At 40.1% G+C, this 72089-nt stretch overlaps 1 protein-coding gene across 2 annotated transcripts; it reads right to left on the bottom strand.

Annotated features, from left to right (window-relative positions):
- Positions 1-11765: 11765 nt before the first annotated feature.
- Positions 11766-50653, bottom strand: LOC118778860 (cyclic AMP-dependent transcription factor ATF-7-like). 2 transcript variants are annotated; one of them, XM_036530625.1, is made up of 12 exons: positions 50288-50653; positions 27843-27939; positions 25169-25265; positions 24474-24607; positions 24189-24314; positions 23757-23914; positions 23447-23543; positions 23189-23308; positions 21606-21743; positions 19739-19927; positions 15844-15946; positions 11766-15102 (listed from the first exon to the last, which is right to left on the bottom strand). In XM_036530625.1, the coding sequence occupies exons 2-12, from the start codon at positions 27888-27890 to the stop codon at positions 14876-14878; spliced, it is 1437 nt and encodes a 478-aa protein (XP_036386518.1). In that variant the 5' UTR covers positions 27891-27939; positions 50288-50653; the 3' UTR covers positions 11766-14875. The 2 variants fall into 2 exon arrangements, with proteins under 2 accessions (XP_036386518.1, XP_036386517.1); XM_036530624.1 differs by lacking the exon at positions 50288-50653 and adding an exon at positions 50030-50092.
- Positions 50654-72089: the final 21436 nt, after the last annotated feature.

Genomic DNA, 72089 nt, shown 5'->3' on the forward strand with positions numbered 1-72089 from the left:
CATGCAATTTTTCCTGGCTGCTGGCTCATTTTGGTCAGTATGTCACAGCTGGTGCAAACAGGGTAACAGGAATACAGGGGGAGGACCCAAATGCAGACATCTGAGGCAGCTTGATACAGTTAAATGATTTAATAAACAAAATGGAGGTACAAAGGCTACAGGATGGTGAGACAGACAAGAATCAAAACCAGAGAAGGCAGTCCAAACAGGCAAACAAGTCTAACAAGGAGCAGGCAAGAATCAAAAGTCCAATAAACAGCAGGTAAGGTAACAGGTCTCAGGTACAACAGATGAAACAAACACAGATACAGAGGCTAGCGAGCAAGACATGAAGCACATGGCAACTTAACAATCTGGCAAAGAACAATGGCAATTGACCTGTATAAGTAGCGAGTGTCTGATGAGGGAATGAGTTGCAGGTGAGGAGTAGGCTAGGTGACTGCAGGGCTTATGAGAAGTGAAAACAGGTGTGTAGATGGGGAAAGGAGGGAAAGTCCGAGGGCATCTGGCGAACAGCTTGAGGATGGCAGGTCTGGGAAGAGAAGTAAGCAGGGCTGGAGACAGAGAGACAGCAATGCAGAAGGCTGGAGATGAGAAAATGTGGCTGCAGAGAGGGACTGAGGAGCAGATTGTAACACAGTATGAAAATTAATATTAACTGGGACACTGTAGGCCATTCCTCCATGCATTGTCCATTATGTTGAACCAATGCTACATCTATAATAGTGCACTCATTATAGGTATTACAAAATTGCTGTCACAAAAGAGCACTCATGGAAGAAGTTGGAAGAGATATGCACTCAGCGGTGGCACATCTCACTAACTACACTGTCCTATAGGCAAAAGTCAGACTACATAGCAGAATCTCTGATACTAACAAAAGAAATCACCCGTATGCAGGCGTCAACAGCGTCGACAGTGTTTTTGTAATTACTCACAATTCCAGAAGGGGGAGAGAAAAGTCCTGCGCTCCATGTTTATTTATTTAATATCCTGAGGTTTTGTATTATTGTTCACATGAAATGGATGACTCATTCAGGCATTCTCACTTCTGTTGTCAAGTAGACATAGCATATCCATGCATGGATATAGCATGAAAATAAATAATACACAGTGTTAGACATCCAAGAAAATATGACCTCTCAGCCTGGTAGTCCAAACAGTACAAAGGTCAGTCAGGAATTCTGAAAATGGGCTACTTTAACTATTAACGAATCAGAAAACTGGATCAGAACTAGACAACCCTTTTATAATTTCAGGTATGCCAGCAGTCAAAAGTTGAACAACTTTGTGACAGCTGCTAACAAGTATGACAACACTAACTGTTGTTTGTTGAATCCTGCCAGATCAACATGGACCAGTTTCTCTTGGCCTTGAGAGAAAGGGGTGTTCCTGAGCAGAACCTAACAAAAATGGCCGAGGACAAGCTAAAATATACCTACATAATTTAAGTCAATATCCAGAGGCATAGCTTGCTAATGCCAACAAAACTGACAATTGAACAACAAGTAGCTATTTTGGTCCAATTTGGTAATTGTAAGTCTATAGAATCACAAATATGATCCATTTGTACATTGATAGTGGAATAATATTTACCTGCACAAGATGGCCAAAAAATGATTGATTGGAATTCATAACTACATTACTGTAGGTACAGTGCCGTCCACAGACAGATTCGTCCATTTTATTCGTTCAACTTTCACGGACAGTAACACATAAACTGCTTTTAATGTGAAACGCTGTGAAAAAAATGATTTGTCACACACTATTCACCGCGCAGCGTTAGTTAAAATACCACACAGAGACGTAGGGTCTTTGCATGTGTATCGTTTTACTAACCCCCCGGTACCTCCTTTTAATAAGCAAAGAATAACCCCGTGGTTATCAATCGTCCGAACATATCCTGTATCAGACAGACGTTATGTTCGTTCACACATGCACATAGGCCACTCAAACTCGCCGCCAAACGCATGTTCCTTTGTTCTCTTTGAACACGTGTGTTCAGCAAGCACGCGCAGCCAGCTCACCAACCACGTCAATCTTCTTAAACCAGCTAAGACCATCAACACTCTTAAAGGACTACGATGGCGTAATCTTGACATTTCACCATTATTTTAGAGATTTTGTTCCTATTTTTAGCAAAACATATGAGCATAATTATGCACAATTAAGGCTTCTGGAGAAAATTAGCTTACTTCCATGTCCAATTAATGCTATCGTTCGTGTTGAAAAGGTGTAGGAAAGTTAAGCATTGATATTTAACATTACCTTTGTAAAACTGTCAGATTATATTTAGGTTCTGTCACACAAGCTAACAATCACAACAAAACTGTAAGGAGATGTTAAGCACAGTAGTGTTACATCTGGAAAAATAGCTCCTTTGAATTGCTGTACTCCAAACTCGTCAGCATGAGAGCCTGTTGAATTCTGATGGTGTTTAAATTAACCTTGCCACATTTTCCCAGGTAAATTTTGTAAATTGGTACATAATATTATACTATATATGTACATTATAATAATATTATGATATATAATAATATGTTATAATAATATGGTGAAAATGTAAGCATACATGACGTTGAATAAATAAAACAATTCTGGAAAATGATCTAAACGTGGGAGATGCTGTGAATGGGTCATGACTTGTAGTTACACCAGTAAAGACTTTTAAGATGGTCTAGAGTGTTTTTTTTTATCTGAAATGTAATAGCAGGGGTGCTAAATGGACAGCGCCTCCAACTCGGGTAGCTCATTACACACTGTCTGTCCACAAGTGGGATTACAGACATACAAATACATTAGGTCGACTGGCCACACTGAGCTACCAATACATTAGTTAGTTTACATTATACATTAGTTTTGCACATAAGGCAAAATGAATGTCAAGCCCGATCACCAGAGCAAAGTGTGTAAAGCCTACTGTCATTACCTCGTCTTTGGCACAAACTACAGTATCTTCAAGAATTAGTCTCCTTTATTATTTTGAAAAAAATACCGCAAAAATATAGACAATCTCTCTGTGAAGAACCCTTTTGGAACCCTCTTTTCTGAGAGTGTAGTTACCAGTAGGTGAGTAATGACATCTGCCTTTGTGTTTTGGGTAGATCAAGACATTGTAAGGCTCCTTGGAGAAGAGGGACTCTCAATTTATATTCCTCGATATGGAGACCGTATCTTTGCCAAAAACTGGAGGGATTTATCCTCAAATGAAATGGAGGATACAGAGCAAAGAAAACTTAAGTTAATAAATCGCCTAAGACAGAAGATGAAACTTCCATCCACCGCCTCAGTCACAGCAACCAGCAACAGCCACTCTAGGACTGGACATGGAAATAAGAATGCTGAAAATCAGACAAGAAAAAAAATTAACGTGGCTGGCTGAACTACCAAGACTGTACATACAAACAAGTAAGAAGGATTACAGGAGGTAGAACAAGAGAGACAACTGTAAGGAAAAATGACATGTTATCCAGCATTCTTTAAAACAGAGGAAAAACTTCTTTTCCCTCATGGGAGATCAAAGAAAGGCAAATTAGATGACTTCATGAGTTCATACTTTGTCTCATGGGTTCTGATGTGCCCCTTGAGGCCAAAGTCACAATTGGACGTTTGTACAAGCAAACTAATCACAAGATCCTTAGAATATACCTTTGTACAAAGCCAAAAGATTTTAGTGATTCACCTGACACATTCAACACACATCAGCTACACATGCATCCTTTGTCCAGCACTAGGTCTTTCACTTGTAGCAGTCTCCCGACTACCTCAACCCTCCAAGCTACTCCTGCTTCTCAAACATCAGGCCAGCTTCAATCAATAAATCTGTCCGATGATGATGATGAAGTTTTTTTCATTGGATATGACACAAACATACCTTTTGGTGAACTCGCTGACACACTGATATACTCACCTCTACAAGTCAATGCTGATCAGCCAACAACTGTGGTGACTACAGTGAATCCAGATTCACCCCAGCCAGTGACTAGTAGCAGCCAACTATCAAGTGGGGCAAACACAGTCTATGAAAATCAAACAGAGGCAGCAGCGGTAGCTGAGATGGAAGAACATGTTATTCCCATACTGGATTCTGACCAGGCTTCCACCAGCACAACGATAAGTGATTTCTTTGGAAATCCAGAGAATATAGCTGAGAAGTAAATCATAGTGATCTGCCAAGTACACTGTGTTATGGACATGGCTTAAGCATTTACAGACAAGAACATACTGGATGCAAATATGTCATTCAGGCGTGTGCTTCAGCATGGCGAGGTTGAGGCTGGAGTTGGGAGTGGGATTATCAGAGACTGTCTCACCGATTTCTGGAATTCGTTTTATGCAACAAAGACCTGTGGAACAACCTACAAGATCCCCAGTTTGCACCACACCTTCCATGGGAGAGAGTGGGCAGCTGTTGCTCGTATCCTGGCCTTTGGATGGCAGCGATTTCAGTACTTCCCAGTCCAACTTGCCCCTCCATTCCTCACAGAGGCGCTATCACTCTGCTGATCAGACAGCAATCTAATGGAGGCTTTCTTCAACTACATCAGCCCAGCTGAGAAGGATGTGTTAACTGAGGCACTTGACAACTTCAAAGGGGCTGATATAGAAGAACTCCTCAGCATACTCAGCAGTCACAACTGCACTGTGCTCCCAACTGAAGAAAATCTGCCAAAACTGGTGTAGGAAATACCCCACAAAGAGAACATGCAAGAGCCAGCATTTATCATAAAATGTTGGCAGCCAATTCTTCGGTCTGCTGGAGAATCCATGAGTGGCAAAGGATTGACCAAGATTCTGGATGATCAAGAAACATTACCAAAAGCATTCAGTTCCCAGGATCTATGTCAGATGTCGAAACAATCACCTCCAATCAACTCTTGAGATCTGTAAGAAAAAGAGATGAGAAGGAGCTTGGCCTGTTCCTCAGGTTCTGCACAGGGTCTGACTTGTTCCTATGTAAGACCATTAAAGTCACATTCACAGACATGAGACATGAGTTCACAAGGCAACCTTTGGCTCACACCTGTACTTGTTCTTTGGAACTGGCGTGTAACTACAGCAACTATACAGAATTTAGATCAGAATTTTGCTCTGTGTTGAGGAGTGGAGTGTGGGTGATGAATATGTCCTAAACAGGATTTGTTTGTTTAAACAGCAAATGAAAAATAATCTTATTTTATTCTGTTATCCAGTTTGTGTAATCCAATGGATGATGTTTTTTTGGTCAATGTATTATCGCTTTTGGAATTCAAATTACCATATGACAACTGAAGGTACTGTGTGAAAGTCACACTTGAGTTAATATTCCAAGAAAGACACTCTGTATTCTTGGCAAAGTTGTGCGTAAAAACTGGCCAACTGTTTGTGTGTGGTTGCGCCGCTTTTCATTGTTTAGTGTTGTTAAATTTAAACATAAACAGAGTTCATGGATTTCAGTATTTGGAATACTATTCAGATCTTCAAACCTGGAAGAGTTAATATTGCCAGTAGCGACACTTTTCTATTTTGTCGGTGTTGAGTTCAAAGAGCTCTAGATTTTTTTTTAACCACACATAGGCTACTTGAAATATATGTATATATGCATTTCATTTTTTTATGTCAATTTTTAAAAATGCATATTTGTTTTGCTTAATTAGATTTAGATCACTGACATCATGTTAGTTCAATGAAACTACTGGCTTTGGAGTTTGCAATGTTTGTAACAAAACAATTGAGTTTCAACAATTAAAGGATTTAACTGTTTGTAGTTTTCACTGTCTTTTTCTTAGCTGTTTTGTGGAATTTCTCTTCAGCATATGAAAGAGAAATCATGAATTGTGATAATGTGTTAAGCAAATAAATGTCATATTACACTGAAATATATTATCTTAATAAAAATATTTTAACACAGCTTCAACTGATGCAAAGGCCTAGGATATTTGAAGAATGTAAACTTTTGAAGAGGCCTCATTGCTGTAGATGCCATCGTCATCATTATTAGAACCATGGACAGTGCCTTTAGTAACAGTTTACATGGCATTTCTGTTTATGAATTTATATGCTACAAACGACATCACTGATCAGGCACTGGCAGGAGTGGCCTTAACAAAGGTCTCAGGTCTTTGTAAAGTCTTATTGCCTCTGGAGCGTTATGACACTGTTCTATGTTCTTTTCCTCCATCACCAGCAAACAAAGCTCATACAGGTCAAGGTCGCAGGGAAGATCTGTTTTCCACAGACAGACGCCCTCTTGCAGAATGATGTCCACTCTGTCATACTCTACTGGATGCAAATAATCTTGTGCAAGTCAGAGCTCAGGTACATTGTACATCAGAAATGGTTTTCCATGATACAAATCGTGTCCGTTTCCACCTGGTCGAATGCGATGGTTGTCCCACATTCTCACAACTGTGTCCAGCTCATTCTGCAACACAAAAAACATGAGCATTTCAATGTAACATTTCAATACTTATGATGACTATTGAAAATGAGTGTTACTTTACATGGGCATTTGATCAAAGTCCTGAAAGGGTCACGGTGGGGTTTTTAATACTTTTACATTCCCGTTATTAATAACATATTTTCCTGTTAATGCAACACGTCATGCTAAATATCATTATTTCTATCATAAATTGCCAGGACTGCATGCAAAACCATTACAGAATATGTTTACAAAAATCATTACACACATATACCAAATAAGGCAAGCCCAATAATGACTGTTGCAAGCTACCATTTCAACAGCAGAATGATCATAGAGCACCAGGTGAGTTGATGTGAAGGTATAAGGCACATTGAGACCATGGATTGCAATGCGTAGGCTATTAGAAATTATGGTCATTTTGTTGTTCTGCTGTTTTCAGAAACGGAAATTAAAGGAATGAAAACAGAATTGTGGAAAATCCCCTCCTACTCCATCCTTCCCTCACCTGGCCTACTGCTTCCTGTGGCTCCACCCACAGAATCTATATAGGAATCCAGCTCACCTGGATCACTCTTAGAACAAAGGAACCTGGCTGGCCTCATGGTGGATGCATCATCCTTTAAAGTTTGGACTGTGTAAATGAAAATGTGATTTTGCTATGGTTCAACAGTGAATATCTTTGATTTTCCACATGATTGTGTTGATGTTTCAGTAGTGATTAAGTTATTTTAGTAGTATATTTGGACAATATTTGAGTTAGTATTCAGGTTATTTCTGTTGGCTAATCCATACAATGAAAGAAGAAAATATATGGATTATATATATGGATTAATATTTTATGTTTATCTTCTTTTGTCCTGTTGTTAGAAAACCAACAATGTCTTATTAAAACAATGGACTGGAAATCCTGTGGTGTTGCTCATCTGTCCTAACAGACTAATACTAACCATTGCGTTGATTGTTCCTGGAGCCATATTATTTTAGGAGAACAGCATTCAACCTAACATTCTATAAGAACAGTGAATTGAATTTCATTTCAAATCCACAACTGAAAAGGCATTTTTCGTTTTCCTGGTCAGAAACGGTAGATACAACATTTATAAAGGGGTTGATTTTCCTTCTCCCTTTGTAAAACAGAAAACGAAATAGTTAACTAATGTATGAACCGTAGCACTCGGGAATGTGAAGGTGTACTTCTTCCACATAGGATGGTGGATTAATAAACTGGTCTTTGAACATATTTTCTAACAGCAATAAAGTATACTATTATTTGCTCCTGAAATAAACAGTGCTCCCCCCCCCCCCCCCTTTGCCTCCGTGGTGCTGAAAGACACACAGCAGTGGCTACTTCCCCTCAAAAGGGCGTTTTTCATCTGTTTACTTATTCTAATTATTCATATTATTAGTGTTAGGATCTTTTGCCTGTCTCCGTGGAACTCAACGCAGGACGATGAAGAACAGAGAATTGATGTTTAATTCAATACGCAAGGGAGAGACAAACTCAGGACATTCGGGCTGTCTGTACTGAGAGAATCTCTAAAGAATCAAGTTGTGTGGTGTATAGTCATACATATCAAAGGATTGAGTTAAGTGGCGGGCCGGAGACAAATGGTCTTGTACCATGGGAACCTTGGCAGAGCCATTCAGCAAGGATTTGTGACATCCTTGCTGCAAACACTACAGAGGTGTTATACAGAGACATACAAATTACAGACATAGTAGCAGTAGAACAGGAGACACAATACACTACATGTAAAATATATATACATGGTGCTACATAAAACTGGGAACCTATCATTAGTAAGAATAATAATACATAAAAGCTAGGGCTAAATCAAGTGCTTTATAAATGTTGTATCTGCCGTTTATGATCACGAAAACGAAAAATGCCTTCTGTTTACGTTTTTCATTTTTTTCACATTGGTGCCCCCCAGCACGGCAAATTGACTGGTGTCCTGATGCCATGTATGGATAATAGGGCCCAGGACTCCAAGTAGTTGGATGTGGATGGATAGGGAAAGAAAGGAAAACAAGCTGCTATGTGTGAACATTAGTGTAATCAGCACCACAGGGGCCTGCACAGGTCCACTTCAGGCTAACCAGGGTTAAATCATTTCTGTGGATTAAATACTGTATATACAGTGTCAAACGTGTAAGGATAAGAAGCGATAAGAAAGACATGTGCATCTCAATACACAATAAGATGGGTGCTGGATCCAAAAATATTTTGCAGAGTTGAACAGAGAGATCCGGACACCAAATAGCTCCCCTTTAAAGGACTTATTTTCTGCTGTGATGTTTCGAGTACAAGGCTCTTCCTCAGACAAAGGAAGAAACATGTAAGGATAACCCATGTATGTTAACCCAGAATAAAGTTAGCTCTAGGTAAAAAAATAAATAAATAAAAAAATAATAATAATAATAAATAAAAGTAAAAATACCTGTACATTAATATTAATCACATTAAAAACATCATGTCTATGTGGTTGGATGGGTTATGCTGATCAAGAATAGCCCACAAAGATAGAATCCCTAATATTATATTGAAGTGGACGGGACCGCACAGGTGTTGGCTTTACACATCATCACGCTACTATTTGAAGAGTTTGTTTGCATCCAGATTATACTGTAAGACATGAAAACCCATCTATGTACCCGTTTACTCCAATGCCAAAAGGGGTCATCTTATCATAAGAGTCCATATGCCACATATAATTGGGCCCTGGGACACTATAAGATCTTCTCCGAAGTCTTGTGCCTCTCCGTTGCTGTATGCCCTCTGGGTCAAGATATGACTGAACCTCATAAAACAAGTCTCAAAGTCTTTCGTTCAGACAATTTTCAAGGAAGCATTGCGTGTATCCTCAGCGACCTTAAAGCACCCACAATCCTATGCGCACGTACAAGAGTCTGTGGCTGTTTCTCAAAGTCAAGGATGCTTCCTTGGTAGGATGGGTCCTTCCAAGTCAGGTCCTTCAGAGGCTAGGCAAGACTCCTTCCTAGCATTCGGAGAACAGATAATGGAACAGTCTAGCGAGTGTACAGGTGTGCGTCATTGAAAAGGTTCCGCCTTCAATTCTGCGCCACAGGGTGTTTCTCAAAGTCAAGGAAGGATCCTTAATGGCTGCATTTCAAGGATACTACGTCATCGAATCCCACTGAAGGACTGTTCCGATGTCAAGGATCCTTCGAATTCTACCAAGGACTGAATCCTTCGTTCAGACAATTTTCAAGGATGCATAGTGTGTATGCTCAGTGTCCTTAAAACACCCACAATCCTATGCGCATGCACAAGAGTCTGTGGCGCGGAATTGAAGGCGGAACCTTTTCAATGACGCACACCTGCCCACTTGCTAGACTGTCTGGCACTCTCTGGCAAATTACCTGCTCTATTCACACATGGGCTCACTCCGACATGAGACGGGCTTTGTACTAGGGAACTGGCAGAACAAAGTCCGTCACATGTCCGGTCCGACTGATTCGGACAGCTCCTCCGGGTAAGGGCCGGATACGTTCCGGCGTCCAGTGCATGTGTGAAAGGGGCTTATGACTACTTTAGTCCATATAGCCTCCTAGGCTTCTCATAGCATTTGCTACTGTAGTCTACTGCTCCAATGCTTTTGTGCGATAGTTTGGTAGCCTTGCTCTGTAAGTCGTTCTGGATAAAGACAGTATGCCAAGTGAAAAAGCTGCAAATGGTATAATATCAAAGAACTCAGGCTATTTACTCTATTTTTATTTTCATTGCGATGTTTATCGTTACTGCTGTACGTATTGAGCTCAGGTTTAATTCAGTTTAGTAAAAGTTTTCTCGGTTAAAAGTGTCACTTAATTATCCAGTTATGAGCACAGAAGGGCGGTGGTGTGAAGACATGGAATTTAGCAGTTCAGATTTCCCAACCTTCAACACTTTTATGCATTTTTTCGATTGCTTTGCATTTCATGCATCCCTGCACACAAAGCTGGATGTATTAAATTTTCTGCGCTGTGGTGTACATGAATAACGATACACTCCGTTTGAGGGAAAAGGCTCTTTCAAAGCTGCATCCGTCCTAGTAGGTCAGTGCAAAGGGACATCCTGTCACACACTCTTCTCATTAAAGAGGCCATCCTGGCCACCCCCTTTGTAGGTTTGCAGTGCTGAAAGACAAAAAAAAAAGATGCGAACCTGCATTGTGATACTAGTGCCAGGGGCTTGCGCCTCCGTTTGACAATTGTATGAAACAAAAATTTCTGTGCTGCGTTTCAAAAAGTTATTTTTATAAAACAAATACTGTATGTTTATTCTGACATTCATGACAATTGGAGGACAAAAAATGACATAAGCATAAATAACTACATAAATAAATGAAAAATAAATACATTTTGTGAATGAAAAAGGCTATTTCTGTATTTTTACATTTATTTATTTATGCATTTCTACATTTATTTATTTCTGTATTTCTACATTTATTCATTTATGCATTTCTACATTTATTTATTTCTGTATTTCTACATTTATTTATTTATGTATTTCTACATTTATTTATTTCTGTTTTTCTACTCTTCTACATTTATTTATTTCTGTACTTCTACATTTCCACATTTATTTATTAAAAGCTTAACGTGAGGTAACGACCATACTCCTAGGATTTCGGTTTTATATAATAATAATAAAAATATGTATGCATTTATTTTTCATTTATTTATGTAGTTATTTATGCTTATGTCATTTTTTGTCCTCCAATTGTCATGAATGTCAGAATAAACATACAGTATTTGTTTTATAAATTATTTATGTATTTATTTCTGCATTTATTTATTTATTTATGCTTATGTCATTTTTTGTCCTCCATAGATTTGATTTCAACTAGTTTTTCGTAAGACAAAAACATCTCCATGTATTCATAGCTCGTCTGTGGAAATAATTTTGACTAAATTCAACTTTAAAGCTGAGGTTTAAGAATTTGCAGTAATAATTAGCCCTCTCTATGATAGATATATTGGGAATTCCAACACAGATTAGGTCTTAAGGTCGGTATAGAAAATACTAATTAGGGAAAATACTGGAAGTAAGCAGGGCCATTACAAGAGTACAATATGTACTCTATGTACTGCCGAGGGGTAAATGTTTCACATTAAAGTCCTGGAATAATAATATTTCTAAGAGTCACTGGGGGATACTTAAAAGGCTATTATAGGATATTAAGTTATTAAAATCATTCTCACCAATAAAAATACATAGCCAAAACATTTATTAAAGGCAGGTATGTAGTGTGCAATTTAAAAACAAAAAGCCATGACAATTTTAAAAGTTTGTATTTAAGATTTATTTGTATTCCATTTCAAGGTTTTTCATTAGTTTATTGGCTATCATTGGGCTTAAGTGAATAGAAAATAACAGAAAATGATCACTATTCCCTGAATAAAATCAACATACAAATCTCTGTTCAAAAAGCTCATAGATATTTGTAATACCCATGTTTGGACTATTTAAGTTCCTTTCCTTTATGAAGTGGACAGTGCATGTACGTTGAAGTAATAAACGTTCCTTGTGTTGTTTTTCAACAGGAAATAATAGAGTCAGAGGGTTGGGGGTTAGTGATCTCTGGACGAATAAGGCTGAAGGATAGATGCATAACTTTCTTCTTACAGAATGTCTGATCCAGACTAGGATGGTAGTCAAGCCAAGCCAAGCTCTGATTCCCCAGCAACTCTGCCAGTCATCTCAGAGGAGCAGGAGGCACTAGTGTGAGTTTTAAGGCATTTTGACAGAGATTAAATTTCTGTGGAAAGCACTGAGAGATTTGGGAATAGTGACACCTAATCAAATTATTCATAACCAACCAAACAAAACATAAGGACTGTAATGAATTTGTTGATCTGCCTTTTTGCAGTTCAGTACTTTAGAATACCATTTGAAAGGACTGAAGGACTTTGCAATTATGTGTATCTAAATGAAAGTACTGTTCAAATCTCTACAAAAACATGGAAAATTACAACAGCTAGCCAAATTAGTTAACTTCTTTCCATTGTATCCTATCAAAGTATGGGATGTTAGCTCTTAGTTCGATTGTGACTTGGCAGAGTATGAGATGTTAGCACTCAGTTCAATTGTGATAATTATTTCTTAAGGCTATTAATTATTTGTTAAATACTGCACAGAGATGTTTTATCAGGGAGTGTGGCTTTTAGTGTGACTTGGTCAGAAAGCAGGATTCATGTGTGACCAAAATAAAAGTTGTGTGTGTCCCTGTTAGTTAAAGAGCTGTGAGGGGTTAGCTGCATTTACTAGCTAGATGTTTATTTAATTTGCTGATATACAGTTGTGCACATGATATGTACTTTTAACACTGTTATTACTGCTTATTACTGAAACTGGCACAAAATGAACACCAGGGTCTCAGCAGCTGCTTCACTGAGACTCAACAAAGTCATTCAACATGGGAATCACACTCAACTCTCCTTCTCAACTCATTGACTGAAATGCTCTGTTATCTGTGCAAGTGCAGCAGTATGATAAGCAAGTCATTTAATGTATTCAAACAAAATGGTTGCAAGACACCATACTACACAAATGAAGAAATTCAGGCAATTTTAAAACATGAGCCTTTAAATACTGGAACAGAGTAATCAATATTTTCATTTGCCGCAGCATTACCCTCTGTGTCTGTATTGTATTAGCTACAATAAAGCTGCACGCTTATAAATTCAGGGGTTAGTGCATCTGCATATAGGAGTATACTGTCAGATACTGATCAACATACAGCCATGTAGTAACATTAACTACATAGGAATCTTCATTAGAGGTTGACAAATATCTCTAAGACTGATTACACTCTGATAAAATCCTGCCTTATCTGGCTTCTGCTGGTCACATTTTGCTTTTAAGTAACCAGTCTGAAAAATATTGAAAATGCACCTGGAAGCTACAAATGTTGCATTGCAACATGAAACTTAGCAAATGCTGCTTGTTATTGGAATTGATCTTAAAAACAAAAATATCCTTGAGTACATCACAATATTCAGCACTTTGAGTCATTTTTTTTTGCATTACATGTGATTGAAGGCTTTGATTTTGCTCATTGACCAAAAAAGTTCCATTTGTGTATTAATACTTTCTAAACAGACTATTGTTGAGCTAGCTGTAATACATTTATAAACAGCAGCTTAAAGTGATGACAGATGAATGCCACTTACCACGTGAAATAAAAAAGAGCCATGAAACAGCCCTGAAGGTGAAGGGGCCATGAAGTTAAGAGGGTCACTGTAACTTTGCGATGTATAGTGATGGAATTTAAAAAAAAAATTGTTGTGATGGTTGAACTATTTTAGTTTTGTCCAAATGATAAAAGCTGCAACAAGACCCTGCTATTACACAGGTACAGTCAGCAAAAACAGTAACTCATAGTAATAACCACCTAAGCAATTAACTATCTGACACGCATTACTGGCTGGGGATTTTCATGATGGAACAGTGACTAACATCACTTTCTAGTGTTGCAAAAATGTCATGGATAGAATTCATGTATGGTACAGCCATTACATAATGTAAAAAGTGGCATAAACAGTAAAAGCTAGTTATCTACTATGTATACTATTATGCATGTACCATAATCATGCCAAAATTCATGCAGCATCCGATTACACTAAGCCTCTCCCTTTTTCTTACTTGAAATAATCAATGTAATGACTTATCCTGGTAATCGCTAACAAGCGATATTGTATTGTATTTGCACAACAAATTTAGCTTTTGAGTCTCTAATTATGAACGCCTCCTCATGGCTCAAACCCTTCCGTCGCTGAGTCAGTGAGTCTCATTAATGAGAATCAAAGGAGGACAGCTAGTGCTGAGGGGAGCACCCATTGGCATGAGGTGCCTGAGGTGAGGTGAAGTTGGGTGTCAGTGTCAGCCAAGATAAAATGGTAAATGAGGGAAAAGTATGGCCTTTACATCAACCCTTCATATTACTTACTGAAACAGAAGTCATTTTTTCCACAAAAGGGCCTGAGGTTGCTTGGTTTACTGATCAGTCAATCTCATTTTTAGGAGCTTTAAAACAAATGATACCTGGGAATTTGCCAGTAAAATATTGCCACATACTAGAGGTAATCTTCCATATCCATTTCAAAAGTGTGTATGTGTTTCAAAAGGCTGTCAGTGTGAGACATAAAAATCTGCTCAAAGTACTGTGTGTTTGTGTATGCATGTGCATGTTACAGTATGTCAGTAGGGAGGAATGTGCCCTCAGGACAGATGATGAGGTCATGCTGTCTGAGGAGATTACGTAACAGCTGGGTCAGGAGGATTATGTGGGGCAGAGCACAGTCCCTGTAGTCAGTGGAAAATGGTTCTTTTCCAGATTGTACCTGAATATCAAGAGAATGGGCATGCAGGAGGGAAAACTGTTTACATTTGTAGGGGATCTGCCTCATCTTGTTCCTCTGTCCCGCTTCTGTCTCCAATCATTTAAGAGTTCCAGGGCACACCCATCATCTGGTGGCCGTCTGTGACTGTGAGGCCATGATAACATGGGATGGTTCAATTTCTCTTTGCTGGCTACCCATGCCTGCCATTACAGACATGGCCACCACCTCTGGAGCTGCTTGCTTGCTCAGTCCATTTGGTCTTCCCAATGGGCTAGGGGCCTGGGAGCTGTGCTGGATGACAGGAGCTGGAGAGCCCTTGGGCTCAGAGATGTCTTTAGGGCTCTCCTCTCCTGCAGCATAATCAGGGAGAGAAAACGCATAGAAAACCTACTGCATTCACTATCCTTGGAATTAAAAAGTTTTCATGGGTATTACCTCTCTACAACTGACATGACTTATTACAATATAAACAGCATATCACAGTACAACATATCAATTAACTCAATCAATTAACCAACAATATGGCACAAAATACAGTGGAAATTTTGGAATCTTTGGAAACAAAAGTCAGGAATAGAAAAAGTATATCTTGAACAAGCATGTTGAAAGAGGGTCACAATACACAGGTGAAAAGGATGTCCTTGCAAAAATATAAAACAAAACCTCTCCTGAGTGAAAACCACCTCAAAAGCATTCTCAATTTAGATGAATACATCAGTAAGACAGTTTTCTAATGTTAAAAAAAGAATTCTGAACATTGAAATGCTAAGCATATTTTCCTGCATATAGGACGTGCAGCTTTATGTGTCACTAAAAACAAACTGAGTCTTCAGAAAGAAAAGCTTGTAATATCTAAGATGCGAAAAACAACTGGAGTCAGGTTAAACTCACATTACACAGCAGACAAAATATTCAGTGACATGGACGATTGTTCTTGAAACTCTAAATAACAGTATATCTTCCAGTAGCTGTTGGGCTGGTGCTTCATTTGAAACACGTACCTAAAACCTCTTGGATTTATTCTGCAAACTGTACCCTCCAAACTGGCAAAGTTGAGGGTGCCATCTGAATGTATTACGTTGACCTCTCACCTAGGCAGGCAGCCTTTTGCAGAGTGGTGACAGGGCAGTCCTTGTGGGCTAGCAGCAGCTGCTTTAGATGGGCCACCTCATTCCGCAACAGCATCACCTCACTCTGACAGAGACACAGCTGCAGTTAAACATAGCCTGCTACCCAACGTAACATAGTCAGTTAGTCAATGCTTTTTCCAGCTTCACACTTGTAAAACAGCATCTTACAGTTACACACTGAGTAGTGGACTGTTTCCTCATCTATTCTGGCATAACAGAAGTGATACAAGCACAGACTTACCCAGTGCCCTATCTACACTAGCTTTCAGGGCTCCACCTGGCTACAGGCTAACATGTTGTCCCGGTGCACACCATAAACAGATGCAAGTGTTGCTTTGAAAAGTAAAATACTAAATCACTACATTGCAAAAACTGAAAAAGAGATAATGCGTCCAAAGTTAGTTGGGTAATAATAATGGGGATATAATATATAATGGGATAATAATATTGATGTGTGTAGCAAAACTTACGCACCTGCTGTACCATTCACCGTGCAAATGAATAAAGTCTGCTCATCAACAACATGTGCATCCAAGGAATGTTTTCCAGTGTCACATTGCTGTTCACATGTAGTTCACACATACTATCTATCATACATTCATGGCTAGCTTGCAGGCTAGCCACCATTACCATCTTGCACCTCCATAACCACTACTAGTGACTTAGTGAAATGGGTTTTTGCCTTAGGTAGGTTTGTAAGTGTACTTAAACCACTAGTCTAATTACTAGTGATTAGTTTAGGCATCCCCCTCATAGTTCATAAAACCATGAACAAGGACTACTAGTTCAGGGTGCAGTTTTGGATAGTGAAAACTTTGTTCTCTCCACAGGACTACACTAAGTATCACTTTTATAATTTATTATGGTGTTAAACTGTGTTGTATTTTAACTGTGTATTCCTTAGTTCTGCAAGGATTCATTTTTTGCTTTGGTTAGTTCTGTGAGTGCATTTTAACTGACAGTCTATTTAGTCGGTAGTTTAGGCTTCCCCCTTCTCTGCTCATCCACTCATTAACCAAACAGGGCATTGATTGGGTGTGTCTGTGCTTAAGTGGCAGCGGAAGCAGCAGCCTTGCCGTACAGAGACCTGGTCGTACAAACACAGGGGAGTCTAAGGGAATCTATAAAAGCAGACCACTGAGGAAGCACTGTCAGATGCACAGTGTGCATCTACTCCCACCCATTATATGTGGGAGTTTTACTTCTGAGTGTGTGCTGGCATTGTGTTGGTATGGTACAGTCCTTATGTTGGGTATTTTGTGTTGCACCTGCACGTTGGTCTTCGATGTGCGCTAACTGTCGACAGTCCCCTTGTGCTTGGCACTGGCTCTTGTGCATGTGTAGATGGAGGTGTCCTTGGTTATGTAATGTGTCTTGTCATTTAGTGCTTCACTTTGTGCATGACCTTGGGAGTTGCTCTGGATGAGAGCATCTGCTAGATGTAAATGTAGGTAGGTAGCTTACTTATAAGCAACCTGATTGCTTATAACCTTAATGATAACCTGACCAAATACATTCAGTGTTTATTGCAGAAAGCTGTTTGTTTGAATGTTACTGTATAAGAAATATGAATAAAATAACATCCATAATATTAATATATGTGAATGGTTGGTAAGTATCGGTAATCGGTAAGTAGTATTGGTAATCAGTTAAGGTCTGTGCCCCCTCAAAAATGGATGCCTGACACCCTGGTTAGCCATGTAGCTACAAAGATACTGAATCATTAGTACCATACTTCTAATATGACACCATGGGGTGCGAATTAATGCACAGGCTGGCCTAGGCTGCAGCCTAGGGGCCCCACGTGTATGAGGGCCCCGGATTGGCCAGACTATTTTTTACCCTTTCGCAATAACTTATTTTTATGCTATGTAGCGCATGTTGTGTTACATGGTTTGTTATGTTTTCATTAGCGTTAAGCCTCTCATAGTTTTCAGTGAGCATTCGCTATATTTTTAACGATAAATCACAGTTTCCTCAAAGATAAAATTAGCTAGAATTTTTCCAAGATAGTGTTCTAATTGCACTGGTTTTAGCATAGGCGCTAAACGGCAAATCACCGGTGTGACTGTACGCGCGAAAGAGTTAATTATTTAAATTTACTTCAGAGGGAAAAAAACTTGAGCTCTATTGGCCCATAAGAAACATTTAAAAAATTAAGCAGTTGATTGGGTAGATGTGGCCAGGTTCATAAGGTCAATTTGGTTTTCAAATAATACATCGCTGCTACTGGACAGCATGGCAGCAAAATATGATGGCGGGGCACAAAAACGAAAAGCACGGCAAAGAACGGCTGAAAGAACACCGTGGCCAAGATCTACTAAAGAAAATCCCTAAATATTCTGCGCAAATTGGATGGATTTTACTAGCCTTATTAAGGACCTCTCTCTCAGAAAAACAAAGAAGAGAACTTCAATGGTAGGACTATGTATTTATGATTGTGCTGCTGTTGCATTATTGCTGTTATATGCTGCTGCTGTGTTTATTGTATTTTTATGGCCTTGTTTTATTCGAGTATTGCACAGTGGTTCGATTTGTGTCACCAAGGATGTTGTGATTTTGCCTCAGTAAAACAGGATGTTCTGTACCGCTGCAGATGTTGTACCTATAGGTTTAGAAAGCTAAAAGCTGTTACCAGCTTGCATATGCACTGTGAATGCCTTTTCTCTGTAGCATTGCTCTTTATAGTAAAGACTGTCTCAGAGTGAGTGTGTGCGTGTGAGTGTGTGTGGGCTGTGTAATATTCCAAGCACGCTTTCCGATTCACATCAGTGCACCGGCAAAAAATTTCACGATGCGATTGCCCCGATTAAAAAAGTGTGCACCGGATACAATTTGAGATGAAGTCGGGATACATTGTTTCTAACATCCTTCCATCTGTAAAATCCGATTTATGTATATATAATTATTAGTAGAGGCCCAATGTCTTTATTATTTAGTGTGACCAATAATTTTATATTTAGATTGATTCCTCCTCTCTAAACCGTTTGTCAAGCGCGCTTTCTCTCCACTGCTGTCAGTGGCCAATTCTCATCAAGTCTGTCGGTCAAGTCTCGTGCGAGTTGGAGGCGTGTCCGGGCGAGTCACAGATTATCATGGAGGAGGAAGAGCTACACGTTCCACCGAATTGCTACAAATCAAATGTTTGGCGACACTTCGGATTTTTCAAGACACACGGACAATTCGACAAGACGCATGCAATTTGCAAAATATGCCATGCCGCTATAAAGTACACAGGCAGCACAAATAACTGAAGCACTCACCTGAAGATAGAGAAACAAATATGTTAAGTAAAAATGGCACTTTAGCTAATTTTGGATTTGCTGTCTGCTTAAGAAGAACCAAAGAAATAAAATCTATATATGTACTATATGTACCGTATTGAATTGCATAGCATCACACTCTTTTGCATCACATTGTATCGTATTGAATCGCATTGTGTTGAATCAAATCGTGTGGAATTGCAGTACATTGCAATAGGGGTGAACCATATCATATCGCATTAGTAGTTGCCTCATATATATCTTTAATGTATCAGATCATTGGCAATGCATGAAGATGTGTATCGCATTGGCCTCAGAGATGCACATTCCTATTTTACGCATGGCACTAAATTACTTCTTTTCTGGTAAAGCATGATGAGTAAGGGGGGTCCCCCACACAAAGAGTAGCTTAGGGGCCCATGACCACCTTAATCCGCCACTGGACACCATTGTGAGAAACATTGCCTCAGTAGAGTGTAAAGGCATTGCACTCATTGTGTCTTTTGACACAGTCTTTTGAGTGTTTATTACAAGTAATCCAGTGACATGGCAAAAAACTCTCTGAGATGCTGCAAGACCATTTCGATACTCACTGTCAGAGAGACATTAATGGAGGCGAGCTCTTCAGCTTTCTTCTCGAGGGAATTGACCCAGATCTTGCGTTTCTGTCGACACCGGGAGGCAGCAGCCCTGTTCCTCTCCAAGAAACGCTGCCTCCGCTCGTCTGGGTCATCGTCTGCTGCCCTCCGCCGCCGACCCCCTGTGGGCTGGGCTGGGGAGACCTGGATGAGATGGTGGGGTTATCAGAGACACAGGAAGACCCAAAGCATAATGTGCAGCGAGCATTTGAAGAGTTCATTTGCAAAAGTTTGCCATTTTCATTAATTTTCAGAAATCATGGTTTTTTATTGTGCATTCCAGGTAATATCAATCAAACTGCAGTTGGGTTGTTTTGATTAAGTAAAAAATAACTCAACAAAATACAGGTAACTTACAAAATTAAACTTTATTGAAAAATTTTTTATTTAAAGTTTGTTTTTTGGTAAAAGCAGATAACTCCAACAGTCATTTTTTGGCAAAAGCAGATAACTTTGTAATGGATATGTTTCTTTTAAGTGCAATATTTAACATTCTTTAACATAAAACAAGTAGATAAAGTGCTGAAAATTGCAACAAAAACAGCAACATTAATGGGCAATATTAAACTTGTATAAGATCATACCTTGGAAAATCCCAGCCAGACTACAAAACCCTGAGCATGAACGTGCCAATGTTTTAACCTGCAGAGTGTCATTAAAGACCACAGCTGTCCTTTTTTTTAAGAGCTACTACTGTGGTGACCAGACAAGCTCATTGTAGAACTGACTCATTGAGCCTAAAGTCTGAAACAGGTTTGTTTACAAAAACATGAACTATTTTACCATATTCCAAGTTACTTATTATTACTCAGTGTTTCACAATATTCAGTGTAACTCAGTATTTCACAGTATTCGGTGTAACTGTTACTCAGTATTTCACAGTATTCCGTTTAACACAGTATTCAGTGTTTCACAGTATTCAGTTTAACTCGGTTTAACTCCTCGGTAGACAGTGCAGACGCCTGACAAAACTTTTTCTGAGTTGTGTCTACAAACAATGGAGTTAACTTTTCCCTGACTACTATAACGCGTGTTTTTCACTACGTTACGTGAATAAGTTTCAGCTTTCCTCTTCTTTTTATGCCCTGAAGGAGATAACATCATGGATTCGTCAGTTTTGTCAAAATTATCCATCTTTAACTAAAGATGACTTTGAGCAAAAGTTACGCTGAAATTCCCTTTCAGACAGCACATCTCCGGCTAAGAGTCGCGACCTGAATACTGCACACTGATTCGCTGAATGAATTTATCGGTTTTTGTTCAAAAACAGCACTGGCGTTTGACAGTTTCTGCTGTAAAATGTGAATTTGCAATGCCTTGACAATGGAAGGCATCTGGTTCAGAATGTGCAATGTGTTAAGAATAACTCACGACAGTCATCTCGTTTTTTTAAAGGATGGCGTTTATCGGTTTTTATTTATTCCCCTTCCAAATTAAGGAGCATCATACCCAAGCAACACTCAACCATCATTAAAAACTTTACAAATTACCATGGAGGAACCCAGAAAAACACACAAAAGAAAAAAAAAAACAACACACCAGACAGCTCCCTATTTCTCATTTTGTGCAGTTTGTGCATTTGGTTTCGACTGTTTTTGCCTCCCTATTTGGTTTTCATTGCATTGTCTTTCTACAGACAAACAGTCAATAATAAATGCAAAACTAAACAGTAGTAGATGAACTTACTGCCTTTTCTAAGCCACAGATTTTGCAAGCACTTTGCATCCACACCTGTGGATGTGCAGAGGAGGGCAAGGCAGCAAATGCATGTGGGCCTACCTGGAGGTTGTGCAGAGGTAGTGAATGCATGTGAGCTCTTTACCTGTGGTTGTGTAGGTGAGGGCGTGTCACACTGCTGACTCTGCTCCTGCCTCTGAGGCACCATGGAGCTGGAGCCAACAGCCATGCCACTGCCATTCACAGCTACAGGGACCAGGTGGGACAGCGCCGCCTTCAGCCTCTAACAGAGACACAACGCATTAACATCATTAACACTTCGTAAAGCCAAGTCCAAGTATGTTCATGTCTTTAAAGCACCATCAGTTTCCCTAACTGCCAAAATGTCCATGAACACTGTTCACAGTACATTACATTATTATCATTCAACAGACACTCTTATCCAGAACAAATTACATAAGTTACAGTTTTTTACATTATTAATTTATACAGCTGGATATTTACTGAGGCAATTTTGGTATAAGTACCTTGCCCAAGGGTACAGCAGGTCACTGCTGCACCAGTAGGAGGGTAGGAGAGGTTGCAGACAGCAAAAATTAAGGCTGGGTCCCAATCAGCATTTTTTTCAACTTATCCCAAGCACTTCATTACATTCATTACTTCCCCTCAAAACGATGCCGAGTCATGTGGTCGTGGGTATCCAAATCCACACAATGAACTGTCACCTGTTCTTAGTTGCTCCCTTCGAGCGAGTATACAAGCCTGTACCCATCATGTTTGGTGTGGCATCCCCAGGTCCATTTCATTCAGCATTTCCAGGGTGTGTGTTTACACTGAACATTTTTTGCAAATTTTACAAGACTTCAGTTCAATAGCAGTGATGCCAAAAAACATTAACGTTACCACACAGTGCCAGTCTAAAGTTTGGACACACTTTTATTTCTTTAATGGTTTTCCACATTTTAGAATAATAGTAAAGACATCAAAACTATGAAAAAACACAAATGAAATTATGCAAAAAAGTCAAAACTGTTGTATTTTAGATTCTTCAAAAAAAAATTTTTTTTTTAATTAAACATTTTTTAGAAATTCATACATAGGCATCAATGTCACTAGTTATATCTGTCTGTGAAACAAATTTCAAGCATTTAAGGATGAGTCTTTACATCAAAATGTCTTTGAATGAATGTGTTTCCTTGTCCTAATCAGGTGTATCCAAACTTTTGACTGGTACTGTAGTATTTTATTATATGAATGTATGAACATTTCTCTCAGTAAAAAAACAGTGGTAACAGTGGACTGAATCATTCCAGTGTGTTTTAATTAGAGGTGAATGGTAACTATGGCAAACAACTTCACATTTACGTGTATTCATCTCCCAGACGACAGATTTATCCAGACTGATTTAGGAAAAGTTTTCAGGACTCAAATTATTCTTAACCATTATACATATCCATTTACACATCCACACAACCATATGCATAACCATTATACAGTTATCAAGCAGAGGCTGTCAAATAAAACTGAGTAGTTACTTTTTTGCAATTAAGCTAGATCTACAAGAGATTGCTGTTAGTGGACTATCTAAATGGTAACAGAGATCTGAATACAAGGCAAGCTGCTTTGAACCATAAAATGGAATGGTTAATTTAAATTGAAGAAATGTCATGACTGTCAATAGAAAAACAGCCCTGTGCACAGGAATCAATTCCCTGCAATTGGCCTCACCATCTTAGCCTCGGAATGGGAGCTGTGTCCAATGAGGGAGGAGGAAACGCTGCTGTCGCCACCCAGGGGAGGGCCAGGGATGTCCGGAATGCTGGACACCGTGCATGCTGGCCGAGCAAGCTGCACAGAGCAGACCACATAAACACTGAGCCCGCTTCACACGCGAAAGACATGGCACTGAGCACGCATACCATTCTCAGTCATGTCGGTCTTCTTTTCCTATGTGCCTGGCATGTGGAATTAGTGTTCGGCACTCACGGATATGACTGAGGCCATCTGTCCCAGGCTGGGGAGCAGGGGTACTGCCTGCCCAGGAGGAAAGTGCATCATCATAGGGTATAAGCCTGTGGGAGAGCTGCAAATACAGTGTGTCACTGAAAATGGGGGCAAAGGAGAGGTGCAAAGGGACAGAAAGAAACACTGTGGGAGCCTTTGCTTTTATTATGAGAATTTGTTTTGGGAAAAAGGCTCTTTTTCCAAGCAGAAGAGGAACAGAAGCGTAGTGTAAGGGGGAAAATAAAGTCAGCACAAGAGCTGAGCAAAAATCATAGGTGTAGATCAAACTCACCCCAGCTGGCGACCGGAGGGAGGGGTCTGTGTGATAACGGAGGTAGGGGAGGGCAGGGTGGGATGCAGCAGGTCATACCCGAGATGCAGAGGCAGAGAACCTGGGCGCACAATGGTGGGAGTGGGTGCTGAACTCGCCGATGGATGCTGGGGAGCCTCCTGCCAACAAAGGGGAATGAACATCAACTGCTTTTACACAGCAATCTCGAAAAATCACAACACTGAACTTAAACCATACTTCAGTGCTTCCTGACTTCATTATCATATCATTAAGAGAACGATACTGACTGAAATACAACAGGACATTGCTTTTGCATTTGACTAGTGGTTTACCCAAACAGACAATGAAAACAGCAAAAGACCTATTCACAGTGATGTGACAAAGCACCCACAGACAATCTGCAGCTTGTCTCACACTTTCCCTGTGGGCTACCTTGGGTATCCCGCCAGTGTCACAAATGCTGGAAATGGATTCTGGGCTCCCTGGGGGAGAGGAGTCGAGCTCCACTGGCTCCTCCTCCTTCACTTTCACCGCTGAGGGGATCTGCAGTGCCAGCGACTAGGGGGAAGGGGAGGAGGATAGAAGAAAGATGATACACAGCCACAGAGGAATACACAGCATCTCAGTTCTGCCTCAGGAAATCAAAGTCCAGATGTCCTACTGTTCACCACCAAAAATATTTCATTGACTGGCTCAAATCTTGCCCCTGCTGCTCACCGGGTTTTTGGCCGTCTTACTCTCGTCATCCTCCTGGGCCTTGTGGAACTCCTGCTCAAATGAGTTGGCCAGCTCATTGAACAGCCCCACCTCCTCGCAGTTCTTCAGGAAGCGGGTGGGTGTGGGGGTTTGGTCTGTATGAGAGGGGAGGGATGGTATTTACACCACTTTAATAGATACTAAACAACTGACAACTTTAAAACCTCAAACACAGCCTGTACCACAATTCTATTCTCCATGTGCTACATAGTTTTCTCTTTACATACTGTTCAGTTCATATACTCTTGAATGTACATTCAGTGACCACTTTATAAGGTACACCTGTACACCTGCTCATTGATGCAAATATCTAATCAGTCGATCATCTGGCAGGACCTCAATGCATGAAATCACAAAGACGTAGTCAAGAGGTTCTGTTGCTGTTCAGACGAAACATCAGAATGGGTAGGAAATCTGATTTAAGTGACTTTGACCATGGGGTGATTGTTGGTGCCAGACGGGAGTGGTTTGAGTATCTCAGAAACATAACAGTCTCTAGAGCGTATAGAGAATGGTGCGAAAAACAAAGAACATCCAGCAAGCGGCAGTTCCAGCAACATCAAAATACACATAAAACATAATAATGAGAAAGATAAACCAGTGTGGGTGTGTGAGAAGAGGCCATTCTTTGAGATTCTGAACAAATAAATACACACCTGCAATTATGACAGAGTCAGTTCTGGCAGGTCCAAATTTTAGGGTCATCTCATGTTTGTGCTTGTGGACAGCAAGGTGGTCTTCACTGGTAAATCCCTGTGGTGACAAGACACACTGTATCTTTTTCCATTCTTGTTCATCAAATCCTCACTCCTCACTACTCAGTTTTCAGCACTGGTCACTTGGGTGATCACCTTTTCATTTTTACGTGCAGATACAAATTTTGTGGTCCACAATGCGATGAATGGCTGGCTTGCTCCAAGTTTTCTCTATTTCCCTCTCCAAAATCATAGTGCTGGCACTGGGTGGGAGGAGAGGGGCTGTCTGGCACAAATGACAGTATGGCCGGGTGAAAGGTGGTATTTTCTTGACAGCTTTGTGCTTAGGGCATAACACCCTCAACAACCACCTCTTAGCACAAATGCAGCACTTCAATGCAAAAATGATGGCATGAGTCACTTGTGTGAAATTAATACGCACACACTGTCATGATACTTAGAGACATATGCACTGTCAACAATCATTTGTTTTGCGCTTCATTTCCCTATTGAGTTAAGGCAATGAACATCATCAATCAAGTGCTGTTATCAATTAAGGCTTATTTGAGAGACATGAGCAAATATCAGGACAGAATAACCCAATAACCAATGCATTGACATCATCAAAAAAAATCAAAAAGGTTAGATAACAGGGCAAGAATATTTTTCTACATGTTGTACATATGTTACTCATCATTTGTGCTGTAAACCCTTACATAATTCTATATTTTCATAAGGATGAACATGCATATTGATCTAATGCATCACTACACGTGACACTGGCAAATGTAAAATCCACTTTCCTCAACCAGTCGCCATAAATCACATCTGTCCTGATAAGTCGTGACTGATATCTGTCCTCTGATCATGCAACATCTGGAGGATGAGGGCTCCCAAGTGATTCAACGGGTAAAAGCTCTTGATGTCTCAAGCACAAGATTGAGTATTTTGACCCAGGTTCAATCCCAGCCATGTCGTCAGCCTACGATGACTGGGCGTGTACAATGGTAGAATAAAATTGGCTTTGTTTGGGAGTGGAGTGCAGACGGGCCTTGCCCGTCCCTTGGCTTACCAGTGACCCTTTTTAGTCAGCTGGGGATGTGGTGGTTGATGAACCATGTCTCAGAGGACTGAAAACAACTTCTCCAGAGTGACAGTGGGTGTCAGAGCTTTGGGGCATTGCTGTTTTTTTTCTTTTCTTTTCAGAGTCTAAAATGCTTGCTCTTCAATTATCTACATTTCAATCCAAACCAAAGCTGAAGAGTTTACAATTTGGAAAAGAACATGAAATTAGCTGGCTAGCTATCTGAGTAGCTGTTAAATACCACATTTTCTGATCTGACTGATCTCTGTGTGTGAGGCTGCACCATCATGACAACCACTGTACACCTACCATTATCTGTGAGGGTGTTCATTAAACATAAGCTGATGTCATGTTTGTTGCTGTAGTCACTGAAACTACCATATAGCTAGCCAAAGTTAGCTGATTTGCTAGATAGGTACATGCTTGGACACAGACAATGAGTGACTAGTCAACAGCTTCCCACAGATGGGCACCAGTTGGTGGATGGTGTACTATCTGCAATGCACATATCACAAGCAATTCCTTCTCTTGTGCTGTAAATCATGGTGACTTGGGTCAAACAGCACCTCCCCCGTGCTCTAAACAGCAAAGGTGGTAATATCAGAGAGAGAACTGGTCGTCACAATATCCAGCCACCAACACATCCTTGGGTACCTAATAATTTCATGTGATCCAATCCATTTAGAATTAGCACCAGTATGTAATCACAATGCCATCAAATTACTAAATTTTAGAGTGCTGCCCCCAAACTGTTTTGCACCAGCTTCCGCACAGCACTTAGTCATTGTGTTGTTTGTCTAATTAGAGGCCGTTGTGTAAAATATAAGCAATGTAATGTTAATTGCATCAGTTGACCTACCCCATGAGCAGACAATGTCACTGTATTTGTGCACTAGACCATGTAAACAATTAACACATACTTGTTTATTTCCATGTCTTTATCTCTTGAATGTAAAGAAAACTACATTGATGTAAAATACAGAATCGATTACAATTAAAAATTAGTCTTTGTATGAGCTAAATACATTTCTGTACCATTCAGGGGTGTAAACATTTCACAGTGTAAGCAATGCAGTGTCCCAGACATTGATAAAATACTGGTTGAAATAAGTATAACTTCCAAAGGACTCCAATATTTAAATCAATTTTTAGATTCATTGTATCAAATTGAATGTAATGTAATTACAAAGGTACCTCTTGTACCTTTGACAAATTTGTGTTTTATTGCGGTTTTTGCATCACACTTTGTAGCTTGTTACTTAATATATCCCAAAAGGAATTTCCTGAAAGGGTTCAAGTTGTTAGTTATTTTAAATCAATTATCTCGCAAATGTCTATGGGACAGGGCTTAGTGATTTTCAGGGGGTGGAACGCAGCCATTGGTTGAATTATAGGACTTATAGTGTGTAGAAAAGCTGTTGGTTGCACATCAGCACACAGACAGACTGCATTTGTGTCACCTCACGTCAGCACTCTTGCATGAGAGACTGTCATGGTGGTGATAATTCAAAGTGTTGCATATAAAAGCCACAGCTCAATTGGAGGACTTACCTGCCCACACCCTGGGGTGTGGCACACAAAAGGTCGGTCATCCCCCATTTCATCTGAAGAAAGACTCTGGAGAGTGACTGTTGAAACTTGAAAAACACTGTAAGAAAACAGAAAAGCATGCCCTAAACATGGCTAATGCATTATAATAACTGGGCAACCTACACCTATGGATGGACAACCATATTAGAGCAAAACCCAGCAGGTTCAAAATCTCTTTACCAATAAAAGCTGTGGACCACTGGATTCAGTGTTTTTTTTAACAATATATGGCTATTGTGTCTGATAAAAGCCTTCTCACCTCAATCAACTGATAAAGTTGCACTTTAATGAAATCAAGGTTTGTTGATTTATAGGCTGCTTTTTGTGATTGCTCCAATGTGTGTTCCTCCATGAATTCTAGTCAAAATGTACTTTACATTTATATTTATAATGTTTATATTTTACCAATTGTATGATCACGTAGAACAAATCAAGAACAAATTTTAAATGACACATATCATACCCATGATATCATGGTGTGGCTGGGGGATACTCTCATCTCCCAGCAGGACTATTGTGATGATGGGTCTGTGGCCGAACCCCATCATCCCGTCCTAGTGCGTTACAACTGCGGTAGTTCTCGCAACCGTGATACATTTCAATGGCAGCGATAATTTGGGACTAATCTGTTTAATCGCCTGCTGCAGACCCACAATAAAATAAACCTGCTTGCCCAACCTGTCCCTTATTTGTTACGGCAGCATGTCGTGTGATAAAATATTATGAATTGTTTCCAAATCGGGGTCGGTGAGTGCACGCATCGGCTGTGAAATAGTTTCTTAATCAACTGCCACAAATTATATGAACTCGGCGATGAAAACGCAGCCGATAACTATACGCTGAAGCTGGTCTTACCCACGTAAGTTTGGTTTTCTCATTTTAACTTTACAGCACATTGCCAAGGAGGACTGGCTTTTTACCTCTGATGCATTTGGCAGCGTGGAGTCTTCAAAGGGAACGCGCACCCGACTCCCGTGCTGCTTTAAGCACAGAGAGCGCACGCACCGGAATTACCTCGGGGGGGGGGGAGGTGTTTTCCCGGCAAAAATGTATATTTTATATTGGTAGTTAGGGGCCAAGCACCAAAGGTGCTAGGCACCTATTGTAATTGTTACAATTTTTCAGTATTATTATTATACTTTCTCCTCTGGGAGTCTATGGCAGCCCATAGAACCCCTTGGTGGATTTTTATGAAATTTGGCACATTGATAGAGGACAGTGAAAATTACCCAGGCATGAAATTTGGGGTCAATCCATCCAACTCTGTAGCGCTACCAACAGGCCAAACTTCAAGGTACATTTTTGCTTATAACCTTTGAACCATTTGTGCCACGGTTGTAATCTTTTTTCCCCTGAATCCTTGGGTCATGGTGATTCGAATGCACCCATTGTCGTTAAAGTCTGCCATATTGGATTTTCCACAATTTTGAATTTTTCGAAAAACAGGCAAACGATGTGGCCGCGGTCCTCCAATGAAATTCCATGGCGAAGACAACAAAACAGGAAGTGAGCCATATATCAGCAACGCTTGGTTGGAGTCACACCAAAATTGGTATACTTTATTGGCAGGGGGAATATTTGGTTTCATGAAGTTTGGCCACATGGGGGTGCTATACCAGAAAAACTGAAAAAAAATTCAAATGCCTATAGCTTTGGAACCAAAGCAGATCGTTCAACCAACTTTATTGTGCATCATCACAGAGAAGGACCCTAGATGGGAAAGCATGAAACCTGTGTGTCGGCCATTTTGTTTTTCAGCCAGCTTGGTATTATCATTTTTTCAATGGTTTTCTATTGCAGGCCATAGAAGCCCTACGTGGATGTTGGTGGAATCTGGCACCCTCATAGAGCACAGTCCAAGGTATCCAGGCACCAAATTTGGAGTCAATCCATCAATCCCTGTAGCGCCACCAACAGCGACCAAAGCGATCCAAAGCGACTTACATAGGTTACAGTTCTTCACAACATTACCCATTTATACAGCTGGATATTTACTGAGGCAGTTGTGGGTTAAGTACCTTGCCCAAGGGTACAACCCTTTTGAACTGTTTGTCCTAGAGTTGTGATCCTTATTTCTGCTGAATCCCTGGGTCATGATGAATTGAAGAGACTCATCCACTGTAATGGATTTTTGAAAAAAAAAAATCATATTTTCAATTTTTCGAAAAACCTACATTTGCTAACTAGTCCTAGACCATTGATCCTATCACCACCAAATTTGGTCCGTATCATCTACAGAGGGTTCTGACCAAAAACTATTCAAAGAATTTTGCTAGGGCAAACGATACAGCCGCTGTCGTCCAATGAAATTCCATGGTGAAGACACCAAAACAGGAAGTGAGTCATATCGCAGCAGTGCGTTGTTGGAGTGATGCCAAACTTGGTACACTTTGTTGGTATTAGCAATACTGGGTATGCACCAAGTTTCATGAAATTTGGCCACTTGGGGGCGCTATACCATTAAAAAATCATTTAAATACCCATTATTCTGGCAGAAAAGCAGATATTTCAACTAAATTTCTTGTTCTTCATCAAAGTTAAGGATCCTGTCTGGGAACTTATGAAACCTCCACATCAGCCATTTTGTGTGTCATCCATCTTTCATTTTGTCAAAAACACATTTAACCACCTCTTCCTAGAGTTATGGCACAATGAGGTTTTGTGTATTACTTCTTTGGACCATTGTCTTTAACAGTTGTTAAAGGATAGTTGCCAGGTTGAACAATGTGGCCGCAGTGTACCCACAAATTCGCCCGTGAAGTCCCCATAAAGGAAGAGTGGCCTTATCTCTGCAATGCTTTTGTTCACTGGCATAAAAGTCAATACACATGCTTACAATTAGGCCTGGGTGCCACACAGCAAGTTTAGTGAAATTTGGCACTTTGAGGTGCTATACTGAAAAACAGGTTTAAACTCCCATGTGTCCATGTACTTAGATTTTAATGACATTTTGTTCTAATGGACATCACAAGGCACATACCACACAAAGAAAAGCAGATATTGCGATCAATTTTTTGTAGGTCATTACATCACTACATAGCACTTAAAGCAGGCACATCTCCTGCACCTTTTGACCTATTGCCACAACTAATACACTAAATACTGTTGAAGAAACACTTGGACTTTCCATATTGGCCTGAATGTTAGACAGTGGTTTTTTTCCTACTTCAGAAATTACATCTGAAAAGTGGGGCTGTCTTACATGGGAGGACTAGACTTTTTAATGTCATTATACATTAAGAACAGCAGATGGCGCCATTTATCTGAAATCCCAGTAGACTAGTTTATTTTTATTTAAATGTGGTAAATTAATCTAAATGTAGAAAATATATCAGACTACCTTGTTTCATTCTGTGTATTTTATTAAATTGATTTCAGATTGAGATTTCCTTTATTGTCCTTTTATCACGCACTTGCGTACAATCAAGAATGAAATGCAGTTTCTCCTATATCAACAGTGTATATAAATTACAAAAAGAATTAAAACATATATCCATAAACAATACACTCAGTTTTGTAAACATTTGGAGGGGAATAGCACCATGACTCTATGGTGGCATGTCTTTATGGTATAGTTGGAGGGGAATAGCAGCATGTACTGTCAATAAATGTTTTTTTTTTTTTGTCTGTACAAAAAGTGCCAGGTGCAGCATGAAATGGATTGCACTAGTGGAGAATAGTGTCTGTCTGGTCCTATGGGGGGATTAATGGTTCAGTGAGGCGGGGGAGCAAGAGTGTTCATAATGTTCACAGCCTGCGGTATGAAGCTATTTAGAAGCCTGGTGGTATCAAATGAAATGATTTCTTTAAGTCAATAAGATTTGATCTTCAAAATGTCTTTTGCCAAAAAAAAAAATTTTAACAATGAGGGGTCCTTTTCTAATCAGGGACAAAAAGCAATTAGTTAGCACAGAACTTCAGTGACAGCAGAGACACAAGGAGCCTGTGGCAGGGGATCCAGTCCATCACAGACTATAAGCCCCCACCACGGACCTGTGACAGCAACATCTCTCTGCTTAACAACCTCAATAACTTCTTCGCATGCTTTGAAGCAAACAACTCCACACCTACTCACATATCACCACCCCCTCCTGATGACCAGGTCTTGTGCCTATCTCCAGCCAGCGTGAAGAGCACCCTCTCCAGAATCAATGCCCACAAAGCTGCTGGGCCCGACAGCATACCTGGCCGTGTGCTGAAGGACTGTGCAGAGGAGCTCAAAGATGTCTTTACAGACATCTTCAACACCTCCCTGAGCCAGGCAGTTGTCCCTACCTGCTTCAAAGCAACCACAATAATACCTGTGCCAAAGAAGCCATCTCCATCCAGCTTCAATGACTACCGCCCTGTTGCACTGACGCCCATCTTAATGAAGTGCTTCGGACGGTTAGTCATGCAGCACATCAAATCCATCCTCCCTCCCTCCTTGGACCCACTCCAGTTTGCATATCGAGCCAACCGGTCCACAGATGACGCAATCTCCACTGCTATCCACTCAGCCCTCACCCATCTGGAAAAGAAGGACTCATATGTGAGAATGCTGTTCATAGACTTCAGCTCAGCATTCAACACAATCATCCCCATGCAGTTAATTCAGAAACTGGATCACCTGGGCCTTAGCACTTCACTATGCAACTGGTTACTGGACTTCCTCACTGGAAGACCACAGGCAGTTCGGGTCGGCAACCACACATCCAGCAACATCATACTGAACACTGGAGCCCCTCAGGGATGTGTGCTTAGCCCCCTTCTCTTTACGCTGCTGACCCATGACTGCACACCAAAGTACAGCTCCAACATCTTCATCAAGTTTGCGGATGACACAACTGTGGTGGGTCTCATCACCAACAAAGATGAGGCTAACTACAGGACAGAGGTGAGCCAACTTGCCAAGTGGTGCGGTGACAACAATCTCTCCCTGAATGTGAAGAAAACAAAGGAGATGGTCGTCGACTTCAGGAGAGAGCACACCCAGCATCATCCTCTGACCACCAATGGTGCAGCTGTGGAGAGGGTGAGCAGCACCAAGTTTCTGGGTGTGCACATAACAGAGGACCTCTCCTGGTCAAACAACACCACATCACTGGCCAAGAAGGCTCAGCAACGCCTCTACTTCCTCCGCAAACTGAGGAGAGCCAGAGCCCCAGTTCCCATCATGTGCTCCTTCTACCATGGCACCATTGAGAGCATCCTTACCAGCTGCATCACTGTGTGGTTTGGGAGCTGCACCACTGCCAACAGGAGAACCCTGCAGCGCATAGTGGATGCAGCAGAAAAGATCTCTGGTGCCTCACTCCCCTTCCTCTTGGACATCTACAACACACGCCTAGCCCGTAAAGCACAGAGCATTGCTGCTGACCCCACTCATCCATCGCACACGCTCTTCAGTCCCCTCCCATCGGGGAGGAGATTCAGAAGCCTCCAGGCCTGTACCTCAAGGTTGAGGGACAGCTTCATCCACCAGGCTGTTAGGAAGTTGAACTCTCTTCCCTCCCTAAGCCATCTGCTCCAACACAGAACTGAACTTTGACCCCCCCATACTGAAGCCTGGACTATTCTCCACCCATTCCTACTCCCAACATTAATCACACACAAACTCACACAGATCTGCACAGTCACTTTACTTATATAACAGTCTACATCATATTCCTGTGGAATCTGTATTTATATTTATATTTTTATATTTCTAAACCTACCATGTGCCTTGATGCCCTTGCTGTAAATATTTGTAGCTTGTTTCTGTGAAAATTCTTGTTCTTGTCTCTCTGTGTCAATGTGAGAAATGCAATTTCAATCCTCCGTATGTCCTGTGCATACTGGAGAATTGAGAATAAAGTTGACTTTGACTAGAAAAACTATGTTACATTAATGAACCTACATACTGATGTTGCCTTCCAAATGTGGATATAGGAATCCCTTTTTCATGTTAACATCATAACAAACTGCCCAAATCAGCTGTGAGAAAATTCCCATTGTCACAAGTTACAAGATAAATGTGAGTCAAGGTAAATCAAGTCATGGTCATGATTACAATTTATTTTGTGATATATTCATACAGAGCAACTATCCAACTCACCGTTCTTGTTTGGAGATAAGTTGTTATTGAACCATCAAACATTTTCACAGTTTATGGAAAAACATGGATAGCTAGTTATGACTACATTATAAAAAGCATCAAATTCATCATCTGACTGGGAGGGTCAACACCAGCTGAAGCTTCAGTCAGCTGCTGACATTTATCAAACCACTGCAGAAAAGTACCATCTTTGCATTTTCAGCTCAGCAAAAAGTGTCAGGATGGTAGAGTTGCCAACCACAACGTTACAGGATGACCTCATATCTACAGTACTGAGAGCTAGGCCATTTTTCATACAAATAACCACAATGACTCAGAGGTCCGACTCTTTACCAACATTTACACAATGTCTGCACAACCAAACCTCAAATATTCAAACTATTTTACACTTCCTTTCTTATCAACTGTCAACTGATCCTCTATTTTAACAGTCCCCCCCCCCCTTTTGGGGTCACAAAAGCGGTAGCTCCACTTTGAGTAGAGGGTGATGCTGATTGAATAAAAGTAACTTGTGTGTACATGAGTCTTACTGATCTGCAGAAACATCAGATAAACTGAAACAGATTTTGACTAACAATCTAAATACAGACAACTGAAACTGGAATGATTAAGTTACATTTTTAACATATGCCCAATGTCCATAGTTTGACTTTTTTTTCCTAGAAGTACACATGTACTTCTCCGCCATCTATAAGGTCTACTAGCCCTCTCCTTCACAACATTGCACTTCAAACATGAGCTGGAGGAAAGATTAATACTGTTTAGATATAACAGTTCATGGAACTGCTTTGACCAAATTTCAAATTAAAATTAGGCTTAAACATATCCATATATGGCAAAACTATTCTCATCATGTCTGCAAGCAGTACAGGCAGCAGCAATGGTGGTGATGCACTGTACCCAGTGAAGTACATGTAAAATGTTGCAGGGATCATTGTCAGCAAGGCATTGCCAGTTTCTCTAGCACAACAGAGAATATTACATATATGTAATGAGTCACACTCTTGGGAAAGTGCAGTTCAGTATTTAAGTAGCAGTAACAGAGTGTTTCGTGCATGTTATGAAATGGAGGCTCTGTGTATGGTAAAGCTATTTTTGTGAGGGAAAACCTCTGCCACATGGCCTAATCACGGTGGGGTAAAAGGTGCTTGTACAGCCACACACTTCATGGTTCTAAGTAGATGTAATACTGAAAAGGGTCTCTGATCTCAGAATTTGACCTAATTTGCAGAAAATATTAATGGTTGAAAGATATACTGTTTAAAGCTCTAAAGCATCAAAGGAATAGACATTTCAGCTATGCTAGAGCTCAATTTAAGAGATCTCTTTGAAGGATAAATTCAACAGATTTACCTCTTCATCAAGCAAATCATGTTAGTGAACACAGGAGTGTAGCAATAGGGATTCAACATGCAACTAAGGCTAACAAGGTTTGGTTAAAGCAATTACTGTGGCTGCTAATGTGTTTCATTATTTTCTAAGTGCTTCTACAACGGACATCCTGGGGAGAGCATACAAGGAACACTGGTCCAGGGCTGTGGCTGATGCCATCTCACAGCAACAGGAAATGGTAATTGATTTATCGCAGTGTTTCCTGCCTCCAGAATTGGTAACCCTAAGTCAGAGTGAATTAACCAAACATGGTAAAGTTGGATGGGAAAGTTACTGTATGTACATTCTGTAAGGAAAAATAGTGCCTTTGTGGATTCATATAGTGAGCAACTTTGGGCACACCTGGACTTGAGACAACGATCTTACATTTTAACTTCATGCCTTTCCAAGTGCATGATTTTCCTTTCCTACAAGAGGAATTGTAATCTACTTTGTTCAGAGCCATCAGACTTGTGGTGAGGATGTGTTGCTCCCAAATGTTCGTAAATTAAATTTTTCACTCACGGGTCTGACAGTTTGTTCCACAACACAGGTAAGTTTGAAACATTATTCAACAATACATTCAACAATACTCAACCTACAGCTACATTTGTTCATTGTAGCCTATTGGAAAGCAACATAGATAATCCCAGTCAGATGCACAGTGAGCACTGATGTGATAAAGCCACAGTATCTTTATTTTTATGTTTATTAATCAATATCAATCTTTTCATCAGTCTGGTTTAAATGAACCAAAATATCCAGTGCAGCATGAAATGATCAGCATTATAACCATTCTTAATAAGTGAAAGGCTTAACAGAAAACGTCTTAAGGGAAAATTATTACTCTGCCCTGTTTGTGCTGCCACATATTATCCAATAGCTATCACCTGTTCATTATAGTCAATTTCAGGTTTGCACCTTCCATCAGCTAGGAATGCATTATGAGTAATGTTACATTTGAACTCACCAAAACTATTGCAACAACTGCACTGCTGCCACAAGTCTTCCCCTGGAAGTAATGGCAGTGGTTTCAGAGGTTTTTGCTTCAATATAATGTAGCTGTCCAGCTTAGCAGACAGTTAGCTAAGAAGCTATGTTACCTAAGATGCTTGGACCACTGTAGCACTGTCTGCTGTTGGATGGGGGGGGGTACCTATTCTGATGCAAAGAATTAATGCATTAATGCATGTTTTCACTGCTCTCCAGGAGTTCCTAAACTGCCAGGGATTAATCTTACATTTTTCCCCCACTTGGCCCTGGGTTTTTGTTTTTTTTCACTGCCTCTAAAGAAAGGACTCTGCTCCTGCTAGTGCTTTCTGACAATTGCAACTGAAAAAATGCACAATAATAAGTACAATTTTGAAGGACTGATTTTATTCATGTTACACAGCTACATCTTCTAACAACAGTGTAGTAAGCCCCTTTTGCATTTACTCCCAATATATAAATGTGTTCTTTTGGTATTCATTTCCAATATCCTTGTCCTATGAGTTTTGTGGGTCCAACCTTGCAGTAAGCCTACTGGGTCACAACCAAAGAAATGCCTGAAATGTTGGGTGCCAGTCATCCTTGAGGTTGGTAAAGCAAGGTGCTGTGGGTGGGCTTTGAAAATTCATGGTTCAGCCTGGGCTGGGCAATATGGCCTATAAATAATATTGTGCTATTTTTAGGCTATATCACGATGCACGATATATATCTCGATATTTTGAAATCTCCTTTAAAGCAGAGGTTTTCAACCTTTTTGGGGCTAAGGCACATCAAAGGTCAAACCAGAACATCAAGGCACACCAACTTAAAGTTGGTTATCGATTATGAAGAATGTCACATACATTATGATAGGATATAATGTCATTAGCGAGATTTGACCCATATTGCACTACAGCAGACTGTCAAATAATTATCAAACAGATAGTTAAATCAGACAGGCAATCATATAATTTATTAAAAATTTATTGAAGTGCATCAGAGCAAGAACTTGTGCGACATAGTATAGCATCATGAACAGCAACATACTAAAATAAAATAAAACAAAGCTTACAAAAAACAAATTACTCCATTAACCCTTTTGCACATACGGTCACACCTGTGTGATTAGCTGTTTAGCGCATATGCTAAAACCAGTGCGATTAAAACAGTAGATTGGAGAAATTCTAGCTAATTTTAGCTTTGAGGAAACAGCAATTTAATGTTAAAAATATAGCAAATGCTAACTGAAAACTATGAGAAGCCTAATAACACTAATGAAAACATAATGAACCATGTAACATAACATGCATGCTACATAGCATAAAAATAAGTTACGTGCAAAAGGGTTAATCGCACAATACAAGTGCGCACACACACACACACCTATATAAAAACGCATCGGGTTCCTCAAAATTCCGCGGCACACATCGGTTGAGAACCACTGCTCTAAAGCACTTCATAAATGCTCGATTTAACCCCTTGATGCATACAATCACACCAGTATGATGATTCTAGTAGTCCCTGCAACATATGTCTGCATTAAAACATCAGGGCTCCAGACTAACTTTTCCACTGGTCGCACACTTTTTTTGGTACAGCGTGGTATTAATCAATGACCTTGCATGCTGATGATCAGTTGTCTTAATTTGCATACCCTAGTTTTGCATTGATGTAAGGATTGACAGTGAATGGAGACTTGATATTTGCAAAATATTTTAATCTGAACATTAAGTTTCCCTCGTACCGCAACCACGGGTACTTCATTAGTAGAGATGCACCGATCCGCTTTTTTTCTGTTCCGATCTGATTCAAATACCTGAATTTGGATATCTGCCAATACCAATACAGATACTGTTACCAGAGCTCTTTTTTCTATCATTTTTGTTGTTGGTATTATGTGTAAGGTTGCATGAGGCTGTAGTAAACCACACAGCACTTCTTATTAAAAGAGAAAAATATACAAAAGTGCATTAAATTTTATTGTATTCCAAAGCAATTTATTTTAACCCTTTCACATGTAACTTATTTTTTATGCTATGAAGCCCATGTGTTACGTTACATATTCGTTATGTTTTCATTAGCGTTATTAAGCTTCTCAGTTTTCAGTTAGCATTTGCTACATATTTTAATGTTAAATTGCCGTTTCCTCAAAGCTAAAATTAGCTGGAATTTTTCCAACCAAGTTTTCTAATCGCACCGGTTTAAGCATACGCGCTAAGCGGCTAATCACACCGTTGTGACTGAATGCGTGAAAGGGTTAAATGCTCAAAATATGTTCCCATGACTCTGTTGCATTTGATTCTGATTGCCAAACAGAATAGCTATATGAAAAAAGGAACGAATAGATGAATCTTCACCGTGCCTGCATGTGTCTGATGCTGGTGCTTTAGACTTTATACTTGATGTTTGACTGTGTTGGGGAAATATCGATCCTTGTACGTTTTTGATTAAAGAAAATGACATCATTGATTATATTATTATCTAGACAACCTTCATTTTTTCATCATTATTAGACCTACTCATATGATGTTAATAATTGTATGTACATGTATTTAAATGCCATATAGCTAGGCAACATTGGTTAGGCCTATTATTATTATTATCATTATTATTATTGTTGTTGTTGTTGTTGTTGTTATGATTATTATTATTAGCCAATTATTAACATTTCAGTGCAACGATTGACAGAATGACATCTGGCGCAGTCACTGTGGAAGAGTTTCTCTCTTTTGTAAGCTCCTCAAAAGGTGCAAGAAGAGTCAAGATGTTCTCGATTAGACCCCATTGGTTCGAAGTAAGGGTTGCTGGTAATTCGTAGGGCCACATGTATCAACGGTGCGTACACACTAAAATTGTGCTGAGCACTTTTCTGCACATAAAACAGTATTTATGAAAAGATACTTGCCAGGAAAACTTGCGTACCTCTGTGCATGGTCTCGAGGTGGCGTACGCATAAAATTTCTAATTTGCAGATTAGCAACACCAAGAGGAACTAACGGTGATGCAAGTAAATGGGTCTTGTGTCAATCATTGATGAGTGTTATTGTGCCAGGTCCCGGCACCAGGATGAAGTGACTGAGGAGCCAGTTAAAAATGACGAGAGGGCAAATCTTTTTATATAGCAAAACAGTAGATTATCATCCTGCTATTGCCTATTTCTGCATTTTTTTATCCTGTGGATGGCAATATAATGGTGTTTTGACTAGATGCAAACAATTCCCTACCTTACCTTTTCCATGTGTTTGTGCATCATGGCCATAATATGAAATAGGAATATTTGGGGCAGGTCACCACCTAAAATTGGTCTGGTGGTAGGTTTAATAAAATTCATTGATTTAACCATGCAATAGCTGCATGAAATTAGCTCTGAAAGGCTAAATAACAACAACAACACAAAATTACTGTTTCAAAATGAAATAGTACATTTATTTCACAGCAGTGGTGAAGCCAGTGTTAAAAGAAAGGCCAAGAAACGAATAAGCGCACACAGGACCAGTGTGTCCGCACCCGAAGCCCCCTCAGTTGCCCCCCCCCCCCCCCCTTTAAGTTTTATGTACCCTATAGAAAAATAGCACAAACAACAAAAATATTGGAAATGTTGGAATACTCGTTGGAAACGACACAGGGAAGTAAAGTTTCGGTCAACGAGAGAGAGAGCAAGCAAGAGAGCTGCATGGCATGAGCAGAAAGACAGAAAAAATGATCTGATTATCTTTGTTTTTTTTTTTTTTTTTTACTTAATGACCTTGACACTGTTGACTATTATTTTGTTGATTGTAGCATTCATCTCTCAGTGGTTAGAATCGTACATACGTAGATAGGCATACGTGGTGTTTGATAACTCTGACGAAAAACCTCCGTACACAAATCGTGAGACTGTGCGTATACATGGTCCTATGGCAAGCTGTACACAAAGATTGATACATATGGCCCATAATCTGCAGCATATGCCCCTAAAGCATGCTTCTGCTCCATAAGACTTAACAACATTACAGTATGTGCCGTTCCATCTGGTAGGCACATCTTGTTGTAGCCTTTTATTTGACTGGCCCAGTTGTGTCTGCACATTCTGAAGTTGGGAGTATGCGAGAGGCGAATGTTTGAAGTGGCCAACTATTCTTCTTCCAGTCGCTACCATGTCACTTATGCTGCGCTATGAGAGCGTCCCTTCATTTACAGCTAGCTGGGGTGTATGAGCCATACAAGGCAAACTAGGTAAGTGAGTGTCCTGTATTGCTTTCGACATATTTGGGGCATTATCTCGCAAAACTGCATGCACTTTGCTCTTCTGTTCCAGGCTTTAAGCATTTCGTCAAAAGCCATTGCAAGAGCAGATGCTGTGTGTGAGCCAGAGAATTCTTGTGCATGTAGGAGAACTTAATGTAGTTTGAAGTCAGGATCAATATACTGGACCGTCAGACTCATCATAGACATTGGGCTCACATCAGAGCTCCATATATCAGTGATAAAAACTTATGAATGTGACGTCAGCTTTAAGTAGACTGTGAATGTGGGATGACACAGTATTGTACGTTTCAGGTAGAGCTACACCCGAAAAGTAACGTCTGCTGGTCAGTGTGTATCGTGGATCCATGTGCGCCATTAGCCTGCGAAAACCTCGATCTTCTACGACCAAAAACGGCTGGTCATCTCGTGCACTACATTCCATTTTCTTTGTAATGGCTAGTGTTTTTTGACTACCTAGGCCGTAGCTCAGGGTTTTCTGAAACATCGCCTGTACTGATGGTTGAGTGAGGGGTGAAGTTTTTGCCTGTTTAGCATCATCAATGCATTTAAGATACTCATCGTGTTCTTTCAGGTGATGCACCTTCAAATGTCGGATCAAATTTGTCGTGCCGAACGTCTTCACTGTAGTTCCTCTGCGATTAACTTTTCCTTTGCAGACATTACAGATTGCAATCTTAATGTCCTGTTCACAGATTTCGTAATATTTCCACACATTTGACATTTTGGGAAATGATTCCAATGCAGTGTGTGTGCATGGAGCGTACACTTCCGGAACACAGATCGGCCGAAATAAACAAAAAACCGGCCGATTCTGATCGATGGCCGGTCGATGGGTCCGGCGCATCTCTACTAGCTCACTCAGTTGCAAACTAATGGTCCAGCGCTCTGCCTGTAGACTACGTCTAACTCATAGAATTCTGGGAGACAAAAAAAATATGCAGACTACTAGATATCTTTGTAGAACTGTTTAATAACTAATTAATTAATTTGTGCTACAACATTTGGGCTACTAAATTGCATTAGTAGGCTACATATTTATAATTCATAAAAACATCAGACAATGGAATCTGGATCAGTACGTGGATCTGTAACATCAGTCCAATATCCGATGAGTGAATTACGTCAGTATCGGCACCGATACGGATATTGGATCGGATCGGTCCCAACTCTATTCATTAGCCATTGTGGTTGAAAGTAGGCTAGTACTTTTTCTTCTTCACTGGCTCAGTAGGTCTCTCCCTGCCTGCACCTGCACTCTCATCAACAGTTGTGTCTGAGTCGGGACCTCTCGTTGGCTCTCCCTCTCCACCAGCCTCCTCCTATCTTTCCTCATTTGGTTTTTTTACCCTTTTGCGTGTACGGTCACACCACTGTGATTAGCTGTTTAGTGCATATGCTAAAAGCGGTGCGATTAGAACACAAGATGGGAAAAATTCTTGCTAATTCTAGCTTTCAGTAGGGTTGGGTACCTATATGACCAGTATCTACCGGACCAAACTACAATGCAGAATTCGGTCCCTCATTTCGATGCCACTTAAATGCCTGAGTGCTAGGGCTGGGCAGTATAGCCATTGTGATACACAAAATAGCTATTTTTAGCGCAATAGCAGCTATCCCCGGCATGTGGCGTTATTTCTTCCCATATTTTTTTCTTTAGTTATACCTGATGCGGGAGCACACCTCCAGTTTTCCGAGGCCATGTGAAATGCTTCCAGGGGAAAAAACGCCACTCGTATCTACTCCATGTTGATATCACAGCAACAGCACTATGCTGCTTCCACGTGGTAGACAGAAACACATGGATACAAAGATAAAAAGTGAAAACATATGCTATGTATTTTTCAAAGTTAACAGGTAAGTTAACCAACATATAATAACATATGTGAATTTGTTAAGTGTATTGTAATTATTTATATTTATATATTTAAGTATACTTTAAACTGTTAACAGATAATACTGTATATTGTTCAATTTCAAGTTCAAAATTTGCCTTAGCAATAAAAAAGCTGTTGTTTAATGTCCTCGACTGTTGTTTTGTGCTTTTTTTTAAAGTATCGGTTCAGGCACCATTTAGGCACCGGTACCGATACTTTAAAAGTATCGCTTTAGCACCGGTATCAGAAAAAACCCAAACGATACCCAACCCTAGCTTTGAGGAAACAACGATCTAACATTACAAAATATAGCAAATACGGCAGTGAAAACTATGAAAAGCTTAATAACGCTAATGAAAACATAACGAACCGTGTAATGCAACCTGCACTACATAGCATAAAATAAGTTACGTGCGAAAGGGTTAAAATAATAAGCTATAGGCTACTTCATCTTTGGAACATGGTAACAGCTAAATAGATTGTTTCGCGTGTTTCGTCATCAATGCACGTGTGCAGGTAAGGAGAGACCGACTGTGCCAGTGAAGAAAAAGTACTACTTTCAACCACAATGGCTAATGCAGTACCCGTGTTGGAGGGGCACCAAAACAGCCTAATGATCATCATGCACTCGCACGAATACAACCACATGAAATTTTAACTCACACACTCTCAAACAATGGTCGCATATGCGGGCATATTTGCAAGTCGCACTGGTGAGCCTAGTTATAAAATTTAGTCACACTGTCTCCAAAATGGTCGCAAAATGCGACTAAATGGTCACAGTCTGGAGCCCTGAAACATTCTTGTTTATATTCATTAGTGGTTTCTATTGGAACTATTTTAAACTTGCATATAAAAAGGGGGAAATCACAACCAAGTTAAATTAAACAAAACAGTATTTATTCAAACTGTTGTTTGTTCAACGTCTTCCTTGTGATACCCAAACCAGATGATGGATCCAGTGCTGTTTCTTTTTGGAACCAATTCATCCGCCTCCATCTTCTATTACCGTTTTCGAACTCAACACGTGTAAATTCTCTTTGGTGCTTCACTTCTTTCGCTCTCTCCAGGCTGTTTCCCTGTTCCCTCCAGATACTAGTGACGTGCAGTTAGTGAAGGAATGAATCTTTGTGAACAAATCTTTGAGGTGAACTGAGTGTACTGAATCGCTAAAAGATTCGTTCTTTCCTCTTTGCAAACATGCATGCTGATTAGCTGGCATAGCTGCTATAACTCTCCCTCCAGTGGATATTAGCTATGCGGTATGTCCATGAAGCAGCCCATCACAAAACTATCAGCAGTACGTTCATGACGACAACTAGCCAATGGCTGAAATGCTAAAACACTCAAAGCACCTTCCAATGGCCATCTCGGCACAGCGGCTCAGTGCCTATGCTGACCATGGTGACTCACTCTGGAAGACTCAAAACACCCCGACTGTGTACTGAATGACCTGCAGTACTGTTGACAAGTTCTCAGTACCACGGTTCCTTCAGACTCGAAGGATTCTCTGACTATGCTGATGATGTGGGACAATGCAAAAGATCCGGTGACTACAAAGACTCTAAACTCCCCCTACTGACCTGATAAACTGTTGACAAGTTCCCAGTACACCGGTTCCTTTCCTCCTAAAAGAGTCACTGACTATGAAGATCTGGTGACTACGTGTTGCCAGCATCGCTAGTTCTCAGTATAGCAGGCTTGGGCTACATCCACCATTGACTGTGGAATCACAGTCAATGGTGGATGTAGGAATCACAGCGCTTCCATGACATTATTAATAGGAATTAAAAATATTATTAAATATTATTTTGCTCATATACCTGGAATATTTTTTGTATATTTTTAGCAGTAGCATATTTTAGGTGCGCACAATGTATCACAGTTCTTGTTTATCACAACTGCAATTTTACGTAGGCTATGATTTATTTAATGTTGACATCACATTTCCTTTTAACGTGAATAAAGTCCTTATTAATAAATACTTACAAATCAACATAGTAGGCTACAAAACAAAACAGAAATGTGATGCATAAGCCTATGCATCACATTTGTAGCATACTATGTCTACATTAACAACAAATAAAAATACAACATTCACAATATTAAATAATTTAAAAAAAAAAGATTCAAATTCAAAAATGCACAGATAGGTCTTTTCCTTGGATGTTTGGTTACTGAACCGAGGGCTATTTAATCATAAAAAGGAGTGGCTTTAGCCGCTTTACAAGCATTAACTTTCGGGTTTTTATTTACTTTTTTGGCAATACGTCCAACCAACCAATCACCAAATTTCCGCATGGCACTTGTTCTCGAGTCAGCATCTGCTGTATATGCACAGAGTGCATGACCTGAGGCGCCTCGGTGCCTCCTGGCAGACACTTTTTTTTTGTCAATCCAAACTGGCAACGGTATTCAATTAAAGAAAGTCAGGCACCATGAGTGATGAGAGAATTTGGACCATTTTTTCCAGAGCTTCCACAGAATCAGCGAAATGTTCAATTTGCAAGAATTTGATTTCCACCAAGGGTGGTTCCACAGCTAATGTACACAGGCACCTAAAACGCAAGCACTCAGAAGCCATCCAGCAAGCAACTCTGAGGAGACCAGAGGAGTCAACAGAGGCAAGTGGTCCTGATGCAGATGTTGCTGAGGGCAGTGCTGGCACTTCTGCCACAACTACACCTGATCCTGCAGTAAGGCGTAAAGTGTATACTCAGCAATCCATGTCAAGTTTTGCTGTAGGTCAATTGGGCCACAAAACAAAATAAAGTGGACAAAGAACTGACAAAAATGGTTGCTCTAGATTTTCAGCCATTTTCAGCTGTTGAGAACAAAGGCTTCCAGGGGTACACCAAGACACTGTGCCCAACCTATGTTCTACCAACCAGAACAACACTCTCCAGGACACTCATACCACAGTTGTATGAAAAAACACGTGTAGATGTCAGAAGAGGGTGAATCAGCCTTCACACGTCATAGACACAAATTGTAGAAATCTGTAGCAATTTAAAAAGTATCAAATTCTCCGGTGTTCTCTAACCTTGTGCACTCGGCAGCATCACTATTTCCAGCCATAAACGTCGCCATGACAATGATGCAACGTTTAAACAGAGAATTTCTAAATAGCGTTCAGGCTCTGGTTTAACATTGTAAAGTTAGGGCACATTTGGAATATGAACAGGATCGTTGTGAATAATAGGTAATTATTTGCTACACTGTATGTTCAATGTCATTAATAATTTATTGCTCAAAGAAAATGTATTTCAAAATAGAAAACAATACAGCTCATAACGTGGCTTTTAACATTAACATTAGCTATGCTAGCTAGCTAGCTAACTAACTTAACGAGACAAGTCTTCATCATCCAGAGAGCCAGCGTGCCACCTCTACAGAAGCTCGAGCATACCTCATGTGCTCCCATGCCAGGCAAGGTCAGGTTTGCAAATATTGTAGTTCACAACCTTCTTGCTGTCTGCAGCAGACAGAGTGGTGCATCAGGAGGAGCCCCAGGTGACAGAGGAAGAGCAGGAAAGGACAACCAGCTCGTCCATCATTTGGAAGGATTTTGATGAACGAACGGCTGGACTTGTCTCAGCTCAGTCCACCACATCAGATGCAGTCATGGAAGTGCATACATATCTGAAAGAGCCTCTGCTGCACAGGAGCTCGGATCCCCTAGTGTGGTGGCAGAACAGGAAACTGTTCTATCAGAAACTTTCAGAATTAATGGTGTCCCGTTTGGGCATTGTGGCTACATCTGTTCCCTCTGAGACGGTCTTTGCCAAGATGGGACAGATCTTCACAGAAGGAAGGAACAGGATCACCAGTACCAAAGTGCATCAGCTGGTGTTCCTAAATACAAACCTAACTTGAGAAGACAATCTTCAATCGTCTGGTAAAATAGTCTCAATCTTTTATCTTGATCTTATATTTTGTTTTTTTTTGTTTGTTTGTTTTTTTTTTAATAAATTTTTGTGTGTAGTTTCCTCAATTTACATTTGTTGCATGTCTGCTGATTATTTAACAAATTTATTTACTTATTATTTATTTATGTTACTTTTTCATGGATTTATCTTTTAGTTAATAAACAATTTTGCCACTTAAATTAACTCCAGCTATTCGTTTAAAGCAACTTGAAGCTGGTCAATTTGATCTTGTATTTTCATATATATTTGTGATTTTCAAAACGTATTGTCTACAGACTATGTGCACAAGTTATTGTTGTATTTGATTTTAGATTTGTTTTTGTTACTCTGATTGTAACTGATATTTCTTTACATTTATCTGTTATTAAATAAAGAGTTGCAAATGAAAACTCCAAATATGTAATGTTTTTTTTTTCTAATCTTACCGTTTTAAATACTTTTCAAACTATATGACCATATTTGATTCTAGAAGACCGGAAACGCCCCCACTGGCCAGAAGCAATTTTGCTGTCAGTACAACGGTTTTGTCCGATGACTCAAAAGACTAAGCCGAGTCTGATTGCGAGACCCGAAATGCCCTGAAATGTTGTCAGTACAATGGTTCCGTACGACTCCAAAGAGTACAGCATGAAACGCCCTCTACTGACCTGAATCACTGTTGAATTAATTATGATGCTCAGACGACATAATATATTGTAGCGGTTGATAGTTAGCCACTGCTGCTAAGGAAGTGTGTGTTCCCATAATTGTTTTTGTTTTTGTCGTTAGCTTTTCTTTATGATAAATGTTCTTCCTTTAAGACTTTGTTATGTAGGCTATGTTACTTTGTTACACAGTTATGTTAGGTCGTGTGTGTTTGGGAGACCCCATGTGTTTGTTTGGTGCGTTTAACGAACTACTGTATGTGTGACAAATAGCGGGGGCAGTCACATGCCTTCACTGTCACATTACCATTTAAGCGGTGACTATAAGTAGTCTATATTAAAACGGTTGGGTTCGGTTAGTTCAAAACTTGTAAAATGAAGATATTATGTTTCTTTGTTCCTTAGTGCTTTTTTTTTTAGTTTTAGCAAATGACATGTACTTAAGCTATTATACGCGTTAAAATGTGGGGTTCTATTACCTTCCTAAAGACGAAGTATACTTTGCGGCTGCATGATTGTTTGAACAGCATGGTGCAGTTTCACGTAATGAATATTACGATTTAATGCCTCTGCATGGTCGCCATATTGGAGGGGTCAAGATCTGCTAGTAAACAAATACAATATGTATTGAGAGATGCAGACTCTACAAACTCTACTGTAACTCGCTTAATTCTGAACCGATTTTCATGAAATTTGTTTTGTTATAAATGTGAGAAATTGAATATGATCCTGGTTACTTATTGGGTTTAAATTCAGTTACTGGGGGGCGGAGTTATTCAGCGTTATGCCAAAACATTAGCATTCTAAATAGCCACAACTTCCTTGAAACGCCAAAGCTCATGCCGGCGGCTTAAAAAAATTACGTGACAATTTGTACTCGATGTTCGCGATATAGTCATTTACTACATCCTACGTAGAACAAGCCACGATACATCGAGTATATTCAATATATCACCGACCCCTCGGTTCAGCACTACGGTTGCCCGATTGCCTGGGGAAAGTAAAAACATGTATTGGGCAAGTAAAACTATGCACGGGTTCAGCCCCTTCTCAAGAAGCCTAACTTAGGTCTTGAGGTTCTAAAATAATTATGGACCAATATCCAAACTGCCTCTTCTATCAAAGGTTCTTGAAAAAATTGTTTCAGATCAGTTAATACCATTGATTAAATCAAATAATTTCTTTGAAAAATTCCAGTTAGGTTTCCAAATGTACCACAGTATTGAAACGGCACTGTTAAAGGTGACCAATGACCTTCTTATGAACTCTGAGAAAGAAGAGTGTAGTATCCTGATACTGCTTTATCTCAGTGTTGTTTTTGATACTGCATAGCACTCAATATTAACTGACCACCTAAGAAACTGGCTTGGAGTTGTAGGCACTGCACTATCCTGGTTTAAGTCATGTCTTTCTGACAGGTAATTCTCATTATCAGTTGGTGATTCCTCATCACGCTGTGCTCCAATCATCTGCAGCATCTCTCAAGGTTCTGTACTGGACCTCATGTTATTCACCATTTGTGTATTACCCTTCGGTTGTACCATTCAAAAGCATCATCATTCCTCTGTTATGCAGACAATACTCAGATCTACCTGGCCATGAGGATTCCAAGTTTAGCTCCTTCATGGACTGTTTGTCTAATATTAAATTCTGGATTTCCAAAAATTTTGAGACTAAATGAGGATTAAACTGATGTCCTCAAAATAAGATCCAAATCTCACAAAAAGGAAGAATGTTACCCACTGGAAAAAGGTACAGTCAGTACATCTGCATAGCAACTCACACGTCAGAGTGATATTTGACTCTGATATTTGAATTAAACTTTAGGCCACATTTTAATCATATGACCAAGACTGCTTTCTATCATCTGAGAAATATAGCAAAGTGAGACCATTACAACCCTCCCCTGATGCAGTTAGATTAGTACATGCCTTCACTGCAAGCAAACTACATTACTGAAATGCTTTCTTTGTAGGCCTCTCCAAAAAGCCCACTGGCCAATTTCAGTTCATATAATATTCAGTAACATTCATCCTTATTCAAACTAAGAAAACAATTTATATCAAGGCAGTTCTTGCCAACCTACATTGGCTACCTGTTTGTTTTAGAAATGATTTAAAGTTCTTTATTAGTTTTTAAAGTACTGAATGGACTAGCACCTGAATTCATTAATGAATGCATTACCTGCACAACCAGACATCATGCTTAATGTACCAACAGTAATATATAAAGTAAAACAAGAAAAAATATAAAATATAAATAAAAGCGGTGAGTGGGGAAGTGAGACGCTTTTGATCTGAATTTCGCCGTCGTCGTTGACTCTATCCTTGTGTTTCTTTTGGGGGGGGGGGGGGGGGGGGGGGGGGGGGCTTCGTACTGACCTGAACTAAATGAGACAGTTCGGTAAAAAGATCGGAACTGCCGACCACTAGTAGCCAGCGAGCTCCTAGGTTCTCTCTGATACTACCATGATCCTACATTTCCCTCTCACGTTCCCTTATTCTACATCCTTATTGGTCATGCACAATCACAGTCAGAGTTCTCTCTTGGCTGGATTCGTATCTCACAATAGAGACACACACTAATTTATAATCGATTACCCCTGTCGCCCCCGTTACATCCCAAAAGTCTCAATCTAGCAGGTAAGGCCCGCCAGCTTCCATTTAACAAATCAACAACAAATCCGGCAGCTACCTACAGTGTTTGTCGACATGATATGAAAGTTGCGAAAGTCAAGTTCCGAAATAATCGCCTGATTTAAAATTTAGAGGGCAGAGCAAAAATAAAGTGAGCGGACGGGCGATTGAAAAACAAGCAAGCTAGCCAAGTAATATTAGCTTGTCAGTTAGTCACTGTTGCACACTCTGACATCGTATCATCAACCTGTCACTCGCGTGTCACACGGACACGTGTGCATTAAAGTGATATTTCGCCTAAAATTACTACGCAACATCAACTTTCCAGTTTCTGTCTTGCCTGCTTATGTGCGTTTGAACAGCGACAGATGGTCGATAAAGTAATCAGTCAACAAACTCACCAAAGCACCGCTACCTCAACCGCTTTCCTTCTGGATCCAAAAAAAAAAATCCAACGCACTCCTTTTGATTAAACCTCGCGAGATGCCAGCTGCGGACGGCGATAAACAGCTCTGGCGTTCCTTCCGGCTTCCACTAAGGAAGTTGTGCTGTGCGCGGTCCCATCGCCGGTAACGACCAAGCTGTGTCCCAATCCGAATGTGAGCGGGGGCAGCGAGTAAGCGACACCGTACTGCATATGATATCGCACAAGCGCATACCTGAAAGGAAGGGGGAGGGTGATGTTTTGGGTGTGTATCTCAGACACCTGCGTCCCAATGCTTTCTCCGTGAATCCTCGCGCCTCTTTCCTCAATTCCATCGAAGAGACAGAGACAGGGACTTGACGCGGTGAGGGAAATGGAACGCCTTTGCCCGTTTGAACTCACTGAATTTCGTTTAGTAGGAATCCCTTACCTCTTCAGGGCAGACTGGTTTGTGAGTGTAACGGGTGGGTCTTTGCTGCGTTATGTATTAGATGTTACATGGGTCAGAGAGCGAGCGAGTTTCGAACCGGAGTTCTCACTGCTCGCTGCCAACCCCTTACTGTACGTTCACACCGGTAGCGGCGAGAGCGTCAAAATTGCCGACAAGTCTGTCGAAGAAGTGGACGTGACGTAGATGAAATAGGCGGCTACAAGTTCGTTTGGAATGCTTGGGCTTGCAAACGTAATTTAAAGGGGCCGTAGAACAAACAAACGTGTCGACCGGTATCTTTGTGCCGACTGACCACAAGTAGTGTAGTTAACCTCATGAAATCTTTTAAATGTTAAGGTAAGAAATCGATCGATGAAGGAAAGAAATGAACAATTATAATTACATGTTTGATAACGAAATAAACGAACGAAGTAAACTAATTAAAAGCCATTTGTGTGGTGTGACTTTTGTATTGATTCTAAATGCTAAGTCAAATTTCAACATGCAGTTTATAGGACACATTTACTAGCGTTAATTTGCGTGTAGCCTATATTAATTAAATAAACCTCTCCTCCATTGTGCTTGGGAACTCATGTTTGGTGGAAACAAAAGTTTACACCGTTGTGTTGTTTAGAATTCTCTAGAGCGGAGGACTTCTATTCCGATTGGTTGCCGCCGAACCGCGTCATAGCTCATTACCATAAAGTTGCCCAGACTTCAACTTTATGCTGACACCCACACCGCCCAATACGCACCGCCAGCGGTCATGCTGCTGCTCGCCGCCGAAAGACGCTGGCTCACATAGAAAATGAATGACTTCCGGTCGCTTTGACGCTCTCGCCGCTGAAGGTGTGAACGTACGGTTACGGCCAGCGTCGTTGCGAAAGGCAAATTTTCCCTTGCCTATTGGCAACAACGCTAGTTAACCAGGGCTGTATCCTAATACGGAGTATGTAGTAACTTCGGTTAAGAGCGTACTACCCTAGAAGTACGTTCTATGAGTGTGCGAGCAAGTAGTAAGGACACAATTCGGACGTACTCCGCTGTCATCTTACCTGTCCTTTGACCTCTGATGATTACATGTTTACATCACTGGCGTAACTATCGACGGTGCAACCGGGGCCCAGAAGCTGTCATAGGCGATTTATTGTTGTTTTACTATTTGTATGTGGGCCCTCTCGCGCAGTGACTGTTTCACGCAGTCTTCAAAGTAACCATTCATCAATTTCACTGAAATTGTTCGTAATTAGGTATGTGTCACACTTACGGTTTTAAGTCATAGACTCTTTATATGTATTTTTATTTGTCCTTATTGAAATGTTCCAAAACCGTGTTTTATTAAAGATAAATAGAATAAATCAGAACATTGGCCAAGATAAAAATAAATAAATAAATAAATATGCCGGTGTGCAAATGTACAAATGTGCAATGTACTGGGAAAGGAAATTCATATCAGTACAATGTGCTAGTGTGCAAATATGCAAGAGTGCCAGTGTAGAGGTAGTGCAAGGAATGCAAACCAGAGTGCTATCTGCTATTAAGCATATCATTTGCACTAGGGATGAAAGAGACACGGAGTCTCTTAGTCCTACAAACAGTAGCCCTGAAACGCCAACCTGAGGGCAATAGCACAAACTCCCTCTGGAGTGGATGGTCCTGGCAATCCAATATAGTGTAAGCCCTCATATGCCTGTTATAAATGTCTAAAAGCTTGGCATGGCTCCCACCTGAGATCTTACGGGCCATATTAACAAGACTTCCAAGTTTGTTCTTATTGGACAGATTTAAGTTTCCAAATCACGCAATAATACAAAAGGTTAAAACAGATTTGATAAAACTTTTATAAAAGAGAGTCATCATCTCAGTAGAAACGTTAAAAGAATTCATTTTTCTCAGAAAATAAAGTCTTTGCTGGACCTTTTTAGAGGTAGCATCAACATGGGAGTCAAAACACAGTTTGTTATCAAGAACAATACCCAAATATTTGTAGCTATCCACTAGGTCAATGTCAACACCTTTTATAACAGTAGGCACAGTGTTTGGTTGTGACATCCTGAAATCAATGTTCATGTCATTCCTTTTTGACACATTTAGATGGAGGAAAGACACATCACACCAAGCCACAAAGTCATCCACCACCGGCCCATGATCCTGTTCCACCCCTTCAAGAAGGCTAACAATAACAGTATCATCAGCAAACTTTAAAACGTGTCTGTTTTTGTACTTGCTGTGACACTCATTAGTGTACAAGATGTAAAGAAGGGGGGAGAGACAGCAACCTTGAGTGGAACTGGTAGATGAGTGGGGCCGGTTAGAGAGAGCACCGTTAACTCTCACACACTGTGACCTATCAGTTAAAAAGTCCATAATCCATCCAGTCAGGTTAAAATCAAGTTTAAAATGACAGATAAGCCTCTCTGCAAGCAGGTATGGTTGGATGGTATTGAATGCTGAAGAGAAATCAATAAATAAGAGTCTAGCATGCGTCTTGGGGCCCTGGTACAGATAGTTTAACAATGTAACAACAGCATCCTCCACACCTCTACCCGGCCTGTATGCAAATTGTAACCGATCAAGCCGTTCCTCAACTCACATTAAAACCTCAGTCTTGATAAGCTTCTCAAATGACTTCATAACTAAAGAAGTCAAAGCTACTGGCCAAAAATCATTTAATGCAGTGGGAGTTCTACTCTTGGCTACTGGGACAATAATGGAATGTTTCCAAAGCTTAAGGACCTTCTGCAACGTAAGAGATAATGTAAAAATATACTGAAAGATGCTACAGAGCTGGTCAGCACAAGTTTTCAGGTAAGCCACTCTCTTCACATCAATATCAAATGCTGGGGAGGCAGTGGCCTTTTCTCTCAGCTCATACATCAAAGCAGTAAAATCATGATTATCAAATCTTAGATAAAAACCATTTAATTCATCAGCCAGGTGTTTATCAGAATTAAAACCATCCAGGGCGACCCCCCTGCCACCCTTGTCTTGTAATCCTGTCATAGTTTTCATTCCAATCCAGGGTCTCCTGAAGTTGTTACTGCTCAGCTCTGCCTCAATCTTATCCTTGTACCTCAGTTTAGCCTTTTTTATTTCAGCCCTAACCTCCTTCTTTAATGCCCTCTCAGTATTGACATCACCTTCCTTAAAAGCATTATTCCTTTTACATAACAACCTCTTAATGTCTTTGGAGATCCATGGTTTGTTGTTAGGAGCAATCCTAACAACTTTAGTAGGAATCACAGATTCCTTGCAGAAGGAGATGTAACTGCACAAGTCTGTAAGTTCATCAATATCAGAGGAGGAGTCCTGAAACACTGACCAGTCCGTGTAATCAAAACACCCCTGGAGGACAAGAGAGCTGTCCTTAGTCCAGACCTTGACGTGCTTTTTAATAGCCTTCTCTCTCCTCAGCACAGGTCTATACACAGGTAGAAGGTGCACAGAGTTATGATCGGAGGAACCCAATGCAGGTCCTGCCTTAGACTTATAAGCCCCCTTAATGGAACCATAACATAGGTCAAGAGTTTTGTTGCGACGTGTAGGGCAGGTGACATATTGATAAAAACTGGTCAAAGATTTCTTAAGATTGCAATGATTAAAATCTCCTAATATAATATTAACAAGCTATTCACTTCAGCTCTGCTACACTTACCCCCCTTTGACCTCCTCTGATTCTTTAGCAACCACTGGCGGCCAAGCTGTGCTTTAACCAGTGATCCCGGTCACAGCACCATGTAACGGGTGCATACTGCTTGGGTCAGCAAGATAGCGAGTTTCGAACCTGAGTTGGTCCGTGTACTTGGCGGATTTTCGTTTTGAAATGAGAAAACCAAAATCGGGAAACAAGATGTTTCCCGAATACCATTTAGGAATAGGGAAACATGGCCCGTTTTCCGTTTTTTGTTTTGATAATAGAAAACGGAAAATGAAAAAACGACCCGTTATCTGGTTATCTGATGAATATGTGTGTGGAAATCTTTCTCAATTTTGTGTTGATTTGTTTTTTTTTGTGACCCAGAAGTTGCTCCCACGAGCTTGACGGTCACATATTCAGGATGTCAGCAGTGGGCACGCTGCCATTTGTCATTCTCTCCAAAGATATTGAAACATCAGCCCCTTTCAGACATGCACTGAAAGCCGAAACTTATCTAGCCATTACCCGGAGGAGCTGTATGTGAGAACGCAAACGTCCGAATCAGTCGTACTGGACATGAGACGGACTTCACTCTGCCAGCTCCCTAGTACAAAGTCCGTCATGTCGGATTGAGTCCATGTGTGAATAGAGCATGTCATGTTCCAGAGAATCCATGGTGAGCGAGTGGGCGTGTTGATGACGTTTCTATCTTTCTATCATGCGACTGGCGCGAAACCGGAAGAATACAAACATCTGCTTCGTACTCTTTTCTGCGTGCCTGTATATTGCTTTCCACTCTTTCGCTGATATTGCGGATATGTCCAAAACATGTTATTTTGAGTCCAATGATCGTTAAAGAGGTAGTTAGCTATAGCTATACTGCCAAAACATGTCTCTTACGATGATTAATAACTTTGGTTAGTAGTTTATTATCTGGTTAGTAGCTAGCTAAGCTGTAGCTAAGTAATAGTCATAGGTATAGTGAGGTGAACTGGTGACCTAACTTTACGTAGCGAACAACAAAAACTTACCTTCCTGTTATAATAAATGTATAATTGATAACAAATTATGTGTATCAGTAGCACCGTTTGGATGGCTATGTGTGATATTCTTTATAGGCTACCCGAAAGTACCATAGCTATGTTCACCTCCGTGGCACATTATATACCCGTACCACCGAAAGGTAAGACAAAAAACCTGAAAATACTTCAACTCGCGAATACTTTTCGTAAACTCGTCAATACTTTTCACTTGTGAGAATGCAAGTGGCGTCTAACTGGAAAATACCATGAGGAAATCTGGACGTTTCTAAACTCACAATGATTTCACATGACAATGTAACATACTACAAATGTAATCATTAATGGTTGCATACTGAGTACTACACTGAAAGATAGCATGCAGTAGGTGGTTTCGAATACAGCCACTGCGATTTCTGCAGTGTACTTTTTACGTCATGTCCTGCCTCCTGCACGCTCTACCCAGGCGCCACCCCTCGCCTAAACCAAACCGGAGTATTTCCAGTAGGTGAGAACGCATCTGACATGGACAAGCTAATGTTGTGTGCTACATGTGTGAAAGGGCAACTCCGGACAATATGCGGGCATGATTCTCCAGACATTGTCCAAAGTTCATACGTGAAAACAGCTGTAGATATCTCATTGGCCGCTGTTGTATGTCGCCTCTATGAGTCTGCATGGTCGTCATATTGGAGCGGTCAAGATCCGCTCATACAGCGTTTATCAATCGTACTCCTGGCGGCCCACTGTCCTGCATATTTTCTGTCTATCCTTGCTCTACCTACCTGACTGAACTCATCAGTGGCACTTTTGAGTAGCTGAGCACACCTGATTTAATCAAGCAGCAAGGACAGATAGAAGATACACAGAACAGAGGGCCGCCAAGAGAGGTTTGAGAAAGGCTGCGCTAGTAAACAAATAATATGTGTTGAGAGATGCAGACTTCTCTACTAAATCGACTGTAACTAGCTTAATTCTGACCCGGTTTTCATGAAATTTGTTTTGTTATAAATGTGAGAAATTGAACATGATACTGGTTACTTATTGAAATTAAATTCAGTTACTGGGGCAGATCTAATCAGCTCTATGCCAAAACATTAACCTTCTGAATAGCCACAACCTCCTCTTGGACATGCAGGCTCCTATGAATAGACAACATCAAGCATAAATTATTTAGAATTTCAGCTTTTGTGAGTTTCTCTAAAAATGTAGATTTCTATATCTCTGTAAAATTATGTTCTATACCTGTAGAACTATTTTGGGATATTAATCCTTAGGGCAAAAGGTGTTCACATGTTGCTGCATATCCCACAGGCTTTACGCAGGACTCACATGAGCTATTCACTTCAGCTCTGCTACATGAGCATAGAATGTATAATTAATTTGACAAAGGACAAATGGACGTAAGCCCAGAAGTGCATGTGTACTGCTCAGCCCTAACTCCACAGTCATCGACCTAACTCTCGCTGAAAACGAAGATAAGACAGCCAAAGGTCTGAAAACATTCCAGTGTATTTGGCCTATAACATATTTAACCAAGTGAAGAGAGGTGGCACGTGCCTTTCATTTGACTTGCTTGATGGAAGACAAAAAAATCCCAAGGCTATACTGCTTTAAAGACTTTCTCATGTAAGTAGTAAGAGGTAAAAACAGAGAAAATGTCTAAATCAGAACAGTGAAATACAAATAAAGGGAGTCATATTGTTGTCACAGTTGACTAGCCTTATATAGCTTGGTTGTATGATCCAACTGACTGCTAATTTAGCAACATTATATGGGAAGCAAGCCATTAAGAATTCCCAGAAACTTGAATTTAAAAACAAATCTTAGCCTTTCATTTCCTCCTTACTGCTTTCTCTTCCTTACAGTCAAGCTTTTGGTTTTTCCTCATAGACTTGAAGCATTCTGCCCTAATGGTTCTCCTGTCACATGATCCTTGTTTGGTACTGAGCTAGGTGTATTTAACATTATGATACAATTAACAACAGAGTAATTATAAAATGTTTTCTAGAATGTACAGTTCTTGGCACGCAGTTGGCTTGATGGGCAGGGCAAGTAGGTAGCTGGATTGGAAATCAGGTTGTGACGCTTGGGCTACAGCTCCAGGCAGGAGCCCAGAGCAGGGATAGGAAACAAATAGAAAACAGTGCTTAGTACATGTTAAGTGCAGGAATGGAGACATAAAGGCAAGGGGGGGCAGAGGGGGGAAGAGAGGTGCATGTGTGTAATAAGGAAAAATCCCGACAGATAAGCACCATGGCAGCACACCTAGAGGACGAGATGCAAGGGGCCAGCACAATCATGAGGGCGACCCTAAGGCAGTCAACACCAGACCACAGTCAGATCAGCTGAACACAGAGTAGCCAGGCCATGATGTAGTAACAGCAATGACCACTTAGTCTACCAGAGACTCTACAATCAATGCCAGCACTGTGCCGTATCCCTCAACTAAAAGATCTGAAATAGAGGTAAGTTTTAGCTTAGACTTAAAGGGGGAGAGTCTGCTCCCCGAACCTCAGTAGGTAAATTGTTCCACAAAGGAGGGGCTTGATACGAAAAGGCTCTACCGCCTATAGTACTTTTACTTACTCTTGGAACAATGAGAAGTCCGGCGCTTTGGGAACATAGAGTTCGTTTTGGAGAATATGGGTGAAGAGGGTCCTTAAGCTAGGGAGGGGCAAGCCCATTTAAAGCTTTAAATGTAAGGAGAAGTATTTTGAAATCAATGCGGTATTTGATAGGTAGCCAGTGGAGAGAAGCTAGTACTGGGGTGATGTGCTCAAAGCGCTTTGTTCTGGTTAGAATACAAGCAGCTGCATTTTGAACCAACTGAAGGGGCTTTAGGGAGGCATATGCACATTCTGACAAGAGGGCATTACAGTAGTCCAGTCTGGATGTAACAAAAGCGTGGATTAGCTTTTTAGCATTGTGTATTGATAGAATTTTCCTGATTTTGGCTATATTCCTCAAATGAAAGAAAGCAGTCCTGGAGGTGTTTTTTACATGTGTTTCTAAAGAAAGCTCAGGGTCAATCGTGACACTAAGGTGTTTGATGGTTGCACTTGAGCCCAGCGAGACACCATCAAGATTTCATGTAATATTGGCGAGTTTGCTCCTGATAGACTTTGTGCCAATTACCAATATTTCTGTTTTTTCCAAATTTAGAAGGAGGAAATTATGGGCCATCCATGTCTTTATGCCTTTGAGGCAGGCTTCCGTGTTTGATATTACCATGTTTACGAATTATATTTCCAAGAGGCACCACGTATAACGAAGAGAGAAAAGGTCCAAGCATGGATCCTTGTGGTATTCCATGTCTTACTCTGGAGAGTTGATAATGAAGACAAAGTGATGTTGCTCTGAAAGGTAAGACCTGAACCAGGATAGAGTCTTTCCACTTATGCCAATCAAGTTCTCAAGTCGGTCTAATAGAATAAGATGATCGATGGTATCGAAGGCTGCACTTAGGTCTAGGACCACAAGTAGGGATATATTATTGGACTGTAAAAAGGAGCAAAGTTGCTTTGTTACAACATTTTCTAAGATTTTCGAAATGGAATGGGAATGGGAGATTTGAGATGGGCCAGTAGTTTGACAGGTCATTCGGGTCTAGAGTGGGCTTTTTCAGAATAGGCTTGATGACTGCTAATTTGAAGGACTGAGGTACATGTCCGGACATAAGGGAGGCATTGATAAGATTTAATAATGGTGTGCCAATTTCAGGTAGCAGCTGTTTTAAGAATCTTGTTGGACTGGGGTCTAATAGGCAGGTAGTGTTTTTAGATGAATCAATTAAGGAGGAGAAGTTGCTAAATTTAATGGGTGTGAAGGAGTCTAGGCATGTGGCTGGCCTATTGGACATCTCTACGTCATCTGAGGCTGAACAGGCCAGGCTGGAGGCAGAATTAGAAGAGAGTTTTTGAATTGAGTCATGTATCTTTATGATTTTGCTGTCAAAAAAATCATGAAGTCATCACTGCTATGAATTGCTGGAATGCAGGGGTTGGCTGATGCAGGGGTCTTAATTAGTCTGGTGATGGAGCTGAACAAATACCTAGGATTGTACTTATTTTTCTCTATTGGGGTAGAAAAATATGCAGATCTGGCAGTTGTGAGTGCATGCTTGTAGCTTAGAAGACTTCTTTCCAGGCCAGGAGAAAGACCTGTAATTTGGTGGAGCGCCATTTTCTTTCAAGTTTCTGCGCAGTTTGTTTGATAGCACGGGTCTGGTCATTGTACCAAGGTGCAAGCTTTTTGTCTGGGACTTTCCTCTTTTTAAGGGGTGCAACGGCATCTAGGGTATTACGTAGTGTGGACTCAATATTTTTGGTGAGTTGATTTATTTTAGCCGAACTAGGGTTCGACATAATTGACAAAAACGTATTTGAGAACAAAAGTAACAACAGCATCATCATCTTTACTGGCTAACTGGAAGGTTAGCTAATATTAACTAATGATGTAATTAAGTTATTTAAGACAAAAATTAACAACAGCGTTATCATCTTTACTAGCTAACAGTCAAACTAAATGGCAAGGCAAGCATCTGTTACTTGCTAACCTTTATAGTTATGGATGCAGCTTGGAACCAGTGCATTGTGTGCAGGACATTAAATTCCACAACAGTGAATGGTACATAGGCTCTTTTGTCCCACTTCTGGGGCCCTTAACTCTTACTGAAATCCACCAGGTTACTAAAACTTACATTCAGTGCAACCATTCTGATGTAGCTAATAATGTTTTCTGAACGATTTTAATGAATAGCACGTGACCATTGACATGATGAAATCACCAAAAATTGATGACATCATATTCAAAGTAAATGGACTGCATTTATATAGCGCTTTTCTACTCATTTGAGTACTCAAAGCACTTTACAGTTATATGCCTCACATCTACCTACCAGTGGCAGAGGCTGCTATATAGGCTTACCAACTGGCCACTGGGAGCTGTTGGGGGTTCAGTGTCTTGCTCAAGGACACTTCGACACTCTGCTAGGATGAGCCAGATTCAAACCAGGGACCTTCCAATCCCCAGTCGACTGCTCTACCTCCTGAGCCACTGTCGCCCCCAAAGGAAGTGTGATCATACTTGCCTGCTGTATGTTTGTCGGTTGTGTATCCACGAAGTGTTTAATTTATGGTTTATTTAGTTGGATATCACATGATTTGATTATTTAGCTAGCCTCTATGACATAATTCAATTTTTTGTAACTGGCCAACTTTTAGACATAGTGGTAGATCTGTTAAGGTATGGCCAACCATCATGTGGGAGTCATTGTCTCCAATTATTACTCTTTGACTCTTGAGTCTGGTCTTAAGTACCTTTGCCCCTGAACTAACAAGAGGTTCCATCCATATCTTATATCTGTCTACAGAATTTAAAGAAAGTTATCATTTGAAATTTAAAGAATTTGAAGACAATTAAATGTAATAAATTTTGTCTGTGTATTTCATATCAAACGACAAAGTTAGAAGAAATTTTATATTGCATGATGATACAATTGTGTAAATGGGTTGATTGCATTGCTGTTCCAGGTAAATTGAAGGATTGTTTTTAAACCATATATGGCAGTATATTGCACATAGATTCCCACACAATTTTCCATGTTATATGCACAGAATACTGTATGTACAGTGCTGTCATGCTGGATCTCTCCCAGGTATGTTGCCTCTGTTAATAAACGATTATTTCAGTTTCTCTAATGATTTTGTCTGCATTAACATTGAAACATGTTATTTAAATTGTAAAGATTATTGAAAGTAGGGAAATCAAGGGAGTTTGGCAAACCACAATTACAGAGGATACATACAGGTAACTACCAAAATAAGGAAAACACTTGAATAAATGATAGATACAAAATACAATGAAAGCAGATCTCCCAGCGCTAATCAAGCAAAGCATCCAATCTTTCTTAGGGTCATGTATAAAAATGGTGGGCAGACTTAGTTTGCCATCATTTGGTAAACTGTAATTGGAGGAAGAGATAACAGTGACTTTGAGAGAGGGATGATTGCTGGGGCATGTTTGGTAGGAGATTCAGTGATGAAGACCACTCAGCTTGCTGATGTTTCATGAGGAGCAGTGGCTAAGGTGATGCTGACATGGACCTCTGAGAGAAAAATATCAGCTGGGGGGAACTGTGGTTGAGATTGCATACTCCTCGACTTTGATTTCCATGCATTGGTTTGAGATGCAAGGCAAGATAGACAAGCAAGTCTGAATCAGTTGACTGCAACTAGTGTGTGAGCAGGCATTTTAATCAAGAACAGTCCATCAAGAACTTCACAGAGATGAAACCTGACTGAAATACCTGCAGTATTGCAGTAGACCAGATCAATTCAAAATAATATCTTTTAACGTAAACAGAGTTCTCAATCCTGTCAAACGAGCTAAAATTCTTACTAAATTGAAAAGAGATAAAGCCCATGTTTTTACAGGAAACTCATCTCTCCAATGTAGAACATCTTAAATTGAACAGGTTAGGTTTTAAAAATGTTTTCTTTTCGTCACATAAATCAGGCTATAGACAAGGTGTGGCCATTTTAATTTCTAGCAGTGTAATTATGAACATATATGTCAGAAATCAAAGTTAAAGAAGGGAGGTTCATTTTGATAAGGGGTAAAATAGAGGGGACTGAAGTGACTTTTCTAAATATATATGCCCCACCTGGAGTTGGTTGCAGTTTTTTCAAAAAAATCTTTAATTTGATGGCACTTGAAACCCAGGGCATACTTATCTGTGGAGGAGATCTGAATGTACGTCTTAACCGTAAATTACACTCCTCAAAACCACACAACCAATACCCACTGAACTTAGTTAAACAAATTAATTGTCTGATGCAGGATACTGGAGATTAGATAGATTTATGGAGAGACTTTTTTCCTACAGGCCGGGACTATACCCATTATTCCCACCCACATGCCGTTTACTCCAAAATAGATTATTTTTTAATTTTTAAAAGAGATAGGCACAGAATAACCAATTGTGGTATCGGAACCATAGATATTATAGACCATTCCCCAAAATTTATCTCCTTTCGTTTAAGTAACAGACTGAAATCTACTTTTTGGAGATTTAACTCGAATTTACTTAATAACCCTCAAATTAAGGAGAACATTAAAACAGAGATTAAGGTATACATGGAACAAAATGATGATAGCGAGGTGTCTCCGCCTGTGCTTTGGGACGCAGGAAAAGCAGTGTGGAGGGGGAAGATTATTGCAGTTTCTTCTTTACAGAAGAAAATAAGGCAACAGAAGCTCAATGTATTACAGTTATAATTAAAAGAATTACAAGAGCAACATAATCAGAAGGGCGGACAAAAGGTTAATCAAGAAATTAAAAAACTAAAAAATGAGATTGACAACCTATACACCCAAGAAATACAAAAGAATCTTACGTTCCTGAAACAGAAATATTATGCAGTTGGAAGCAAATCAATGAAATTGTTAGCAAGAAAATTACGAAAACAGGAAGCAGACTCAACTATATACAAAATACGGGATCCTGTAACTAAAGTAATCCACTATAAGTTATCTGAAATTCAAAGTAAATTTGAATCCTACTACAAACATTTATATTCTAGGCCGCAAAATCAGAGTGATTGTAAAATTGATTCCGTCTTACAGTCTATTAATATTTCTTTGGTCACTATGGACCAAAATGATATGCTTAAATCAGAAATAACAGAGGAGGAGATACATTTAGCAATTTCTAGACTCAAGGCTAATAAATCCCCTGGCACGGACAGATTCACCACTGAATGGTATAAGACATTTAATGAGCAACTCATTCCGGGTCTGCTCAAAACACTCAATTGGGTAATGGAGAAGGGTCAGATACCACCTTCCTGGCGAGAAGCTGTCATCTCAGTAATCCCAAAGGAGGGGAAGGACAAACGTGAGTGCGCCTCATATAAACCTATATCAGTTCTTAATGTTGATCATAAATTGTACACCTCTATAATGGCAAGGAGGATGGAAACTGCCAGAGCTCATATCCCATGATCAAACAGGCTTTATTAAAGAAAGGCAAACAGGATAATGTACGTCGGACTCTACATATTATGAGACACATACAAAAATATAAAATTGAGGCAGTCATATTGGGTTTAGATGCTGAGAAAGCCTTAGATTCGGTTAGTTGGTCTTATTTATATAGTGTTTTGAAAATATTTGGGTTTCATAATGACTTTATTAAAGCTGTTGAATGTATATATGATAAACCCTCTGCCAGAATTAAAATTAATGGTAACTTGTCAAATGCCTTCACTCTAGAAAGAGGCACGAGGCAGGGGTGCCCTTTGTCACCCCTGATTTTTGCTCTGTATATTGAGCCACTAAGCCAATGGGTCAAACAGAATAACAACATAAATGGTATAAGCATAGCGGATACTGAACACAAAATCTCCCTTTTTGCAGATGATGTATTGATTTATTTAAGTGACCCTTCCTCTTCCCTTCCCACACTGATGACATCATTTCAAACTTTTGGATCTTTTTCAGGCTACAGAATGAATATACAAAAAACACAAGTACTCTCCTACAGCTATGATCCCCCACATGACATTAGAAAACAATATAAATTTGACTGGCAGGCAAATTCAATGAAATACCTAGGAGTATATTTACCTAAAGACCTAGATAAACTTAGGTCTATAAATTATAATACTCTGAATACCAAAATAAAAGCAGATATTGCTAGATGGAATCTAGTTCCTTTTTTAGGCTTAGAAACAAGAATAGCCTCAGTGAAAATGAGTATATTACCTAGAATCCTGTATCTCTTTCAGACACTTCCAGTAGAAATCCCTGAAAAACAATTTATAGAATTGGACAAAATCATTTCTAGATATCTGTGGCAAGGTTAAAAAAACGAGGATACGGTATAAAACACTTCAACTGGGGAAAAATAAGGGAGGAATGGCTCTGCCCTGTCTAAAAGATTACTATGCTGCTGCTCAGCCGAGAGCACTCATATGCTGGTGTAATCCTAGTTACTAAGCATGTTGGAAGGACATTGAAAGTTCACTGTCAGATGGTGTTCCAATCCAAGCAATGATAGCAGATAAGAAATTAAGATTTCACCTCTCAGATAGAGATAACCCATGGATTGGCCTACCCCTGAGGATATAGGATGATGTCATTAAAACCTATAACTTAAAGAACCTTGTAAATATTCTAAGATGGTGCTCTTTTGATACAGAGTTTATTCCTAATACTTTAGACAACAGATTTAAATCATGGGCTAACAGTGGGCTTTCAGCCTATTGCGCTATCATGACTAATGGTGAACTACAAGATTTCAAAAGATTTTAAAAGAAAATTTTGAATTAGAGCAAAGGGACTTCTACAGATACCTACAAATGAGACATCATTTCTATCAGGAAATAAAAGGGAGAAATACAACAGAAACTTACAAAAATAGTATTTTAGAACCATTCTACGTAGCATATACATCACATGGCTGTATCAAAATTGTCTCTAATTCTACAATGCTTTTTTGGCCCACAAAACAGAGTCCACCCTGTATATAAAAGAAAATGGGAATGGGAAAGTAAACTAACAATGTCTGAGGAGGTATGGGAAAATATCTGCACCATTCAATGGGAATCAACCTTATCTAATAACTGGAGGGAGTTTTGCTGGAAGAACTTAACAAGGTTCTTTATTACACCAGCCCAGAAGAAACATTTCTCGAGTGGCTCAATGTGTTGGAGAAAATGTGGGGAAATAAATGCTAATCACTATCATGTCTTCTGGCGTTGTCCTGTAATTCAATACTTCTGGCAAGAAATACATAAGGCCTTAGAGGAAATACTAGCACTTCAGGTCCCTTATAGATTTTATGTTCTTTATCTAGGGAATATGCCTAGGGATATAGTGAAAACAAGAGATAAATATATGTTTAAAATAATTTTGACTGCAAGTAAAAAAGCTGTAACAAGAAAGTGGCTGCAGTCTACATCACCTTCTTTACAGGATTTCCTAGATGTAGTGAAAGATATTTTTGTTATGGAGAGAATTAAATTTTCTTTGAGATTGCAAAAGGAGAGATTTTGTAAATATTGGGCCAATTGGATTGAGTTTGTAGATTCTGTTGAACCTGGTCTCTTTATACTATAGATCACTGAAATGGCATACTTCTATAGAATACTTATAGATTCTATTTGAATAGGACACACCTAATCTATCTCCCTGTTATGTTGTGGGTTTTTTTCTGCTTGTTTGTTTTTTCTTTTCTCTTACAGGTACTAAAATACATGGAAGAGCTTATTGATGAATGTATGTGAAGTAAATTATGTTGTGTATGTAAACTCCACTTTTCCAATAAAAACTTAAATTACAAAAAAAAAAGAATGTAAATCAGTGAGTATGAACTTAAGGTTTTGTCTTATGAAGTGCTGCTTTACTTTTACTGCAGCCCATCTGGCTGCATAGGTGCCATTGTGTGACTACAGTATTCATAGCCGTTTTCACATATGAACTCCGGACAAAGTGCGGAGAATCAGGTCCGCAACTTGGCCGGAATTGCCCTTTCACACATGTAGCACGCAACAGGAGATTGTCTGTGACAGACGCGTTCTCACCTACAGGAAATACTCTGGTTTGGTTTAGGCGAGGAGCGGCGCCTGGGTAGAGCGTGCATGAGGCAGGACATGACGCAAAAAGTACGCTGCAGAAATCACAGTGGCTGTATTCGGAACCGCCTACTGCATACTGTGTACTGCGTACTACACAAGTATATACTGTATACTGCGTGCTATTTTTCAGTGTAGTACCCAGTATGCCACCATTAATAATTACATTTGTAGTATGTTACATTGTCGCTTGAAATCATTGCAAGTTTAGAAATGTCCAGATTTCCTTGAGGTATTTTCCAGTTAGACGCCACTTGCATTCTCACAAGTGAAAAGTATTGACGAGATCACCTAAAGTATTCGCGAGTTGAAGTATTTTCAGTTTTTTTCTTTTCAATGTCTTACCTTTCGGTGGTACGGGTACATATTGTGGCACGGAGGAGGTGAAGGCGAACATAGCTATGGTCCTTTTGGGTAGCCTATATAAAAAAAAAAATCACACATAGCCATCCAAATGGTGCTACCGGTACACATAATTTATTATTAATTATACATTTATTATAACAATAAGGTAAGTTTTTGTTGTTCGCTATGTAATGTTAGGTCACCAGTTTACCTATCTCACTATACCTACGACTATTACTTAGCTACAGCTTAGCTAGCTAATAACCAGATAATAAACTACTAACCAACGTTATTAATCATCGTAAGAGACAAGTTTTGGCAGTATAGCTATAGCTAACTATCTCTTTAATTATCATTGGACTCAAAATAGCATGTATTTGGAAATATCTGCAATGTCAACGAAACAGTGGAAAGCAATGTACAGGTTCGCGGAAAAGAGTACGAGGCAGATGTTTGTATTCTTCTGGTTTCACGCCAGTTGCATGATAGAAACGTCATCAACACGCCCACTCACTCGCAGTGGATTCTCTAGAACTTTGCCTGCTCTATTCACACATGGGCTCACTCCGACATGAGGCAGACTTTGTACTAGGGAGCTGGCAGAACGAAGTCCGTCACATGTCCGGTCCGACTGATTCGGACATTTGCGTTCTCACATACAGCTCCTCCGGCTAAGGGTCGGATACGTTCCGGCATCCAGTACATGTGTGAAAGGGGCGTATGAAGTAGGCAGGGAGTTGTAATTTTACTGAGTTATCTGACCTTCCTCCAGAGAGGGCCACAATAAAAATACTTTAGATATGTGCACTGACTTCTTTTTGTTGAGAAAACAATAATGCCCACTGCACTGAGATGCACAACCTGTAGCAAGTGAAAAGTACTCTCAAGAGAAACATAGAAACATAACTGCGATTTTTGGTAATTAGTAGTCAATAAATGCATTGATTACAATATTTATATAGCACACCAACATGTGTATGTACTTACATCAATATGTTTTTTTTTTTTTTTAAGTAGAATTGGGTTCTATTTAAGGATTAGTGTGAACAGCTAGCGTTACCTGCCTTGTTGACATATTTTAGCCTAACGTTACCTTGGTTAAAGAGCATGTTGCTGTTGTTTCTTGCTTTGAATTTTTATTATTATTATTATTATTATTATTATTATTATGTTCTTAAACTTGTATGGTAGTCAAGAGCAATCATATCCTAATGTTTATTGATATATTTAGAGGGAGGGGAAAGGAAGATCAGATTAATTTTCTAACATTTCTTTAATTCATAGTGGTTTCAGTAATCCCATGGTAACTGAGGGCCTAAGTAATCTTAATGACTTCATGACTAATGTAATCTTTATGAGTTTCAGATAGGAGAGAAGGAGACCGACTATCAAAGATTGTCATGAATTTATTAAATACATCTCTAATAAACTCAGAAACATGAATAGCATGTCGAGCAATTTGTCTGTGCCCTTTCCTCTGTGTTGTCCTTGCATATAGTCTCCACCATGGTTTTCTGGGCTGCATGGGGATGCTCCAATTGCTCGGAGAAAGGAGTACGAATGTACGGTTTACGCACTGACACAGAGAGGAGAAAAAATGGTTGGCTCAAGTTAGCAGGAGCAATCTTACTATCACTGAAGATTACAACAACAAAAATATGTGAGGTAATCATATTCAAACGCTGAATTTACACTTTTTCACAAACAAAGACCACACCATTGGGAAGCTTAATGTTTGGCTTATTAAAAATAAATTTGCCATCAATCTAAAATCAGCTGAGCTGCAACATAATATAGACAGGTAACAGTCAATAGAATCACAAAGGCCAAAAACACTCAACACATGAATTACGTTTTTGTTTACTGTTTAGAAGTCGCAAATATGCACTCTAAATCCATATAAATAGCAATATATCACATAAAATAGCTCTCTTCCTTATTATTGTGTAACGTTAGCTCATACTCCAAAATGGATATCCTCTTTCACCCACCCACCACTCTACAATCACACACACACAACAAATGTTATATTCAACTAATATTTAACTCCCCCCTTCCGCAAAAAACGTTTAGGAGCCGTTTCTCTAATTCCACAACGCTGGATGAAATAGCATTAAGAGAACGGAATTTACAATTAGGCTGTTCGTGGTTAATGTTATGTGTTGCTAACTTTATCCAGTACCCTAGACTAGTGTTTCCCAAAGACTGGGTGGCAGGAGATTTTATTTGGGTCTCCAAATAAAGTTGCAGAATTTCTTCCATGGCCCACCCATACCCTTTCGCGCGTATGATCACAATTAGCCATTGAGCGCACATGCTAAAACCGGTGCGATTAGAAAACTAGACTGAAATTTTAGCTTTGAGGAAACAGCGATTTAACATTTAAAAATATAGCAAATGCGGCGGTAAAAAGTATGGCCCCGTTTACACTTGGTTTTAAAATGCGATCGGATCACAAGTGGACAGCGCTAAATACAAGTGTAAACAACCACCAAGATGCATTGTGATCCGATCACTCATAGGCGGGACGCATTTGACCACATATCTTTTGTAGTGTAAACGCTAATGCGTTCCGGACAAGGACGTAACAGGAGAATACGTCATCAATGCAGGACGTGGTGGTTGGTTTGGTGACAGCGCGTCAAGGCTCGAAAAAATGCTTTTATAACGTTCTTCCTTTTTCGTCTTGTCCTGTGCTCTTTTGCAAGTCGCAAATAACTGTCTTGCCAATCTCAACAGGTGGAATAGCCCGTACATGTATATTAGCTCTTGAAACACTTTTGTTTTCTTAGCTAGCCCGTGCTAAAAAAAAAAAAAAAAAATCTGGCGCTTGTCTGGCGACAGAGACGGGCGTGGGCGGGGAGACGTGGGCAGTAACGAAATCTGAACACAAGTGGTCAGCTGGACACCTTGGAGACGCGTTAGACACAAGTGTAAATGGCGATGTGTCTCGGCTGTCCACTTGTGATCACTCAGGACGCATTTTAAAAGCAATTGTAAACAGGCCTATGAGAAGCTTAATAACGCTAATGAAAAATAATGAACCATGTAACATAACACGCGCGCTACACAGCATAAAATAAGTTTCGTGCGAAAGGGTTAGTCAGGTAAATAGCACATAATGTGCCTAATGAGATTTGACGTGGAATAGACCTGATGTGGTTAACGAATTGATTGTTGACTGTTCGAATTGACTGTTTGATAACAATAGCTGCACTTAAATACAAGCCTACTTGTTCTGATAATAGGCATGAACATTTAAAAAAAAATTCAAGAAGCATGTTTTTGAATGTTCGTTTTGTTCTGATAATTGTACTTATAACATTGAATCTAGTATGAAACGCTAGCGTACTCCACCTAAATGCACTTATTTTGTCTCATTTATAAAGTATTTAAAATGTGTATATGTTTTCAATAACACGTGCATAAAACGACGTTGTGATTTATCAGACGTATATGTCTTCGAAATGGATGGTTTACCTATTCAAGATAATATAAGGTGATGCAGAAATGGCGGGAAGATGGTCAGGAATGTTCATTTATGTGCAAATCTGCTCTCCACACGATTTATAGATAAGGCCTATTGTGAATTGGGTCGGGATGGTTTGTCATTTTTAAAAAGTGGGTCCCCAGAAAAAAAGAAACACTGCCCTAGACTAATCTGTTATCTGTTAACGTTTCCTAAATCTACTAATTTAGTGGGGGAATAATCCACTAACATGCATTAATGTACATGTTAATTTGATTCAGATGTGCCGATAACATACAATATGATTAGGGCTGTCAACGTTAACGTGTTAACGCTCGTTTGCCATTAATCTGGAAACTTTAACGCGTTAATGTTCTAACGCAAATTAATCATATTATCAAGTTTGACCGCAACTTTCTTCCGTAATTCCAGCGCGGATATTTGCCTGTCTGAATTACTGAAAGGCGTGGCAAACGCAGATGTGCTGAACGGTGTTGTGGTCTTGTGTTGTGTCTCGTAAACCACTGTACTGCTCTGACTTAGGCTGTGGGTAACTTACAACTTTATACAACAAGATAATCACACGGAGGAGAGGCTGCGGTACAAACTCAATCGGTTTTACTGGCAGGCTACAACTTCACAAGCCTAGGCCTTAGCAATCAATCACAGATAGAAGTGACGTAACAGTCAAACATAGCGGAGCACTGAGTGCTTGAACAAATACACCACATCCCCCTTTTCTGAGACTGGGACGTGGTCCACGGATCCAGTCACACTAACTTTAACCATAGACTCATGTGTAACGAATATTGAATAAACCTTCAATAAAATTCAATCAGGCATATTTCAATCACTGAACCACTTCAATAAAGCATCATAAACCACTCTTCAACTCGGCATTATGCTGAATAAACATTTCAAACATTTTAAACATTAGAACTCTCTCACTGCCTCTTCTTTTCCCCTTTTTTTAATGTCATTCGTTGACTTTATCTGTTAATTTTGTGTGTCCTTTCCTCTCAAAAGGTACACTAACTTAAGGTAATTGTCCATGAATCAGTCTCTGTACCTGGCAGGGTGTCTGACTGCTCTGCCGCTTCTAGTGTAGCATGTGGGTGAATCGTCCACACTCGCAGGAGGAGGATCGTGTTGTGACGGATCTTGAGGTGGTGGGTCAGCTGCCTCGGGTGTCTGAGAAGGGATTACCTCTGAGTCTGAATGTTTATCCGGGTGAGTGTCTCTGAACAGACTCGGGTGTAACGTCCTCAGATGTCGCCTGTTCCTCCTGAACATCCTCCCTGCTGGTGTCTGCACGGTGTAGGAGCGTGGCTCATCCCTCTGGTGGATCTGCTCCGTGTCTGCATGTGTACAGTGGCTCCTGGAGTCAACGCTGGCAGTGGCTTGGCGTGTTGGTTGTAGTAGCATTGCTGGCGGGACTGCAGGGCCCTTATCATGTTGTGCACTTACTGCGGGGTCGACTGTTTCAGCACGGCACTGGAACACGGAAGTGTGCTCCGCAGGACTCTTCCCATCAGCATTTGTGCAGGTGACATGTGCAGTCCTGTTACTGGAGTGTTCCTCAGTGACAACAGCACCAGATGTGGGTCTGTGCCAGTCTGAATTGCCTTCTTCAGTGCATGTTTTACAGTCCTTATGGTCCTCTTGGCCAATCCATTGGATGATGGGTATCCCGGGCTGGAATGTGTGAGCTTGAACTCCCATGAAGCTGTGAATGACTTCATTTCATAGCTGGTGAATGGAACATGATCGCTCACTAGCTCCTTGGGGATCCCATGCCTGGCGAAAACAGATTTCATCTTCTGGATTACTGTGTCAGCTGTCTTATCAGGCAAGTTCAGCACTTCAGGATATTTAGTCAAGTAATCAACCAGCAAAAGATATGACTGACCATTCAGCTCGAAGATATCAGCACCAACTTTCATCCACGGCAGTTCTGGGATTTCACGTGAGACAAGTGGCTCTTTTTGCTGTTTTGGCTGTAGCTGCTGGCACTGCACGCACTTCTCCACCATTGTCTCTATGTCGCGTGTCATGCCAGGCCAGTAGAGGACTTTTCGTGCTTTGGCTTTTGTGCGCTGCACTCCCTGGTGAGCAAGATGCAGCTTCTCTAAGATTACTTGTCTGAAGCTCTGGGGTATGACGATTTTGTCTCCGACCATCACAATGTCGTTCTGCATGCTGATGTTGTGTCGCATTGGCCAGTAGCTGTGTAGTTTTCTGTCCAGGCTGTATCTCTTTGCAGGCCAGCCGTTCATGTGTTTCTCACACACAGCTTGCAACACGCTATCTGCTGCAGTTGCCTCTTTCAGCTGGCCTCCGCTATGTCTCCTCACTCAGAGCGTCTGTGGCCTCCAAAACATACACAACTTACTCATCACAGGGGTTCTCATCGACGTCCTTCTCTGCTTATGGTGGCACGTGAGAGCGTGTCAGCGATGTGCATGTGTTTTCCTGGTGTGTATGTGATGTTTAGATC

This window comes from Megalops cyprinoides, chromosome 6 (genome assembly GCF_013368585.1).
Source record: "Megalops cyprinoides isolate fMegCyp1 chromosome 6, fMegCyp1.pri, whole genome shotgun sequence".
In the NCBI taxonomy this organism is placed as follows: domain Eukaryota; kingdom Metazoa; phylum Chordata; class Actinopteri; order Elopiformes; family Megalopidae; genus Megalops; species Megalops cyprinoides.

Coding starts and splice junctions, on each gene's coding strand:
- LOC118778860 (XM_036530625.1), bottom strand. CDS start 27,890: ATGGGGGATGACCGACCTTTTGTGTGCCACACCCCAGGGTGTGGGCAG. Junction 21,744..23,188: donor CCCATTCCGAGGCTAAGATG/GTGAGGCCAATT, acceptor TGTCTCTGTTAG/AGGCTGAAGGCGGCGCTGTC. Junction 15,947..19,738: donor CCATTAATGTCTCTCTGACA/GTGAGTATCGAA, acceptor TGTCTCTGTCAG/AGTGAGGTGATGCTGTTGCG.